We start from the raw sequence: 68,288 nt of genomic DNA on the forward strand, positions 1-68,288 counted from the left end.
TTGGTAAGTGGGTCCCTGCTGATTTCCCTGGGCCCCGGCAGGCCTGAGTGGGGTGCCTGGGGCTCCACACATGTAAGACTCAACTTCTGCCTGTTCTTCAGATTCCACGTGTAAGTGAGACCACGCAGCCTTTTCCTTGTGTGCCTGGCTTATTTCACTCAGCATAACGTCCTCCAGATCTGCCTGTTCTTTTTTACAGCTGAGCAATATTCCTTCATATATGCATCACTCACTGGATGGACACTTAACCTGTTTCCATGACGGGCCATTGTGAACAATGCTGCCATGAATGTGGGGGTAGGAGATCTCTTCCAGACAGTGATTTCCTTTCCTTCGGGTAAATCCCCAGGAGGGGATTTATGGACCATCAGGTGGTTCTATTTTTAACTTTTTGAGGACTCTTCATGCTGTTCTCCACAGTGACTACACCAGTTTGCATTCCCACCAGGAGGGTTCCTTCTTCTTCACAACCTCATCAATACTTGTTTTTTTTTTTTTTTAATTTTTTTTTCAACGTTTATTTATTTTTGGGACAGAGAGAGACAGAGCATGAACGGGGGAGGGGCAGAGAGAGAGGGAGACACAGAATCGGAAACAGGCTCCAGGCTCTGAGCCATCAGCCCAGAGCCCGACGCGGGGCTCAAACTCACGGACCGCGAGATCGTGACCTGGCTGAAGTGGGACGCTTAACCGACTGCGCCACCCAGGCGCCCCTAATGTTTATTTTTGAGAGAGAGAGTGAGACAGCATGAGCAGGGGAGGGGCAGTGAGAGAGAGGGAGACACAGAATCCGAAGTAGGCTCCTGGCTCTGAGCTATCACCACAGAGCCCGATGCAGGGCTCAAACCCACGAACTGCAAGATCATGACCTGAGCCAAAGTTGGACGCTCAACCAACTGAGCCACCCAGGCGTCCATCTTTATGAGCATTACTTTAATTTCTCTATTGGGCATATTACTTATCTCCATTTCACCTAGCTCTCCTGCTGGGATTTTGTCCTGTTCTTTTATTTGAGACATATTCCTCTGTCCCCTCATTTTTACTAACTCTCTGTGTCTGTTTCTATGTGTTAGGAAAGTTAGGCATGTGCCCTGCTCTTAAAAGTATTGGCCTTATGAAGAAGAGGTCCTGTGGGCCCCTGCAGTGCAATTATCCCTGTTCACCAGAACCTGGTGCTTCAGGGGTATCTATGTGTTGCATGTGTCCTACTGTTGTGGCTGAGCCACTTTTTCCTTCAGTCTGGTCATCTGCAAGGGCTCCCTTTGCCTGTTGTGGGCAGGGTTTGGTCTCTGTGTTGTTAGTGAGCCAGTCTGGAGCCACCTTAGGCTAGACTTGAGTCAGACCAGGCACTTGCTAGAGCTGCAGTAGCACAAAACTGCAGGGCATGCTATCTGTCCTGTCCCCTGAGAAGGGGACATTGCCTGCTGTCAGGTCGGATGTCTGCCCCCAGCCCACTGCTGGGGCTGCAATCTGACTAGTCTGTGTGGTTATCTTCCCCTCTCCCCAGTTCAGAAGTCACTTTGGAGTGGTGCTGGCTCCTGTCGGGGCCATTTGCACACTGCCAGGCTTGTGGCACTGCTTTGAATGGACTCCTGATGAGGGCAGGTCCACAGTAGAACATGGGGTTGGGGTGCACAGTGTTAGCAAGGTCTATGCCTGTCTGCTGGAGACACTTTTGAAAATTCCTGCCATCAGGCTGGAGGGGACAGGTCTGCATGGAGGTGGGGTGCACAGTGCCAGCAAAGTCCACACAGTGCTGCTGCGGGAGGGGACCTGCAGCTATCCGGGAAAACTGCCTGGGCTGAGATAGAGGGGGTGGATCCACAGAAGAGCATAGGGGATAGGGCACACTGTTGACAAGCTAGGTGGAGAGGGTTCATGCTATGCTGGTTCCCTCAGGTGTCCGTGTATCTAGGCTGGGGGGCAGGGGAAGGAAATGGTGCTTGACAGTTCTTTTGTTGTTGAAGTCTCCCAAAGATCTTGGCCCCTCCAGCATATCTCTGTGATTGGTAAGCAAACCTCCCTCCCTAATAAACCAGGCATTTTTCAAACTGCTGTTTCTATGCTGTATCTCAGTGGAACTGTTTGTTGCGCTCTCTAAGGGCAAGTACTCAGTTTCCTCTCACCCTCCACCTTTCCTAGAGCCAAAACCACTGTTTTTTAAAGTCCCAGATGTTAAGCCCAACTGATTGTAAGAACTCACGAAATTAGGACCCTCTGGTTTTCAAAGCCAAATGTTATGGGAATTCGACTCTCCTGTGTGGGTTCCCCAAGCCTAGGGTGCCTATTGTGAGGGTCAGTTTCTCTCCCTTCTCTGTGCCTGCCCACAGTGTCCCTTCCTCCTGCAGACAGTCTCACAGGTCAGTTTGGCTCCCAACCACATCTCCCCCCTCTTACCCTCTTCAGTGTGGCCTCTTCTCTACACTTAGCTGTAGAGAGCCTGTTCTGCCAGTATTTGGGTCATTTTCTGGGTTATTTACACTGATGTGGGTGTTAGCTGCTGCATCCATGGGATGAGGTGAGCTTAGAATCCTCCTACTCCACCATCTTCCCCAGAAGTTGAGCTATTGTCATTTTTATAAAGGACTTTTTTTTATATATAATTTTTTTCAACATTTTTTATTTATTTTGGGGACAGAGAGAGACAGAGCATGAACGGGGGAGGGGCAGAGAGAGAGGGAGACACAGAATCGGAAACAGGCTCCAGGCTCTGAGCCATCAGCCCAGAGCCCGACGCGGGGCTCGAACTCACGGACCGCGAGATCGTGACCTGGCTGAAGTGGGACACTTAACCGACTGAGCCACCCAGGCGCCCCTATAAAGGACTTTTAAAAGTGTACCTACAGGAGCATCTGGGTGGCTCAGTTGGTTAAGCATCCGACTCTTGATTTCAGCTTCGGTCATGATTTCACAGTTCGTGACATCGAGCCCTGCTTCAGGCTCTGGTCTGACAGCGTGGTACCTGCTTGGGATTCTCTCTCTCCATCTTTCTCTGCCCCTCCCCCTGCTCTCACTCTCTCTCGAAATAATAAACTTTAAACAAAAATAAAAATAAAAGTGTACATATAAGTAATTTGTGGTCTGCTACTTTAATTTTTTTAATATTTATTTGAGAGAGAGAGAGAGAGCATGAGCAGGGGAGGGGCAGGGCGAGAGGGAGACACAGAATCCAAAGCAGGCTCCAGGCTCTGAGCTGTCAGCACAGAGCCTAATGCGGGGCATGAATCCACAGACTACGAGATCATGAGCCAAAGTTGGATGCTTTACCAACTGAGCCACCCAAGCGTCCCTGTGGTCTGTGGTCTGTTACTTTAACCTAACATAAAAGTGGACATCTAATTAGGCCACATTATTTTCAACATTTCTATGAAATAGAATGTTACAACCATTGGACATTTGGGTTATTTCTGGGTTTTCTCTGTGAAATGAAGTACTTTAAAGCAACATCTGTGCAGCCAGTCTGCTTTTGTTTGTACTTTATCAGTGATATAATCTTTGGCAATTACATCAATATCATCATCTATAGGAGGGAGATAATGGTGTGACCTACCTCTGAAGGTAGTGGTGTGAATTAATTACACATTATGTGCTAGAAAATGTGTCTAGCCCATAGAAAGAATTTAACTAATATAAACTATTCTAAGTGTGGATTTTAATAACATAATAATGAACATCAGCAGGCATTAAGTTCTGATTTATTACCCCAATCTCATGATTGCCATATTAATTCCCAGCACAGTACTCAAGAGACTTTTTAATGGTTTGTATCTCCCAGACTGGAGGCTTCACAAAGAGGACACTTAGGGTAAGAACTCATCCTTACTCAGCAAGAACTATCTCCCAGATATCTAGGTGAATGAGGCCTGAGAGTGTCAGGGTGAGGGGGGGCGGGGGAGGCGGTGCAGAAGGCAAACAAGGATGGAGATCTGGGTCAAGTGACAAATACCTCTTGGATATTAAGTGACAGACAGAAAGGCTGCCAGCATTCAGAGTCACTCCTGTGTAGATAAGACTACCATACCTACAGGAAAGAAATTTCTGACATGGGATGCCCAGCCAGCTCAGGGAAGGAATTTTGGGAATACAGTAAATGTGGCAACAAATGAAGTGCCTGCTCAGCCCCCACCCACCCCCCTTTTTTTTTTTTTTGGACACTGCAGAACTCAAAATGGAAAGAAACCATGTATATGCAGTAAACATGGAAAAGCCTTTAGCCAGGGAATCATTCTCCTTTTGAAACATGACATAATTCATGCTCAAAAAGATCCTAATAAATGTGGGAAAGTCCCTCATCAGAAAACATTCTTTATTCAAGAACATAGTTGGTACCAGAAGGAAGTTTTTCTTTTTTTTTTTTTTTTTTTTTAATTTTTTTTCAACATTTATTTTTGGGACAGAGAGAGACAGAGCATGAACGGGGGAGGGGCAGAGAGAGAGGGAGACACAGAATCGGAAACAGGCTCCAGGATCCAAGCCATCAGCCCAGAGCCTGACGCGGGGCTCGAACTCACGGACCGCAAGATCGTGACCTGGCTGAAGTGGGACGCTTAACCGACTGCGCCACCCAGGCGCCCCAGAAGGAAGTTTTTCTAATGCAATGAATGTGGGAAATTTCTCTCTTCACAATGTCTTCTCCTGTACCCATTTTCAACTCTCACTGCCTCACTCACCCTCTTGCAGGAAGCCTTCTGTGGTAGATGCCTTTCCATGCCTCCTGAATACCTGCGCTCCCTCAAACATTGATGTTTCCCTGCATTCCTCTAGGCAAGGATGCCTGCTGATTCATGGCACGGTCCAAGAGCCCAACATGAGCAGCTGAAAGAAGGGTTGGGCAGGCACCTACTCACTTGCCTCCAGATCTGGCTGAAGATGGACATCCTCACTTTGATGGACTTTATGGGAACTTCCTCTATCTTCAGGCCATCCTCCGAGGCCCACACTACCTTCCTATAGTCTCACAAGTTCCACAGAGTTCTCTCTTCTGGCTGGATATCTGAAGGAAAGAAGAAAGGACACTGGGGGAGTGGGAGCTCATAGCAAAAGCCAAGTCCAGGGATCCCTGGAGCCAAGACCTGCTCACCCTTTCCATGAGCCACCTGCCCTATTCATTGTACCTCTAGCCATCTGAGTCTCCTCCCGGAAAGCCATGCTCCATCTCTAGCTGGATGCCACATTCCAGGGACAGGCTCCTCCTCACTGAAGCTAGGAGTTGAGCCTCTCCTCCCTGTCCCAACACCATATTCATCCCTTGCCTGGTCCTATTACCCATGTGTCTCCTCCCAGATACTGGCTATGGCCACTCTCCTCCTGTCCCTCCTAGCTCTAACCCACAGATATGTCCTGATGAAACAAACTCTAGACAGAACCTAATATACACAAATAAAAGCAGTTCTTTATTGAACACATTTACGCTGAAGTCAACCAACCCCTGACCACAGATAAAGCCCATTTGGTGATCAGTACAACAATGCAAAGAAAGCGAGGCAGAGGCTCAGGTTCCAGGTTCCTCATGTCAGAAGTTTCTGATACACAGAGAGGAGGGCTGCAGAGAACTTCATCAGCATCTGGTCATTAATTACAGCAGAAACTGAGATGACACTTGGAGGAACAGAGGAAACTGGGAGGCTCTGCAGGGACATTTGTTGGTCCCACACTTGACTTTTACATACGCACTGCCTGTGTCCCTGCCTGCCAGTGACAGACAGGACCCTTGAGAGTTCCCTCAGGGACCATTCCTTAGGTGAGACCTCCTTGATGGAAACCGAAGCCTCTGAAAACATCGTGAACTGTCTCCTCATGAAAAACTGCCCAATCGTTCCCAGTTTGTTGCCTAATCAATAAAACTGCCCATCTTTGATGGAAAGGATCATACACAGGATGTTTCTGAGTTCAGCCTTCCCTGTCTAAACCCAGGACGGAAATTCTGCCAGTGTCGCCAATACCAGGACCAGAAAGTGCTTTGACAGAGTCCAACTTCACTTTCTTAAATGGGAGTGACAGGGGCGCCTGGGTGGCGCAGTCGGTTAAGCGTCCGACTTCAGCCAGGTCACGATCTCGCGGTCCGTGAGTTTGAGCCCCGCGTCGGGCTCTGGGCTGATGGCTCAGAGCCTGGAGCCTGTTTCCGATTCTGTGTCTCCCTCTCTCTCTGCCCCTCCCCTGTTCATGCTCTGTCTCTCTCTGTCCCAAAAATAAATAAACGTTGAAAAAAAAATTTTAAATGGGAGTGACAGAGTCTTGAGGGAAGCAACAAGGCTCTCCTGGACGCCTGAGTCTCCACATTCTCAAAACCCAGAGTCTTTGCCACAGACACGTACACATGTGTCATGCAGGATTCACGTACATGGGCTTCCCCACAGCCCAGAGGGCATACACCACTCTTGGCACCTCCAGCAAGGAGACAGTGAGGCCACCGTGTTCATTCTCAGACCTCTGAGTACCTATTCTTACACTCTGCAGCAGCTCCTCCAGATCCTCTTCTGTCTCCAGCCTGCCGAGTGCTCCACTGGACAGTGAGGACACTGATAGATCTACTTTGATGTCACAAACAAATATGACATCATAAGGTGAGCTCCAGATGCTCCAGTTAAACAATCTGTTCTTTGGGCCACCTGGTGGCTTAGTCAGTGGAACATGCGACTCTTGATCTCAGGGTTGTGGGTTCGAGCCACACATTGGGTATACACATTACTTAAAATAAAATCTTTAAAAATGAAAAATAAAACAAAACAACAAAAAACATTCTGTCCTTCATCACTTGGACAAAGTGCAGCCCCAGGATCCAAGTGCTGGTCCCCTCTGTGTGAACCAGGCACAAGCATGCTCTCCATGTGTCAGTGGCCCTTCTCTAGGCTGCCTGGGCTCTGGCTCAGATGGTGCTTTCTGGTCATAATTGTTAAGCCACTCCATGTGCCTTTAAATACACCATTCACCTCATTTGCAAAGTATCTTCCATTCCCAGACTGGAGAACAGCAGGGGCCCCATAGATGCAGAAGATGTCTGGCAGACATCTGGCCATGTCCGCACCACTACTGCTGGTCAGAGGCCTCAACTGGACAAATTTGGTTGTGTGTCCCTGGTAGACCATGATGAATTTGAATTGTCCGTTGGCCTGCGGCTGCATGTCAATAAGCTCCACCTGGCACTGGCTCCTGGTCTCCACAAACATCAGTCTTCAACATACCTTTCTTCAGAGGATGCAACTCCTGCTGACAGGATTTGCATATAGCTTCAAGTATAGGAGTATGGCTTCCCGTGTCACATTCTTATATCTCTTTAGCTCTGCCAGCATCCTAGGCTTCCCTCCATGCCCAATGCTAACATGGGCCTCATGTAGCACATCATACATGTTCTTATTTTTAATACAGTAGCAAAAGCTCATGTTGCCTCTGACAGGGGGATAACTGGCATTTCCTCGTTCCCAATACAGATAACAAATCACTTCAGGCAGCGGAGCAAGAGGGTAGACTTCCTCTTTTGTAGTTTGGTATGTTTCACTTGTTCAATGATCTCACTGTACTTGTCACTTGTGAAATACATGGAATTATCTTCTCTCTTTTTAGACAGCAAAAGGTCAAAACAATGATAACACTGTTTGGCATCACACCCAAGATCCTCCCTGGATGCAGTTGGGAGCTGTGATAACAGTGGGGAGCAATACCAGGTGGAAAGTAATGCAGGCACAGTTTACCAAAAACGCTCAGCCAGGTCTCCCTGCCGGGGCAGTTGGGCACTCACTGACCAGCAGGCTTGGACTCCTAAATGGAAATGGGCCACATGCCCCACACCCCATGGCAAACTAACAGCAAGTGACTCTTCCCTTATCTGATTAACATATCCAAAAATGGTGTTTAAAATCAATCTTTCATCTGACTCTGATTTTTGTTGTTGTTGTTGTTGTTGTTGTTGTTCATCTGACTCTGATTCTACATTGAGTGGTGCAGACACCCAAATGGGAGTAGCTGACCGGCAACCCTGGGATCTCAAGATACACCCACAGTAGCCACTCCCAGGAGAAGCCAGAGCTCTGGGTGTCCAAGATGGCCCAAGTTTTGGGATAGAAGAATTTCCTGCTCAGGTGTGATGGGTCCAGCCAGCAGGTAGTACTCATTTCATGTATGTAATATGAGCTGGAGTCTGGACATATGCCCGCCAGGTGTGCACAGGTGTGTACAGAAGGCAGATGGGAGATGTGTGGGCATCTAGGCTCGACAGCAAAACCTTCAGGCCAAATTTAAACAATAACCAGTCCTCTAGAGCAGCCCTCCATCTCCCGACTCCTGTGGAAAGAAGGTAGTCTGGAGTAAAGACCTTCTGCAGCAGGAACCCATAGCTGGAGATAGACCACTCACCTGAGGGCCTGTATGTCCAGCAATAAGGCCAACCCACTCCCCAAAATCCACATCCTTACCCAAACAGGTCACATCCCCAAAGGTCACCTTCTGCAGAGCAATGGATGGCCCCCAGCATTCCCTTGTGGGATCCACGGCCTTTTCTCCAAATGCCACCACTGTCTGGAATGAGCCGTGTCCACAGGGAGAAGAAAGTCAAAAGGGCATGGCAGGTATCAAATGGAAACCGGTAAAGAGAGGAGTGCAAGGCAGAGAGACCAGGGGAGGAGACGAGAAGAAAGGAAGAATTAGCATCCAGTTCTGGCCAAGGGACACCTGCAGCCATGAGGATGCCCCTTGCTGGGGGCTTGGAGATCTGGTGAGTATTCTACCTCTCTAGCTCACCCACCAGTCTCTCCTCTCTCTCCCCAACCAATCAGATGGGGCACAGCATCATTTCAGAGAACAGGACAGGGTGACAATTAGCATCCAATTGCTAATCAGTTCCTCGTTGGACAGGTCTGCCCCAGGGCTCTAAAGCAACTCAACCACAGCTGCCTCTGCCACCTCTCTGAAACCTGCAACATGTGTCAGTGCCAGGATGTCCTGCCGGATCTGTAGTAGAGTTTCCACATGCAGCCTGCTGGCCTCCCGCTTGACGCACTGAGGCCACAGCTTTCTCCACCCCCTACTCAGCGTCGCTGGTGGGACATCCTCCCAGGACTCAGAGATGTTGTAGACAGCATCAAGGATGCTGTATACTCACCAGAAGTCAAAGACCACAGACTGCTGGTCCCTGCCTCCCACCCTCAACGCCAACAGGCAGAAGACCCTCCATAAGCAGCAGGCCTTGAAGGTGGCAACAATGCCCTGGTTCTTGGGCTGGATGAGGGCCGTCGTGTTCTTGGGCAAGTACTCCACACACACATGGTCGGAGAGGTTGTCCAGGTTCCCACACTGTCCAAGACAAGCAGTGATGGGCACAGAACCTCTCCACAACTGGGCAGAAGAAGTGCACAAACCACTCCTGGAAGATGCTCATGGTCACCCAGGCTTTCTTGTGTGAACGCCACACCACAGGCAGGTTGGGCTTGGAGAAGCCCTTGAGGGTGTGAGAGTTCTCTGAGGGATACACCAGCAGCAACTTCAATGAGATCGCCAGCCACACTGCCACTGAGTAGCAGCGTCAGGATATCTCAGGTAGCTTTGCACCCAGGGGCTGATTTCTCCTCCAGGGAAAGGAACGTCCTGTCAGGCAGTCGCTTCCAGAAAAGCCCAGTCTCATCCACGTTGAACACCTACCATGGTGTGTAGCCACCCTCCTGGATCACTCTCTGAAGCAGGGCAGGGTACCTGCACAAAGCTGCAGCAGTTGTACCCATGGCCTCGCAGCCCCCAGCCTCACCACCCACCCCAAGGCATGCAGGCTTTGGCATGCCTTAAAACACGCGAACCACCCACAACTGCCCCGAAGGTCTCCAATTGGGCACCCGCGCCCTGCTCCCACTTGAGGTCCTCGAACAGGCTGCAAGCCTTCTCCTGGACAAGCATGATGTTGATGGGCACATTGAGCTCATTCTGGTCATTGATCCACACGCTTAGCTTCCACTCCATATTCTCCATCACCAGGCTGTATCTGTGCATCAATTTGGTGGCCGCCTGCAGTGTGGCCACCTGGGAACTGGCTCGGATCTTCTCTTTGTTGTCACGAATGGTAGCCATGGTGGAGATGGAGAGCCCCAGCACATTCCTGATTCTGCTGAGCTTCTCTCTGGCTTCAAAGAGCCACAACACCTCAAGCTTATCCTGCAGGTTGATAGCCTTGTGGTCCCACTTGGTGCATGGGCACTGGCTTGTGCTGGGTGGCCTCTTCAAAGAGATCTTCAGCCCAGAAATGGTAGAGGAGGCTCTGTCTGCATCACTCTCTCCAGACACAGCTAAAGAATAAGTGTGTTCCCACCCTGTGACTGCTGATTTCAGTGCCACTGCCACCCTGGCCCTGACCCTCTGTAAAATGGGAAGAAAATTTTACTAGTGGGAAGTGCAGACAAGTTTGGATAAAACCTGCTAAAGACCATTGATAAATCTCTTTCATTTGGCCACAGAGCAATGGATGAACTCTGGTCCCATAGACTAAATTAACTTACCCTCAGTAATGGAGCAAGCTTCTGAAAACCCATTACCACTTTACAACAATGCCTCCCAATAGGCACACTGTTCCAAATCACCCACTTCAACCCACCTCCTGAAGGATCCAGTGTGATACAATACATAACACACTGATGTCAGACCAAACACAGAAATCAGAAAGTAATGGGGGAGAGGTGGGGGGGCACTCAGCACATTGTAGCAGGGTACAAAAATTTACAACAACTGTACATAAAACTGAACTCTGAGCTTCCAGGCATCCAAGGAGGAAAACAAAAAGCTGTCCTGCTAGAATAAACACATTTCATGGCTCTGAGCTTGCAGAGACCGTGAACAATGTAATTATGGATATCAAAATGCATGGTTTTTGTTCTGTTGTTGTTTTGTTTTGCTAGAGGGAATAGCTAATCTTTGAACAACAAACAGGTTTGGGGCACCAACCCCCCTCCAAGCAGTTGAAAATCCACTTATAACTTCTGACTCCCCAAAAACTTGATCACTAATTAACTACTGTTGACTGGAAGTTTTACCAACAGCACAAGCAGTCAATTAACACATATTTTGTATATGTATTAGACACTGTATTCTTACAATAAAGCTAGAAAAAATGTTATTAAAAACACAAAGAAAATATTTACTGTAGTATGCTCTATTTATAAAATAAAACCCACATATAAGTGGACTCAGGCAGTTCAAGCCCATTCTATTTAAGGGTCAACTATACATGGGCATGGTAAAATGACCCAGACAGGCTACTGTGGAATCAGGCAAGGGGCCTAGAGGCAGTAGGGAAACTCATTTCCCTAGTAGCCTTCCACAACAAGGCCGACCAGTTTCTTTCAGGAACAGCATCTCTCACAGTTGAGCTTTGCACTACTGACTTGTGACTGGAGTTTCACAGTGAAGCATCCTGGCTATTCCCAAGAGCTACCAGCATGTCAGTGACCCACAGAAAGTCTGTTGAGCCCAGCTTGGGTACATGTGGACAGGGCAACTGTAGGAGTTCTCAGGTTTTGCAGTCTCTCAGGAAGCTCCAGGAATGACAGTCAGGGGTGGGGAGGGCCAGGGTGTGGCCCACTCACCTGGCAGGAGACCCTGGGCATGCTCCTTGGCTGATCTGCTCTCCTTCCCATGTGGGCTCAGTCCATGTCTGTGAGCAACACCCTCTCTCCTCCTGGAGAAGCCCCTGGGTTACCGCTAGGACCACAAACACACAAGTACCCTGTGACACAGAAGCAAGCTTTGGTCCCTATCTCATGGGGCAGAGCCATCCCTGGGGAGACTGTACAATGCCCAAGGACCAGAAGGTCCCTCCACTTCAAGGCAAGCCTGACCAAGGAATGGAAGGCCAGCTATGTGTCACAAAACACCTCAGCTCCCTTTCCTGCCCAAAAGAGACAACCATGCAGGGCTACCATGAGGACTGAAGGTGAAACAGCCCTCCACAGTGCTCAGCACCAAAGCAGGGGATCCAAGGACATCTATGTCCTGAAAAGCCATAAGGGCAGAGGAGGCAAAGAGGAGTGGCAGCTAGGACAGGTGTGGGTGTCCTGGGGTGGGCAAGATAAATGACTCCTAAAAAGCCACTAAAAGGAAAGGGTCAAGCTGCTTCTGACACTGGAACGGTCCCCAACGGGAGATGGAGTGAAAAAGCAGGTGCAGAGCATTAATGGGGCTTTCTTTAGAAGTGTCTATATACCTACACACACACACACACACACACACACACACACACACACACACGTGTGTGTGTGTATGCTGCATATGTGTATTTAAAACAAGGGAGGAAGGACACACAAAGGTTAACAGTGGCCATCTCCAAAGAGGCAGATCAGGTGTGAGGCTTGACCTTTATATATTTTGTTAAGATTTGAATTACTTTATAATGCATATATGTTACATTGTTAGATTTAAAACATAATGGGAGGACAAACTGATAACGATCAGCGTATTGCCTTCTATCTCTGCAACAAAAACTATGACTAAATTAATAAGAGAAAACTCACTTTGGGGAAGTCAGGCAAAGACAAGTGGTGGACAGTGAAATGGAGAGGAGAAGCCTGCTAGGGTGGGTACCCAAGAGAAGCAAAGCCAAGATCAAAGCCAACCTAGGAGACACAGCCAAGGCACCCCAGACACAGGAGAAGAATCTCAACCCCCATTACAGGCCGATGCAGTCAGTCCTGCCCAAAGATATGTCCTCTGGACCTACCAAATGCTGTTTTAAACCAGAAACTGGTGGGGCACATAGCTGGCTCAGTGGGAGGAGCATGCAACTCTTGATCTCAGGGTGGTGAGTTCGAGCCCCATGTGGGGGGTAGAGATAACTTGAAAATAAAATATTAAAACAAAAAATTTTTAATAAAAAATAAATTATGTGGGAATGCAAGCTGGTGCGGCCACTCTGGAAAACAGTATGGAAGTTCCTCAAAAAACTAAAAATAGAACTACCCTACGACCCAGCAATTGCACTACTAGGCATTTATCTACGAGATACAGGTGTGCTGTTTCGAAGGGACACATGCACCCCCATGTTTATAGCAGCACTATCAATAATACCCAAAGTATGGAAAGAGTCCAAATGTCCATCGATGGATGAATGGATAAAGAAGATGTGGTGTATGTATGTATATATATATATATATATATATATATATATACACACATATATATATATACATATATATGTATATATATATTATATAGGTATATATGTATATATATGTACATATGTATATATATGTATATATGTGTGTATATATATATACATATATATATATATATACACACATATACACACACAATGAAGTATTACTCAGCAATCAAAAAGAATGAAATCTTGCCATTTGCAACTACGTGGATGGAACTGGAGGGTATTATGCTAAGTGAAATTAGTCAGAGAAAGACAAAAATCACACGACTTCACTCATATGAGGACTTTAAGAGGCAAAACAGATGAACATAAGGGCAGGGAAACAAAAATAATATAAAAACAGGGAGGGGGACAAAACAGAAGAGACTCATAAATATGGAGAACAAACTAAGGGTTACAGGAGGGATTCTGGGAGGGAGGATGGGCTAAATGGGTAAGGGGCACTAAGGAATCTACTCCTGAAATCATTGTTGCACTATATGCTAACTAATTTGGATTTAAATTTTAAAAAATAAAAAAATAAAATAAAATAAATAAAAAATAAATTACGAACTGGCGCCAACAATAAAAACCTAGATTTGGGCTTTCCTGATGGCAATGTTTAGCCATACCCAAAAGCAGCAGAGACCAGGCAACCCCATCTGGTCCCAGACTTACTCCTGTGTCTTTGGATTTGGGCACTGGGGACCTGAGACTTCAAGACAAGCACCTACTCCACTATTCAGACAGTATAAGCCTGGGGAGACTCCACACTCACAACCAGAAGCTGAAGGAGGCTGCAGGGCAGGCTCCAGGGCCAAGCCTGGGGGTGAGGGGAGGTGGGGGGAGGCTGAGCACAGCTGCTGAAGTGACCCTCCATGGTCTGGGGTAAGGGAAGGTTGTGGGGGTGGGGAGTGGTCACCAAGATGTGGCATCTTTGACTTTGGAAGACTCACAGCTTCACAGCTCACCTGAGCTCCATCTGTGAAGAGTTTGGCTGACTCTGCCAGGTCTCCAGACCACTGGTCCTCGGGATGAGACTGGGCCAGCACTGAGGGGAGAGGAAAGTGTTAGTGCCCTCAGCCCCACCCTAAGGACACAGAGGTCAGGCACCCAGGCAGTTAACATGTACCCAGATGCTGGCCCGGGACTCTGAGCTGAATGAGAACAAGGACTGCCATCCAAATCACACAGAACACCCTGCCCTGGCCAACATGCACCTCCTCCTTTGGTCCACATACACATACATACCTGAAGAGTTCATCCAAGACCCCTGAAACCCAAATCACTGAAACACCAAGGAAACAGTCATGAGAGCCTTCCTTTGGCTGCAGCCAGATGTTCAGGAAAGGGTTGACTCAGCAGGCCTGGGTTGTCCAAACCTTGCACATTCCAAACGTTTGGCCCTTGACCTGCTCCTGAAAGGTAACCTCTTAAGCCCTTGGAACATTCTGCCTCTTAAAGGTATCTCTGTTTACCTAAGGACTTAGGCCAAACCAGATAGTTCATGCTAACAATGTGACTTACAGTGGTGACCCTGGTCCACATTGTACCAACCTGACCTCTGGGAGGAGTTGAGACTGAGTAACTATGGTTAGTATACTCCATACCTATGTAACTGAACCCTCAATAAAAACCCTGGATGCCACAACTCAGGTAAGCATCCCTGGCTGCTACACTGTCACATATCATCGCTGTGAGAATTAAGCATTGTCCACATGACTACCCTGGGAAAGGTCATGTGGAAACTTATGCCCACTAGCTCCCAGACTATGCACCTTTTTCCATTGCTGAGTTTAATATGTATCTTTTCGCTATAATAAACTATAATCACGAGTATAACAGCCTTGTTGAATTCTGAGACTCCTTCCAGCATATCATTAAGACTAAAAGTGGTCTTGGGGACCCACACACATACCTTGACATTGACAGCCAAGGAAATAGTTTGAGACATTTGGCTTCTGGAATCCCTGACAGCATCACAACAATCATCTCCAAGGCCACCCAGAGAAAGCAAGGGCCAGCCCCTCTACCCTCTCTCACGTGGGGGCATTGGAGGGGCCAGCAATAGGCCGAGACCAGGTAAGGGCATGGAGCAAAGGCAGGAGTCTTCATGTAAATGTGAACTATGGCAAACCTGAAACTGTGTTATTTCAAGGATGAATGGATGTAACCATGCACATCCCACAAGATCCACATGAGTACCAGGCCTGAGTCCATTTAGTGACCTACTACTAGGCTGCTATTCCAACATCCATAATGTTATGATGCAAAATCTTTCTTCTTTTTAAGTTTTTTTTCTTAGTAATCTCTATACCCAATGTGGGGCTCAAACTCATGACCCCAAGATCAAGAGTCACATGCTCTTCTGACTGAGCCAGCCAGGTGCCCTGCAAAATCTCTTTTTATAGTGTGTAATCACCTAAGCATCTATTCAGTGAGAAGCTTGGAACTGGAACTAAGAGACCTCTAACGAGGAGGCAAACAGTCAGGAGACAGCCCGCCTCAAAACACCAGCAACAGGCTTAGAAAAGAGCACAGTACCACAAGCAAACACCCCACAAAAACTACAGACACATTCATCCAAAATGTCTCGCCTGCACCTCACATTCATGCCTAGGTGAAAACCTGCATTATCAAGGTTTTCCTTAACAGTAAGTGAATCCAGTTTGCAGCCTTTCCAGCATGTACAGAACTAGTTTCATCATGTCCCCTTCAAAGAGCCCAGCACCACCCAGCACTGGCCCTCTTTTCAGTTTCTAATTGTCTCAATTCCAATCTCTTCCCATTGTTCCTACATCTGTAGGAGGGTACTATTCCCTGCAGTCCCTACAGCCATGACACCTTATTTTTTCTATACTTTTCTCTTCCTTCAATACCTAGGTTAAATTATTTGCATTAAAATCCTCTCTGTTAAAACGAGTGCTATGTTAGCATTCCTCAAAAGGTCAAACAGCCTCACCCGTCATTCCACCCCCAGGTATATAACCAAGAAAACATTTGTCCACATAAAAACACATAGACATACATTCACAGCATCATTATACATAATAGCCAAAAGGCACAAACATCCCAAATGTCCATTAATAGATAAATGAATAAACAAAATGTGATATACTCATAGTAGATATTATTTAACCATAAAAATGAGATAATTACATGCCACAACATAAATGTACACTGAAAACATTACAATGAATGAGGCAAGTCATAAAAAGCTACATATCATATGATTCCCTTTAATGAAATGTCCAGAATAAGCAAATCCATAGAGACACAAATATTAGTGTTTGCCAAGGCATTAGGAGTAAAATGGGGAGTGACTCCTCATGGGCACAGTTTCTCTGAGATGTTTAAATTATGGTATGAGGCAATGGTAATGGTTATATAATCTTGCAAATATACTAAACCCAGGGACTGTATACTTTTTTTGTATGCAAATTATAACTTAGTAAACCTGTTTTTGTTTTTCATCACTAGGTTTGCGACCTCTTGATATGGAGGATCAAGAAGACAAAAGACACTGCATAGGTATCTGTGAGCAAATGAGTGAACAAATGCCAGGATGAATGATGGCATCCTATCAACCATCTCTCCAGACGGTTTCATGATTATCCCCTCCCCACAGGCATACAGACACATGTTGCCCAAAGTGAAGATGTCACATGGCATGAACTGCAAAGCCATCCCTGGCAAGGCCAATCTCTGTTCACCTCCTCGTGCCCCACCCCCTCCAGAGAAAACAGGATACCCTAATTATGACTGGTGGTCTCACCATCCAACTCTCTAAACAGACCAAGTTCCAATAGGGCAGAAACCTTGCTTGTTTCCTTCCTTGATTGACTTAGATGCCTGGAACATGGCATGCATCCAGTGACATTTTGGGTAAGGAAAGAAGGAAGAGAAAGGAGGCCTGGTGCACCCTGAGAGGGTGAAATGTCATACCAATGTCAAGCTCACGTCTCTGGGAGGCTCACAGGCTACAAAATGCTCCAAACATGTTACAGCTTTTGAGTCTTCTTCCCAGCGATAAGAACACTGGGTCAGGGTGGTAGGTTGTGTCCCCTTCTGCATTCCCCAGCCCCTGGGCCTCCCAACCAGGCCCCTGAGCCCCTGTGGCTCACCAGTTTCCTGCATCATCTGAGCAAGGCTCTCCACCAGCACCGCAGCCTCCTCAGCACTCTCAGGGCACTGGGACTCCACCCAGACCTGGGTGTCAGGTGGCAACACACCCAAGAACTGCTCCAGCACTAACAGCTCCATCATTTGCTCCTTGGAGTGTGACTCAGGCCTCATTCACCAGCAGCAAAGGTCTCATAGCCTGGCCAGGGCCTCTCAGGGCCCTGCTGCCTCTTCATAGCAGAAGCTGCAGAAGCACTGTCAGGGGTCCCTACAAAGCCTGGACAGCAGGGTGGAGGGCTGAGGGTTAGAGAGAGGTTCAGGATCCCATGAGATGGCCTCATCATCCTCCCTCTTGATGACCACAAGCTCTTCTTGACTGAGGGGTGCTGGGTCTACTGCCATGGCAAGACCTTGGGAAGCTGGTCTCACCTGCACTCACTCAGGCCACACATTGTCTTCCTGGGACAAATGCCCACCCAATCAGGGCCACAGACCATGCACGCCCTTCCAGCCACCCATACCTTCAAGGTCACTTCCTGTTGCAGAAACTGTCCCTAAGTCTGGCTAGCTGGCAACCTGGTAGGGGATATCTCCAGCCTGAACTTCCCCATCTGTGCCTTCAAGAGAACACCTGGCACTGGGAATCTGGTCAAGAGAAGAGTGAACCCACCCCTGCAGGGGGAGTTTACAGTAGCTCATATCAGGCTAGGTAAAGGTACAAGAGTTGTTCCTGGAGATAGAGGGCATGGATATGCCATATCTCAGTGAACTGAGAGAACTCCACCAACAGCCAAGCAGAAGTGCTGGTGGGAACTAGCAGAGGGTCTGTGCCCAGGGAGGGTCAGAGCAAGTGAAGGATACAATCTTCCAGACACTAGGAAGAGTGATGCAGGGTGATGGGGGCACATAGGGCAAGCTAAGGGCAAAATACAGGCTGGCATACTGCCCCCTGCCCCCAGGTGGAATATGTGTAATATTCCTGGGCTGGGGACACTCCTGGCTGCCCAAGAACAAAGGAAAGGGGCTTAAGTGCTTGCCATGGTGATGTGGGAAACTAAGGCAAATGAAAAATTAAATTCCCTTACTGCCTATAGCCCATTGACAGGTCCTTGAGACCGGCAGAGTGACCTCCCTCTAGGAGTTCAGCTACCTCAAGGATGACACTTTGCTGGGAGCAAAAGAGAACCTTGGCTTCACATTATCCCAACCTCAAGGATCCTATAAGTCAACTTCCTTTATTTCAACTGCTTCAAGATATATGCTGGCAATCATACTCCAAGCTTATGGTTCCCCGATATGCATCTAAAGAGTCTCGTCACTGAGGCTTTATTAAACGGTGATAAATGGTGTTTCCCTAGCAACAGCTAGCCCCTCAAGGTCCTGGAAACCTTGTTTCCAAAATTCCTTAAAGACATACTCTATCCCTGACCCCCTCCCTGTGAGGTTGTGAGTTACCTGTCACAACCTCAGTGTAGCTCTTCCTGCCCACAGGTCCTGTCCCCATGCTTTAATAAAATCATCTTTTTGCACCAGAGACATCCTCAAGAATCCTTTCTTGGTCATTGGCTCTGACCCCACGAACCCCCCCCCCCCCCGCCATCACCCCAAAACTTCATCATAGAGGACAGACTAGAAGAGAAAGATGGAAACTAAAAACAATTGCAGGGCAGCCAGCATGGGTCAGGTGCAGGGATAGCAACAGCTGACACCTACGTTGGAAGGCCTTCCTTTCCCCCATGGCAGATTCCTACAGAGCCCGAGAGGCTCAGCTCATACCAATTAGCCAAGATCAACAAATGTCAAGTAGAGATGTCCACTCTACGACATTCAACGAGAAACTAATCTGTGGTGGTCCTCACACAATGTGATCGCACTAATGTTAACATATTTTAAAGCAACAAAATTCTGAGGTGTATGTGTGTGTGCATGTATGCAGAAGCTACTGTTATATAATAAATGTTCAGAAACAGGTCCTGAAAAACAAACTCCCAGCAAGCAAATCTGGGGAAAGTAACTGGAGGAGGAGTCCACTTTTTCTTTCATAAATCTCTACACACGGTCTCAATTTTTTTGGCAACGACCATTTGTTACCATTGCAACTTTAACACATAATTTCAGTGCCAGCACATGTTGTTATATGGGTTGGTCAGGGTTCCCAGACTGGGGAAGCTCCATCCTCCACCACCACCACCACCACCACCACCCCCCGCCCCCCCCCCCCCCCCCCCCCCGCACACCCACCTAACCACCAGGTGCCCAGAGGCGGTGGCTAGAGAACATTCTGGCCAGCAGGATCAGCACAGGCAAGAGCCATGTGGCCAGGGCGATCCTACAGAGAGTTTGGCAGTATAAGGGTCTGGATTTTAATCGCCATGTGCGGGGAGCACCCCTCCCCATCACTCTCACAGATGAACACACAAGTAGTGGGAGCAAAAAGGAACTCAGGTCTGGACTGAGGAAATCCAGAGACTCCCCAGAGGAAGTGAGAAGTTTTGAGGGTGCAGGTTGGGTGTGAATCTAAAAAGGAAGCACCCGAGGGAAGCCCAGAAAATTGGCTCGTGTAGGATAACAGCGCCAACCGGCTGATGGAACCGCGAAGGGTGGCGAGAGCTGACCTCAGCCCGGAACCACTTCCGGGCCAGGACCCTCACACACAAGACTCTAGGGCCAAGGGGCCCCTGAGCCGCCTCTCCCGGAGGACTAGCTGGGCTCCCAGGGAAACGGGTGGTGCTTCTCTGCACCACCTCCCCTGCTGTCCCCCACTGGCTGCGCACCCTACCTCAGGCCTTTCCGACACTCCTGGCCGGATTGCGCCAGGACTCACCGCCCCAAGCAGCCACACGGACCAGTCCCACCGCGCTTGAACAATGACCAACCACCCTGGGGACAAGAACCGGGAGCTTCCGGGCCCTCTACTGACTGCTTCCAGCGCCTTGTATCACCCCAACACTCCCCAACTCTACTCGACAACCCACGCAAGCAGGCCAAGAGGTGAGGGACACGGGTGTGTTGCTCCTGCAGGTCTATGGCAACGGCCCGCTGCCGGAGTTGAAAGGCGTAGGAGGCCGCCTCTGTCGGCTAGGTTCTCTAGGAAACGTAGTCCCCAACGCGTCAGAGATCCAACCTGTAGAGTTGCAGACAGTGCATTTCACAGGAGACACGGGGCTTCCCTGTCGCACCACCAGGGCCCCCCGGAAATGTTCAGGGACCTGCTAAAGGTTGCTAGTTGAACGAATCCAGGGCTCTCCACTCATTTGTTGAGGGCCAGGCGCTGTCCCCGGCTCTGAACAAACGAGCCCTGGAGCCAGACGGGCACACGCATGCCTAGTCTCCGCTATGCAATGTCTGCAAGATCTCCAGTGGCTGCTCATGCAACTACATCTTCCACCCACTGGGCTTTGGCCTCAACGACTCCTGCCTGGTCACCTGCCTCCTTCAGCTGCTGCACCACATTCAGCCTCCGTTGAGGATATTCCTTCCTTCCATTCCTTAGGCCCTTACAAACCACCCTACCACACTGGGCTGTGTCTGTCAAGCCCTTCTGTAACGTGGCATTTTGAAATGATGGGTTTCCTGATTGTCAACGAGGTCCCTGAAGATGAAGACTGAGACACCACTTCCCCAGAAAGCCTACCCTATCATGCCCATGTCCCCAGCTTGGTGGGGTCCCTCCTGAGTGACCTGTCATAGCCTTGTCACATAGAATGTAACAACCTCTGGACTGGCAGCTCCCGAAGTCAGTCTCACTCACCCTGGAATCCACACCTAGCACATTATAAGTGCTCATACATTGTGCAACCAATCCAGTCTGCCACCAGAATCCTAAGAAAAGCTTCCCTTCTCCTTCTCATCCCCCTTACCATTCTCCCCAGGAAAGCAAGCAAGGGACCTCATCTCACCTTTCTTCCAGTAAGGCTGATCCTTCAAGCCACTGGTCCCGACCCATGTGATGAGTTCACAGCAAGCCCAACAATGCAATGTTAGCTGAGACAGAGGTAGCAAGAATCCTTTCTCCCATCTTTATTTCTTGGCACGTGTGTGTGTGTGCATGCGCGCGTGTGTGTGCGCATGTATGCAGACATATGCAGATACCTGTGTTGAAAGGAGTCCAGGAGCCCAGACATCCCTGTCCCACCACCTGTGGCTCATCCAGCTAGAGCACAAGAACACCTTCCCTTGCTGACTGACTGTGGTTTGCTGCCCCAAGCGGTGTTTCGGCAATCAGATGGACACCCCATGATGCCTGTGATTACAGTTTGGGGGAACAGGAAAACAAACTGTAATGAAGGGAGACAACAAGACTGTCAGGAGGTGGGGCAGTGTCCATCAGAATTAGAGCTTTGGGTCTAACATCTGAGAGGCTAGGCTATAACCAATGCACTGGGAGCTAACTCTGAGGTGACCACTGAGCTCTTAGGAGTGGACGGTATTTTCCAAAGAGCACCAGAACTAGGAGACTGTCAGAATCACAAAAAGCTCAGAGGCTGGAGGGAAACCAAGACACCATGCCACAGAAATTCAGAGAAGAAAACATTTCCAAACCAAGCAAGTGATCCCCGGTATCAACAGTCACAGTGAGCCAAAGTGCCCTGGCACTGAGACGACAGAGGCCGTGGAAGCCAGAAGAGGTAAGGATGGCATGGAAAGTGAGAAAGGACATGCCGAGAGCAGGAAACCTTCATCTAAAGTTGGCTAGGAAGGGTAACAATGGTGCAGGGAGAGGTCAGGTTTGGAAAATGGAAGAGGCTGGTCTCAGTTCTGGCCCCTCACAAGGAAAACCACCCTGGCAGACTGTGCAGGGCAACTACCATACTACAGGGTGTATCTCTGTCATGGGTGAGCACTCCTGGGCCCTGCATCTCATCTGCCAATCAGAAGACACCACCCTTCTGTTCCCCAAGCCTAGAGTCGTGGGTCACTATACAAAGACCACAGAGCATGAGATATGAGAACCATGGGGAAGAAGCAGCAGTATCTGACCTCCAGAAACAAAACACCATTAGACAGAACTCATGTGAGGTCAAGTCCAAGCCCCAAATCATATAGGACAGCCAGAGGTCTGACCTTCAGGACCTGTGCCCTTAGCCACTTGCCCACCCTCTATGGGACCCACTTGGAGCAATGGCAGGCTTCCTGCCGACTCCCTTGCTGCCACCGCCACAGGGCCTCCTGAGGATGCAGCTGCCCGAGACTGTCGCCTCCTTTCCCGGTGTAGCTCCCGGAGGCGAGCAAGGGCACAGTGGACACCCCGGGAGACCCGCAGGCTGCGCTCCCGGTTTGGATCATTCTCTATAAGGACCTGTAAACCAGCAGCAAAGTGAGACAGAGCCTGGGCGAGATGCTCAGGGCTCAGAGCACCCACACCAGCTTCCTCAGTGCCTGCACCCACCACAGCCTCTGTGAAATCTGGCTCTTGTTTTCTAGAGACCAGGCCATTCCCTGTCTCCCAGGGCAGCCCAGAACCACTCATGTCCCCATCCTTTGCATCCTGGGGGATGCTGTGGGGTGGGGGCTCCCCATGGGCCTGCAGCAGACTGGCAACATCAGCCTCAGCTGCATCTCCAAGGCCCACATGCCGAGCTAGTGCCACAATGCTGCGGCGGAGCTGAGGCACAGTGTCAGGCTCAGGGGTGCCAGCAGGGACACACTCAGGCCAGAGCTTCCTCCAGGCGCTGTTCATGGTGGCAGGCTGCAGCTCTGCCCAGGCTTCAGCTATATTGTCCACAGCAGTCACGACAGTATAGCTGCGCCAGAACTCCTGCACAGAGGGTCGGTCTTCACCAGTCGTCTCCTGGACCAGCTGGCTGAGCGTGCGGCGCAGGTAATAGGCCTTGAATGTGGCAATGACACCCTGGTTCATGGGCTGGATCAGGGCCGATGTGTTCTTGGGCAGGAACTCAACCCTCACGTGGGCTGAGAGGCCACCCAGGTGAGCAGGGTGGCAGGGTGCACCATCCAGGAGCAATAGGGCACGGTGTGGGAGGCCATGGCTGGCACAGTAGCTCTCTACAGCAGGACAGAAGCAGCCAGTAAACCACTCCTGGAAGATGCTGGGTGTCAGCCAGTCATTGCGGTTGGAGCGCCAGACCACAGGAAGGCTGGCCTTGGAGCAGCCCTTGAGGGCACGTGGATTCTCCGAGGGGTACACTAGCAGAGGCTTCAGTTTAAAGTCACCAGCTGCGTTGCCACCAAGCAGCAGGGTCAAGTGGTCTTTAGAGGCCTTGAGGCCAGGCCCGGCTGCCCCCTCCAGTGCCAGCAACATGCGCTCTGGCAGCCGCTTCCAGAACAGGCCTGTCTCATCCACGTTGAAAACTTGGTGTGGTGAGTAACAGCCCTCCTCCAGAATGGTGCGCAGCACTGGGGGATAGTGGGCAGCAGCCTGGGTGTCAGCCACAGCTGGCTCATCTGTCAAAAGCACATTGTTGCGAGCCTTGAATCGGGCAAACCAGCCGTTACTGGCCCCGAAGGTCTCAGCCTGAGTGCCACTGCCCTGCTCATGCTGCAGCTGCACAAAGAGCCGTCGTGCCTTGTCCTGGATGAGCAGTGTGCTGATGGGCAGGTTCTGCCGCTTTTGCTCCTCAATCCATAGGCTCAGCAAGCGTTCCATATGGCCCATCACCACACCCCGGCAGCGGGTCAGCTGTGTGGCACTGACAGGTGTGGCTGCCTGGGAATTGGCCCGGATCTTGTCCTTGTTGACACGGATTGAGGCGACGGTAGAGGTGGCCAGCCCCAAGGCCCGGGAAATCTGAGTCAACTTCTCACCTTCCTCAAACCTCCGAAGCACCTCTAACTTCATATGCAGGGTGATGGACTTTCGGTCCCGCTTGGCACTGTGGCGGAGGCCAATCCCACCAAGGGGTGCCTTCCCCGACACCCGCAGGCGGGAAGTTGTCTTCATTCCGCCTCCCTGAGCCACGCACCTTGATGAAGCCTCTCCGCACTGCCAGTTTCCACAGTAGCTACCAGTGTGCCCACAAGGGCAGTGTCTTGGCCTCTCCTGACACACCTACTTCTGCCTGTAAGACAAGGACACATAGGCATTAATGTGTAAGCATATGGAAGTCCCAACCACCAGCTGGCCTTTCCATGCTCTGACACAGAGCACCCAGCTCTGCTGACCACTGCCTCAGAGGCATGCCCAGTCCCTTCTTTCCGTACTGCTAAAAACACTGCACACTCACTTCCAAGTATCTTTTGCATCTAAAGGAGCATGTCACTTAGTTTTAGCTTATGAGATCAAGAGATGTCTGCTAGGAGACTCTGCTCTCTTCCCCTAGCAAACCTCTTGCAACAAGATAGTCTAGAAACCCTGGCCTACCTCCCAGACACTAATGAGCAAATGAGGTACCCACTTCCATGCTTCTCACCCTTTTCATGCTTCAAACATCAGTGTGGGTTGCTGAATAATGGTTCCTAAAGACATTCACGTCCTAATCCCTATGAATAAATTACCTTACCTGGAAAAAGGGACATTGTGGGTATAATTAAGTTAATAATCTTGAGATGGGAAGATTATCCTGGGTTATCCGAATGGGCCCTAAATGTAATCAGAGAAGGCAAAAGATTTCACTCAGAAAAAGGCAATGCAACCACTGAAGCATAGAGGATACAGAAGGAACCAGGGGCGCCTGAGTGGCTCAGTCGGTTGAGCATCCAGCTTCAGCTCAGGTCATGATCTCACAGTTTGTGAGTTGGAGCCCCGTGTCAGGCTCTGTGCTGACAGCTCAGAGCCTGGAGCCTGTTTCAGATTCTGTATCTCCCTCTCTCTCTGCTCCTCCTCCGCTCATGCTCTCTCTCTCAAAAATAAACAAATATTAAACAACAAAAAAAAAGGAACCAGCCCTGCTGATACCTTGATTTTAGCCCACTGAGAAACATTTCAGATTTCTGACCTCCAAGACTTTAAGATAATACATCTGTGTTGTTTTAAACCACTCATTTTTCAGTAATATGTTACAGCAATCATAGGAAACTAACACAGAAGAGAACCAACCTAATTTATGCCACAAACTATGGAGCACCTGAGAACAGAAGAGGATGGTGGTTCTCCACACAGCAGCCACAAAGATCCAATAAGAACTAAGATCCTATCTCCCCTCTGTTCAAGCCCTCCCAGCTCTGAGTAAAAGCCACAATCCTCACCAGATTCTTCAAGTGTCTTAGAGCCTCTTCTTTTATTTTGCTCACTCCTGCCCACATCCTTGGGGCAGACTAAGGGTGCTCCTGACTCAGGGCCTTTGCTCCTGTTTCCTTCAGCCCATGCAGGGCCTGGGCACTTCCCTTATCTGCATAGCTTGTTCCCTCTCCTACAGATCTCTGCTCAAATGTAACCTAATCAAAGAGGCCCTCTCCACCTACATTTTATTATGTATCTGTCACACGCTGCCTTAAGGCAGGAGCTGTGTTGGCTGAGCTCTCCCTTGTGTCCTCAGACCCAAGAATAGTGAATCCAGTAGTCGCTAGCTGATGAAATTATTAAATTAAGTACAGCGGTGGAAGGCATGCTTTTCACCTTGTCCGTTTTGCATTTTGAATCATGTGAAAGTAGCACTGGATCAAAGAGTATACACACACACACATATAGATACATAGATATAGATATAGATAGATAGATAGATAGAAAGATAGATAGATAGATATGTGTGTATATATATGTATATGTGTGTGTGTGTGTGTGTGTGTGTGTGTGGTGCGTGCGAAATACAAGGGACAAATGACTGGCAGGTTTGTTTCCGCCGTGGCTATGGTATCGATACCTTCAAGGATCCATGGACTACACATGGCTTAAAATAAGGTGGCACATGCCACAGGTCCCCCATGCCTGGGAGGCAGGGAAATGTAGGTGGACATGAGAAAGGCTCCTCTTGCTTACTGAACCACTCACGCGCTGCGCCATTGTTCTTTCAACATCCATGCCTTCCTCTGCTCACCCACAATTTTAAATTAATTCACCCACATGCTCATTCATTCATTCCCTCCCTTCCTCCCTCCCACCCACCCTCGTGAGAAAGCCTCCAAACCCGCCGCCGGTGGAGGCTCGCTGCCCAAAGTCTCGGTGGAGCCAAGGGCTCGTCCCCTTGAGACTACATTTCCCACAAAGCCTCGGGACCGCCGGAATCTTCGATTGGCCCATTCGCGCTTGTCCCGGCCTGCGCGCGCAGCGGCCTCTCTTCCTTCTCGCCGTTTCGGAGCGAGAGAAACGGTGCCCAAGCCCCCGCCACCGGAGCCCGGGCCCCCGCGCGGCTGACTGCCCTCACCTCCGGACCGCGACGCGGGCCGGCTGCTTCAGCTGGGCGGCTGGGGCTGCGGCTCTTCCCCATCTCCTGCCTTACAGCGCCTCTTCCAGGGGCGGCCGAGCTCAGCCTCCATGTTGTCGGCGGAGGCGGAAGATTGCCGGCGACTATCGAGATTGGACTAGTCCGCGCGGGGCCAGCCCCCGACGGCGCTCTAGGCCCTGCGCCCCGCGCTCGCAGGCCAGCCGGGAAATGTAGTTCGACGACGAGGATGCTGCGCGCAGAGCCCAGGCGGGGGCGCCGTTGGCTGTCTCTACCCAAAGCTGACTTGCTTTCTGTTTAATTTCTCTCGAATTCTTCCCGCCGCCTGCTTTCTTTCCATTATCCTCCCTATCTCCTTCCATTCCTAGCTTTGTCACCTCTTTCTCCCAGTTTGTTCCCCATCCTGGAGAATTAATTCCGCTCAGACTGTCAAATCCTTTTTTTTTTTTTTTTTAAGTTAAAAATAAACTCAAGGAGTACATGGAAAACAGTTATTTACCTCATGGAGGGAACTAGCAGGATGACATAGGTGGTTCCGGGAAGATGAGAAAGAACAGAAAGGGTAAAAGAAATAAAGGACACTGAGGGGTGACTGGGTGGCTCAGTCGGTTAAGTGTCTGACTTCAGCTCAGGTCATGATCTTACTTTGTGGGTTCAAGGCCGGCGCCTGGCTCTGTGCTGAACGCTTGCTCAGAGCCTGGAGCCTGCTTTGGATTCTGTGTCTCCTGTCTCTGCTCCTCCCCAGCTGGCACTGTCTCACTCTGTCTCTCAAAAATAAACATTAAAAAAGAAAATTCTTTAATAGAAAAGAAAGAAATAAGGAACACTGAAATAAAAGCCCAAAGTCGAATTGGTGCCCTACAAGCCAGCAGGCCTGGGTGTCTCAGTGTTGTAAGGTTGATACAACTCTTAACGCCAAGCATTTGCAATCTGGCCTCTGAAGAGTTACTTCTTATAGGGAATCAGATAAACTGAAGTGGGCTTGGTAGACAATGCTAGGAAACGCAGAGAGGGTCCCCAGTCATCCTTTTTTGTCCTATTGTCAATTTTTGGATAAGTTTCCCTAACAAGTCTCCCTCCAACTGTCTCTACTTGCCGTCCGTCACCCTTCTCTAGGTCTTTGAAAACTCTCAATCCATCTCTAATTTCTGTCCCTTCCTCTTCTCTTGCCTCTGTATGTCTGTATTCCTTATCTGTCTCTTGAATCTCAATATCTGCACTTCTTGTCTTTGTGAATCTATTCTCACTCTCCCACTTTGTCTCACCTTTCATATCCACCCCTTCTTGATCTCCCTCCCTCTTGCTAACTTTACTGACACTCCTGTCTACCTGGCCCTGACTCTCTGATCCTCTGGCTTCTTATCACATTCTCTAGGTCTCTGAAAGGAGAAATACTTCCCCGTTGACTTTCTTTCCTACCGGTGTCTCGGTCTCTGTATCTGTTCAATTACTTTCACGGTCTCTCCTTGAATCTCTCTGCCCCCGAGTGGGCCCTCATAGGCTTTGGGTCTCTCCCTGCCCGGAAGTCTTCGCGTCTGTCTTTCCTTACTGTCTCGCTCGGTTTCTCTGCTCCGGCCCGCTCCCCAAGCCCTTACCCCACGTCCCCCATCGCCTCTCAGACGGCCAGCGGCTCCCCTGGGTTGAGCTGGAGACCTACTAGTCAGCCCATCCGGTTACCATGGAAACGCCCGGGCCCGCCACGTACACAATGGGACGTCGTCTGGCTGCGCGTACGCGCACGGAGGTCTCAGCCAACTACACTTCCCAGAAAACACGCGGCCAAGCCTCTCCGAATCTGCCGTCCGGGCGGGCGATGAAGGAGGTGCCCCTTTCGAGGCAGAAGGTTGCCATGGGGACGTAGGTTGCCGGCGCCCTAGCGAGGACGGTGATTGGTGCAGAACCCTGCTAATCCCAGGAACACCCGTAAAGAATTGAGGAAAACGTGGTGGGGGGCATGCGCGGTTGGGAAGGCGGTGCTGCTGTTCGAAGCCCCCAGAGAAGCTTACGCACGTCGACGGGGCATGGACGCCTGGATCTGAGGCGGGGAGCGCGGAAGAGGCGGCCGGGCGTGTGATCTGATCGTTGCGAATGCTACACCGGGGAACAGGGGAGGAGGGTGGAAAACGAGGCGAGGGTGGGGGAAGAGCCAGGTGGCACTCGGGCTGAATGCGCGGAGCATTCTGGGAGACCTAGTCCGTCCGGGGAGGGGGAAGCCGGCGATTGCGCATGCTTAGGAGCGCGGAGCGGCCCGCTGAGCGTGGAGGTGAGGGCGGGGACCTCTCAAAGAGGAAGGCTTGGGCGGGGACCCGGGCGGCGACCGGGAACTCTTGGATTGCGGCTACCCTGCGGGAGTGCGGAACAGGGACCTAAGCACTCCCTCTCGGTGAGCCCGGTGCTGTCGGCGACGCTCATCTATCACTGAAATGCCACAGCGACAAGCTCTCGGAGCCCCGCCCCCCCTTCCCGGTTGCCCTGGCGGCACTAGACCAACCCTGGGAGTGGGAAGAGGGCGCTCTCCCAAGTGGAAGTTGCCCTCCAAGATTTCTGGTAAATGTAGTGCAGAAACCTTCGCAGGGGCTGGCCGGCTTAAAAATGGTCCAACCTTTTCCCAGGGTTTTGGGTTGACCTGGAACCTTCAGGAATGGAATTTGACTCACGGGATCAGGCGACCCTGGAAATCGATTCTTACTCACGTAATAAACTCAGATTTCTTCACAAAGCCTGCACATTAACACCAGCTGCAAAAGGAGCAGCAATGGCAGGGAGGGGGGAGCGCCCCCACTTACAGGGGATCGGTAAGGATGGGGAAACTGAGGTTCACAGAAACTTGCCAAGGTTATGTAGCAAATAGGCCAGATCAGAATCTCCAACCTTGCTTGCAGGCACCCGGTCCAGTGGTCTTGGGGCCTTTGTGGGCCCCCTGGAGCTCCCCCATCACCTCCTAACCCTGCCTAAATCAGGAAACTGAAGAGATGATGGGGCATTACGTGGTGTGATAATAAGTTCGGCTGGTTCAGAATGGGGCTGAATTGGGAGGGGGGGGGATGCTGCCTGGAGGCTTGGCCACACAGTTGACTTTGCCCCGGGGGCGGCGGGGGGAGGGTAGAGGTGGAGGGAGGCTGCTCTGTAGAAACAAGTTGAGAAGGGAATGGTCTGAGAGACTAGATGGGAGTGTGGGTGGTGCAGTGATGGACTGGTGTTGGAGGCTGAATGGGGGGGGGAGGGGGGAGGGTAGTGGGTGTTGTAAATGTCATTTACCTGACAGCCACAGGGCAAGGATGAGGTGGTGCACATAGAAGGACAGGATTTAGAGGAAAGGGGATGCCTTCTATTCCTAAGAAGCACCTTGTGTTTGGAGCAGGGAATACCAGAGACTAGGTCCCAGCTAGAGACCAGAGACTCAGGTGCCTGGCTTGTGACCATCTCTCTGTGCCCGTTTTCTTATCTGCCTTCCACTCGGTGCAGGTCTGAATATGGAACACCACAGCATACAGTAGGTGCTTAGTAAGCATTTGCTGTTTGTCCTCCTCCCAGCAGCCTCATCCTATTCCTCCCCCAGGGGAAGACACCGTCCTTGGAGCCCCCAGCCCAGTCTTTCCAATGAGGCCTGCAGCACTAGGCTCCCCAGGTCACACATCCTTGGAAGATGAGCGACCTGTCATGGTGAAGCTGGAGGACTCAGATGAGGAGGGTGACGCTGCCCTGTGGGATCCGGGCCCAGAGACTGCACGCCAGCGTTTTCGACACTTCCACTATGAAGAGGCAGTGGGTCCCCAAGAGGCCCTGGCCCAGCTCCGGGAGCTATGCCGCCAGTGGCTGCAGCCAGAGGTTCACTCCAAAGAGCAGATGCTGGAGCTCCTGGTCCTAGAGCGGTTCCTGGGTGCACTGCCCTCTGAGATCCAGGCCCGCGTGGAGGGACAGCGACCAGGCAGCCCTGAAGAAGCAGCCGCCCTGGTCGAGGGGCTTCGCCAGGAGCCAGGAGGGCCCCGAAGATGGGTGAGTCTGTGGCCCTGAGCCAGGGTCCAGGCTGGAACAGTATCCAGCTCTGCCCCACCCTGGGGAGTGCCATGCTTAGCCAGACACCTATTCCTTGTGGTTTAGAAGTGGTCACTTGCAGCAGACCTTGTGTGACCATAGACGCGTTTCCAGGGCCAGCCTCATTGGTCTATCCCTACATCACCTGGAGTCAGGGACATGGGAAGGGATGCACAGTGGGGAGAGAGGGAGACCACTGGGCATTCCTGGGTGCCTGCAGCAGGAGAGCAACTGCAGATGGTCCCTTCACTCCTGGCTCAGTCCTGGAGGGAAGTGGGTCCTTGGAGAACAGAGTAGGTCAGGACCCCTGGAGTCCTGTGATGGGGTGGTTGCCCATAAACCTCCCTGCTTGTGCAAAACCCAACTCTCTGCCTGGGTCCTTGATGTTTGGGGGCACCTCCCCAGGTCACAGTCCAAGTACAGGGTCAGGAGGTGCTATCAGAGAAGATGGAACCCTCCAACTTCCAGCCCCTCCATCAAACCAAGCCACGGACTCCAGAACGTGGACCCAGGACACCATCTGAAGCCACACACGAGTCACCGCTGGGCCTTCAGGTGAAAGAGGAACCCATGGTTACAGAGGACCCAGGTGAGGGCACGCAAGGTATGCATGGCCCAAGGCCTGATTGGGTGGACCAGAGGGGCCTGGCCTCAACAGCCTAAAGGTCCCCTGCTAGATGGAACTGTTCATATGCCCTAGTAGCCCCCACAACCTGCCTAGCTAGTGGCCATCACTACTCCTCACACGCCAAGTCTGACTGTTACAACTATGTTTCTCTGCTCTCCCCTAGCATGGAGTAGTAAGCTATTGGGGTTCTGTGTGTGAGGCACGTGGGATTCACTCCCCAAGGGGATCCATTAGGAGATAATAGCAATTCTCTGGACAGCAGGCAGCAGGCTTGAATATGGGTTGGTGTGACTGAGGGAGGACCCCAGGGTGCTGGAAGGCATACCCCTCCCCATTTTACTCCTTCCAGGCAGATGCCAAAGTTGGCTTCCCACACCATCCATCATTCCTGTGTGGACCCTAGTGCAGTGCTTCTCTCCACCCTCACTGGCCATCCTACCCAGGACTCATGCAGGGGTACAGAGCACAGACCTGAGCTTGTCTCATCCTGCTGTAACTTCTCCTGTGGTCTTCAAGGGGGCTTTGCTTTACGCCACCCCCAGGCTGAGCCCTTAGAGATGCCCAGCCATGTCCAGCTCCAAACTTGGATTCCAGCATTTGGCATACCACTGAGGAGGGCAGTGGGGTGGGGACACCCTTGGGCCACCTGACCCCAACCTTCCTCTACAGAGCTTCTGGATTCTGGGCCTCTAGCCAATCCCCAGGAAGCCACTTCCACTCTCCTGCCTAAAGAGGCCCAGGTGAGCCCCATACAGACCATGCTCCCCACCCTGTCTGGGGAGCCTCAGTGGGTGGGGGTCAGATAGGTCCCTCCCTGGACCTAGCTGGGCACAGACGAACAGTGACCACTATGGTTTCAGGATTGTGAGATAGTGCTGGACCAGGCCTCTCCCCACAGCGAAACTGGGCTTGAGGGGCCTTCATGGAGGGAGCATCCTGGGGCCCTGTGGCAGGAGGAAGCTGGGGGCATCTTTCCTCCAGGTGAGTGAGATGGGACATGATGGGGCAAGGCCCTCTGCATGGTAGCGGCACATCAACCCATCCCACTCCTGGCCCTGCTCAGGTGGCCCTCTCATTCCAGCATCTCCAAGCTTCTCCATTCCGTGGACCATCCCTTGCAGCATGTAACTTTCAGCATCTCCTGTCCTCATAAGTCAAGCCCTCAGCCAACTTCATGTTCCCTCCAGCTACTGCTCCCCACCATAGTAAAACCTCCTTAGAGCAGGGCCTGTATTCCCCACACCTCCGTCCTTTCCCAGCCCTCCCATCCTGGATGGATTCTGGGTTTGCATCCCACTGTCTGGATAGTCAAGGAGGGAGGGTCTGGATCTGGCAAGGATAGTAGGTTAGTAGACAGTGGGCAGGAGGGACCTTGACACGGGTTGAGGACCGGGCAGGACAGAGCAGGAGACTAAAGGCCTTCTGCTGTCCACCTCAGCTTTACCACTCTTGGTCTGCCATCATCCAGTCTCCCTGCGTCTTGTTGTTTCCTGGACCTCTTCTTTTTCTTGGTTTACTCCCTTGTTCTGGGGGACCTTTCTGCGAACTATGGTATGGGAGATAAAAAGTTTTGACATGCTACATCTCTAAAACGCACTGATCTAACATTCTATATTAGACTAGTTTGGCTGCTTGAGGAATTCTTTTTATTTAGTTTCAAAGCTTTTTCATCATCATTGGTGAGCCCTTTCAATTTGAAATCCGTATCACTCAATTGTGGGAAACTACCTCGAATAGTTTCTCTCGTTTTTTTTTTTTCTCTCCATTGTTTTGTTCCCTTGTTTCTGGTATGCCTGTTACCTGGTTCTTGGTTATATTGCTTCCTCAGTATGGTCTCCTACCCTCAACCCAGCCTTTTGCCAGGATGGGGGAAGAGATCCAGGAATCAGAGCTACAGCAATGCCCACTATTTGCTCAGAATTCTGTTCAGACATCCCAGGTCTGTTCCTTGCAGCAGTCCAACCCAGCTGCTGCTGAAGAGCCTCCCCATCCTGCTTGGTGGCCCTGCCTCTTCACCTCCATGGCCAGAGCTACCTGCTACCTCCAGCTCCTGAACTTTTCAAGCCTTCTTTGGGGTCAAACAGGGTTTGGGTTTTTTGGGGTTGGTTTTGTTGTTGTTGTTGTTGTTGTTGTTGTTGTTTGTTTTTCCACTTTCTTTACTACTAGTTTAATATGCACTTTCTCCAATCTGCTACACAGTTACTATTTGCCCCTTAGCTTTCTGAAATAGAAAATGTTACGGGGTTTGTTTGTTTCCTTTCCTCTCACCTTTGTGGATCTTACGCGTTAAAAAACAAAAAATTTTGTTGTGGTTTTTACTGTTATTTCAGGATAGAACAAAGTTAAAATAGATACCTTTATTACTTGTAAGTCTCCATTTGCTATGTTTTTTGTCAATAAGGATCCTAATTCATCCTTTTTCCATAATGTCCTTGTTTCATGGATGGTGATTCCTCCTTTGAGGATTTAGACATACTTTAGTGTCCTTTCCAGGCTGTTTAGCTAGTTTAGTTTCTTCAAGTGTGAATTCTCCAGCTGGTTGTACTGTTGACAGTCTGCCCTTCATAGCTGTAGGAGCTTCTCATTTGTCCCCGCCCTAAGCATCATGCTAGGTGAAAAGACTCATAACCTTGAAGTGGAAGTATCATCTGGGCCCCAGGACATTCAGTGAAGATACTTCTGGAGCCCAGCCAAAAGCAAGCACCTTTTTCCTGGTCAGGTATGTGGGTGGACTGAGCTAACCCAGCCCATGTCCTCAACCCCCAGCTTCGTGACAGAGCCTGGCTTTAGACCTGGGGACTAAAGTCACAGGGGCTTCAGAGCTCACTGTGCAGGCTCTGGATTCCTAAGCCCCACCAACTGTCCTTTCTTTCCTTTGGAGCTGTCCAAAACATTTTTAAATATTTTCTCAGGTTCTGTTGTCATTTCTGCATGTTGGAGCTGAGAGAGTAGGATCTGGCACATCCCTAATCTGCTGTTTTAGTCTTAAACTGGCTGGCCAGGCTGGGCCTCGTACTTTGTTTGACCACCACCTCTAACTTGGACGTGCTTCTCTCTCAGTTCAGAACCCCACAGTCTTTCAGCTTTCTCCATCCACACTGGCACCACCACCTCAAGACACTTTGGCGGGTTCCTTCTCTGTATCCACACTCTCTCTGTAGACAACCACAGTTCGCATCTTCAAATAACTGATTCCTTCAGCTACCTTGGTCTCCATTCAGGACTCCTGGCTGCTCCTGTGCAGCCAGTGTATTCATCGTAGTATTTTTTTTTTTTTAACGTTTATTTATTTTTGAGACAGAGAGAGACAGAGCATGAACGGGGGAGGGTCAGAGAGAGAGGGAGACGCAGAATTGGAAGCAGGCTCCAGGCTCTGAGCGGTCAGCACAGAGCCTGACGCGGGGCTCGAACTCACGGACCGCGAGATCATGACCTGAGCCGAAGTCGGACGCTCAACCGACTGAGCCACCCAGGCGCCCCTTCATCGTAGTATTTTAAATAGCTAATATATTCCCATGTTAGAAAATTCAAAAGGCACAAGGGAGTGTACACTGGAATGCCCCTCCCCTGCCTGTTATACAGTCTTGTCCCTCAACAGCCAGCAGTACCATCTTCTTGTGTGTTCTTCCAAAAAGATGTTGTGCATAAAAGAGCAAACACAGATTCAGATACATACTTGTTTCTCTTTAAAATACATGTGAATGCCTAATCACCATGTTTCACACCTGACATTTTTCCTGCATCTTCCCACTTCAGCACACAGCAGCAGGTGCCCTCCTCTCTGGACAGCTGCATGAAGCCCCCCTGTGGCTCACTGTGGACACACTTGTTTATCCATCGCAGCTCCTACTTACATTCCTTTGTGTGGATTTCCAGTGGTGAACTGAAAAATCTCATATATAGGTCATTTTGAACAGTGGGGAACACAACTGTTGAAGTGCATAAAAGTGAAATTGCTGATCAGAGTGTGAGAAATTTGCTATTTTAATGTATTTTGCCACACTGGCTTCCCATTTCGCTTACTAGCAAGGCATGCAAACACTTGGGTCCCTCCAGGGAGGGTGTGAGAATGAGAGATGACTGCAACTCTAATATTCAGTGTTCTTCTCAGGAGTGAATTGAGCATATATTATGGGATTTAGTATTAGTTACATTTCCTTTCCTGTTCACCTCCTTTGCCCGTGTTTTGTCAGGTCATTGGTTTTGTTGATTAATTGGAGCTCTTTACTTAGAAGCTTAATTACCCTTTTGCTTCTGGAGAATCTGTCATTCATTTTTTGGCTCTAAGGTTATCAGTGCTGTGCATGAATGATTTCCTTTGACACAGTGTAATTTATGACTTTTCTTTGACAACTTACTGGATTTTCTGTCACCCACTGAAATCCTTGCTATTCTCTTAGTCTCCTTGCAGCCTTCCTCTTTTTCTAGCCCCTGCTTCTCAGTTGCATTTGCTTACACCTCCTTCCTCGCACAGCATCTAATGCTAGAGTGCTCACAGCGTGGCTAGGACCTGCTACTTCTTTCCATAGACACCCACTCTTATTTGATCACACACAGGGCCAGGGCTCTGTGTGCCATGCATATGCCACAGCTGCCATGGTCACACTTCCTGCAGACTGAGCCCCAACTCCTGAACTCCACAGCTGCAATGTAGTCTCTGCCCCTCAGATGTCCCATGCACATCTCAGGCAAGGCACATCGGACCAAAGTCGTGCAGCCTGGCCCACTCCCCTCCAAGTTACCTTCCTGTTGGCTCCACTTCCAACCTCCCTCAGACCCACCCACTTCTGTGTATTTGTGGAAACCATCACCACCTAGTGCAAGGGCCACCTGACCCATTTTTGCCCTAGAGCCCTTCCAGAAAGGCGATTTTTGCAAACTTAAGCCAGGCCTAGAAAGCATGTCCCCAACTTCTGAATCATCCTCCTCATGCAAGGTTCTGTGCCCTTGTCACCTCCTTTGGGAAACACAGATAGAGTCCTTGCCCCTGCCCTTGTTACCTCTGTCTGCCTCACTGGCTAGTTTCAGGCACCTCTAGTTCACACTCTTTCCCACCGGCCGGAGTGGGTTGGGAACAGTTCTCTTGGCATGCATGACTGGATCCCCTTGTGCAATGCAGGGTTTGCACTCCAGATGGAAAGTGTCTCTGCTGGCCCAGGCACTGTGAGCCCCCACCTCCATATCCCCTGGGACCTCCGCATGGTTGGCCTCACGGACCAACTCCGGTCACCCTCCCGTGAAAGTGGCTTCTCACGTGCGCTCCTGCTCCCCAGTGGCCCAGGAGGTGAGCAGAACCCCACGAATGAGGGTTCCTGCCAGCTTATGAGCCCTATGCTAGGCACAGCCCGCTGGCGTGCTCCCAGGGGCCGGGGCCGGGGTCGGCCCAGCACAGACCCTGGGGCAGGGAGAGGTGGCCACTGTGACGTGTGCGGGAAGGTGTTCAGCCAACGCAGTAACCTACTGAGGCACCAGAAAATACACACGGGAGAGCGGCCATTCGTGTGCAACGAGTGTGGCCGGAGCTTCAGCCGAAGTTCGCACCTTCTGCGCCATCAACTCACACACACTGAGGAGCGGCCATTTGTGTGCAGCGACTGCGGCCAGGGCTTCGTGCGCAGCACCCGCCTGGAGGAGCACCGGCGTGTGCACACAGGCGAGCAGCCTTTCCACTGTGCTGAGTGCGGCCAGAGCTTCCGACAGCGCTCCAACCTGTTGCAGCACCAGCGCATCCACGGCGACCCCCCCGGCCCTGGTGCTGCACCCGCTGCACCTCCCGGTGCGCCTGAGCCCCCAGGGCCTTTCCCCTGCAGCGAGTGCCGCGAGAGCTTCGCGCGGCGCGCTGTGCTACTAGAACACCAGGCAGTGCACACAGGTGACAAATCCTTTGGCTGCGTGGAGTGTGGTGAGCGCTTCGGTCGCCGCTCAGTGCTGCTGCAGCACCGGCGAGTACACAGTGGTGAGCGGCCCTTCGCCTGCGCCGAGTGCGGCCAGAGCTTCCGACAACGTTCCAACCTTACACAACACCGTCGTATCCACACCGGCGAGCGGCCTTTCGCCTGCGCCGAGTGTGGCAAGGCGTTCCGCCAGCGGCCCACGCTCACACAGCACCTGCGCGTGCACACAGGCGAGAAACCCTTTGCCTGCCCCGAGTGTGGCCAACGCTTCAGCCAGCGTCTGAAGCTCACGCGCCACCAGCGGACGCACACCGGGGAGAAACCCTACCACTGTAGTGAGTGTGGCCTGGGCTTCACGCAGGTTTCCCGGCTCACCGAGCACCAGCGTATCCACACGGGTGAGCGGCCCTTTGCCTGTCCTGATTGCGGCCAGAGCTTCCGGCAGCACGCCAATCTCACACAACACCGGCGCATCCACACAGGCGAGCGGCCCTACGTGTGCCCGGAGTGCGGCAAGGCATTCCGACAGAGGCCCACGCTCACACAGCACCTGCGTACCCACCGGCGTGAGAAGCCCTTTGCCTGCCAGGACTGTGGCCGCCGCTTCCACCAGAGCACTAAGCTTATCCAGCACCAGCGCATCCACAGTGCCGAGTAACCAGCGCTCACGGTACCCTTCCTCTACGTCCCTCTCTTTTGGCCTTTTGTTGGGGGGAAGGAGTGTGTGCGTGTGCACACACGCCCACGCAGAACACTTACCTCACAGGGTTGTTGTGAGGGCTGTGATCAAGCTTAGGTACAGGCAGGTCCACCCAGGACCTGGATCCCCAGTAGGTGCTCAATAAACAATAGACAGAACCTGGGTCTGGTATCCACCCACTCAATGCCTCCCCAGTAGTTGGGCGGGTCCCTCCATCCACCCCACCCATCTCCTACTTCTGCAACCACGCAGTCTCTGTGAGAGCCATGGCCCCCTGCAGGGGTGACTCCTAACAGCATCTTGTGGGTGCTGCCTTGTACCATGCCTACTGTACTATTTGTCTGTGATGCCTTCAACCTGAACAACCTTGGGTCAGGTCAACTACCAAGTGAGGACTGGCCCAGTTTTCCCCAGCCAGCCAAGATCATCAGGTGCAACAGAAGTAGCAAACTGGTGTCCAGGAGGCCAGAGCTAGGGATATGTTTGTAAAACTTTAAACCAAGGAAGCCATTTCTTAGGCATAAAAGCTGGAAGGTTTTATCTAGAAATCTAGATTCTTTCATGCATGTTAACTACCAGCAGGTGCTCAGGTTAGGTTCCCTTTAGGATAGAACCCCAGCCAGTCTGGAAATTGAAGTCAACTGGCCCCAGGCCAGTTCCCCAGCCCTCTTGTAATCATTCACATTCCATGGGCCACAGTCTCCACCAACCCTGGCCAGGTGCACAACCCCCAAAGTCTCCCCCACACTGGATGGTCTCTATGAGGAATGTGCTCAGTGGCAAGCCATAGGAAACACAGCCAGCAGCAGCTTACATGAAAATACAGTTGCTGCCATTATGGGTTCAATGTCCTGCAGATTGTGGGTTGGCATCTCTGGAACCCTCTACTTTTCCTCTTGCCCTAGTTATCTGCCCCCTCCATCTGATTGTAGACCCTTGACCTAGCACCCCTGCCCCCCAAACGGTGGGTATACTGGGCGCCAAAAACAGAATGAAAAGCAGTGCCAAATAAAGAATGTTCATGCATCACGATCTGGCTTGGGACTTAAACCCCACTCTGGGCAGGCGTCATCTTGCTCTTGTTCTGAGGGTTTCAAATTCATGAACCAGGAGATGACCTGAGCCAAACTCAAGAGTCGGACACCTAACCCAATGAGCCATGCAGGCACCCCCAGGAACAACTTCTTGAGGCTCATGTCCAAGTTTCTTCCAGAAATACACCTGGACTTTCCTCTGCTGCTACAAGACTAGAGTCCTGAAATCAGGGAAAGAAGACAAGCCACCTGGGCCAGAGGCTTCCAATAGCCATCCCAGAGAAGGTGTGTTTCCTGCTCCCTTCCCTCTCCTACTCTGCCCCTCTCCCCATCTCCCCCTGGCCCAGCCCCAACCAGGACTAGGGCCACTGTGGAATCTACATCTGGCAGAGTCAACAGGTCCCCATGTAGGTACACTCCCATGTGACACAGTTGGGGGTGGGGGGAGTCCCCTGGGCCCTATGCCAACACTCATTGTCCTCTCCAACTATAAAAGGAACTCTAAGGACTCTCATCTGGGATATATGAATCAGAGGGGAGGAGGGCAGTCACTGGGAGTCAGATTAAGGAAGGCACACAAACACTGAGATACCTAGTGCTCTGAGGGTGAGGGGTACTGCCACAACTTCATAAATCCTGTGACATGGATTTTTTTCAAAGCCTGTGTGAATTTTATAATCAGGAACAAAGAGAAAAAGGCTGCTCTCATGTTTTGATCATCTTGGTTTAAGAAGAACATGATGAGAAATCTGCACACATGACTATTTAACAACTTGAAATTCCACACAAGAAAAATTACAACACACACGAAAAGCATGCAGACATCAGGCCAAGGCCCCATGCCCAAAGTCATGAGAAGTCCATAGACCCAACCTGCTGAACCAGTCCTCTAAGAAACAAACATGAAAAGTGATGTGAGAGCCCCAACACCCCCCACCCCACAAAAGGCTATTTCTACAGTTGGCTGGGGACACCTCTGCAAGCCAGGCTGCGGATTGTGAACCCAACGGCTGCCATACTGTCAGCAGAGCTGAGGGCTTAGACAGGATGACCACTGGCCTCACTCAGCCAGAGCCACAGGGGGAAGACAAGGAGGGGAACCCCTAAGGCACTGGCATCTGGGGAAGCTACAACAGTGCCCAACCAGCCTGTCCCTGGATCATCTGTACCTGAGCCTATACTGTTTACTCCCAAGCACAGTCTCCCTATGCTGCATGCATCCATTTATTCTTATTCCCAACCCCAAGCCTCCTAAACCTGTCCAATTCTCTCCATTGGAGAGAACCACTCCTCTGATCCCAACCACCAGCCTGGAGGCCCACAATACTCAGCCTCCCTTCCTTGCCCGCTCCTGCGCTTCCTTTCCAAAACCAATCTTATCTTCCCAGTTACAGCTGCCAGAAGCTGTGCTAATACCCCAAGTGCACTTCCACTCTCACTCTTCACCTGCCATGTGCTGCCCAATCCCTCCAAATGCCAGGCCCAGAGGATACAGGCACCCTCACCACCCAAACCACCTGTGCCCCTCTGTCACTGTGTGGCCATGAGAATAACAAGGGAAACACAGCTGCACCACTTCCAACCCAACCCCCAGCCTCAGCACAGCCATCCCCTCCTTCCTGGTCCAGATCCCATGACCCCCTTTACCCAGCATTTTGTTTCATGGCTCAGTCTTCCCCACTGGATGGTTAGGAAGCCATAAGGTCACAGACCACATGAGTCTAGCTTTGGCTAGTGCAGCGCCACCTCTCCAGGGAACCATACCCCATCCTCAGATGGGCCTTCAGCTGATGGGCCTCAGAAACTGGCCTGAGGATGGACACATGGTTTAGTGTGACCAATAGGCAACACCCCTGAGACTGGCTGCAAAAAGAATGGTCATCAACCTTCGGCTGGAGATAGCCTGTACAATAAATCGGGAGAGCAGAATGGCTGAGAAGAACAGAGAGAAAGGGATAGAGGAAGAGTGAGTCTGGAGGGGCCATGTGAGTCCTGAGACCAGCCATGTCTGAAGCCTGAGAACGCTGGGATGGTTGCAATGTCAGCCCCCAATTTGAACTGTTTGATGCTCCTGAGTCTCCATCCTCACCCTGGCACCTCTCCAGCACGCAACGCACAAAGGAATTAAGAAAGGATGCTGAGACGGTGAGGCTGGTAAGGGCACAACCAGAGGAATGAAAGGGGTGTTTGGGAGGGTGACATTGAGAATGGAAGGGCCTAAGAGGAAGCAGTTGCAAAGACACGACTGGGATCAGTCCATGGAGCCCGAGGACGTCAATGGTACCAGAGAACCCACAGAGCAGGGCCTCTAAGGAGGCTGGGGCCAAGATGAACGCCAGCCCAAGATCCGAAGAGGTGGAGGCGGCTCCCTGAGGTGAGGATGGCTGAAGTGGACGCCAGGTCGGGTCTGAGGAGGCGCTGGGGATGAGATGGTGTCAGGGCGACTCCTCTTAAGTCAGGACTGCGGGCCTGGCTCCGGGGTCGACGGCTGAGAGGAACCCGTAAACACCCCTATCCAACCCCAGTGCCGGCCCAACTGGGCCGCCAAGACCTCTTCCACAAAGCCCCAGGTGATGACGGTAGGTCGCCTTAGAGACGCAAGGGGACGTACAGCGGGAGCCGCACTCGGTCGCAAAAGGACCAAGCTGCAGAGCTCCGGATGCACCCATCTGCCCTGCCCCAAACCCGATCCAACCCTCGCCGCGCAGCTCACCCGCCTGACGGTTTCCGTGGTGACAACCGGAAGTCGCAGAACCGCCCCGCGCCGCTTTCTCCCACCCTCAGAGAAACGCTGAGCTGTGATTGGAGTGGAGGCTGACCATACCGAGAGCTGAAGATCGCAAAGCGTCCCCACTGGAACTCGGGACCCGCTCTGAGAACACCCCTGCCCCACATTCCCATCTAAGTGTCCACCTATGTGAACGCCCAAAGTGCTTACCACTCTCTAGCGCAATACACGTTTTATTTGCTAGTTTACCTCAGCCAGGATCTCCGCGAGCGGGTTGCGTTTGCGGTGGGACATCGAGGGTACTCGACCCCGCACTCCTTGGGCAACGCCTATGGCCTTGCCGTGGCTCTGGCCCGCCCTGGTCACCCTGCCTCTGTGACCTCCAGGGGCAAGGACCTCGTGTGACCCACCCACTCAGCCGTCTGCACGGGTGGACTACGAGCGAAGCGACCTGAATCTGCCCCACTTAAAGATGGCGGCGGCACCGCCCATGCCTGGGCCCACGAGCGTCCCCGGAAATGACCGAGCTTAGCCGAAAGTGTCCGAACACCAAGACCTATCGCTGAGCAACGCGGGGTGGCGGCGGCTGCGCAGGCGCACAGCGCAGGCCGGGCAAGAAAAGCCGAAGTCGGCGAGCGACGGAAATATCCGAAGCGGTGGGGCGCCCGAGGCCGTTGCGGACCTCCGCGCCGAAGCCGCTGCTGCCGCGGAAGCCGAGCCTCCCTCAGTACGCGGCCGCCGCCACCGCGGCCGCCGCCTCCTCCTTCCCCTCGAGCCGCACCCCCTCGCGGTGGGGACGAGTGAACGGACAGGCGGCACGGCCGCTGCTGGGCCTGAGGGGACCTAAGCGGACGAGGGGGAGGAGGGAGCGGCCGGGTGGGGGCGGGGCCTAGCGGGCCCGAGAACAGCCGAGTCGGCCCGAGCGCCGCCGAGCGAGCCCGAGGCGCTGGGCCAGGCCGGAGCCGGACTACGGGAGCCGACGCGGGCCGCGCGGTGGGCGCGGAGCGGCGCGGCAGGCCGGGCGGGCGGCGGCGGCAGCAGCAGCGGAGGAGGCCGCGGCGGCGGGTTCGAGTGGCGGAGGCGGCGCGGGTGGCGGCAGGGGGCCGGGTGGCCGGGGTCCCGGGCCCCGCAGCGGCGGCAGCGGCGGCGGCGGCAGGATGATCAAGCTGTTCTCGCTGAAGCAGCAGAAGAAGGAGGAGGAGTCGGCGGGCGGCACCAAGGGCAGCAGCAAGAAGGCGTCGGCTGCGCAGCTGCGGATCCAGAAGGGTAGGGGTTCGGGGGATGGGGGTGGGGGTCGGAGGTCAGCGCCTGGGGTGGGATGTTATAGGTTTCGGGAGTGGAATTATGCAGTCAGTGGGGGTCAGAGATGTGGCCACCGAAGTGGGGGGTTGGAGGTTAAGGCCTTAGTTTGGTGTGATGGGGCATTAGGGGTGAGTAATGTAGTCACCGGAGGGGTCAGAGACAGGGGTCCAAATGTAGAACATTTAGGATATTTAGAAAGCCAAAGCCAGGCATCTTGCATTAGGGACCGAGAATCAGAGAGTCCGTCAATGGAGGGCGGGTAGGAGGCGGGGGACTCCAGAATATAGGGGTCAGCAGGAATATGGGTGACAAAGAGGAGATTGGATAGTGGGGGGCCAAGGATTGGGGATAGGAGTGGGAGAAAATTTAGGGAAGTATGTTGGGATCATTAGGAATCTGAGAATCAGATGGGGTGCAGTAAGTTTTGGGGACCGATTTGTGGGTCTGGGGGTCACACGGCTATTTTGGGGCTTGGGATGACACATGGAGGGGCGAGAGTGTGTGCTAGGAACTGGAGATGGGAGTAAGGTTGCAATTAGACTGTCGTGCTGTAGGCGGTGGGAATCTTAGAGGGGTACAGCAATGGGAACGCATATGTCTGAGGGTTAGATGGGTACCTGAATTTGGGATGACAAACAGAAGAGAGGAGAGACATGGGGACAGGATTGGTGAGGAGACAATGGGGGGCAGCATCCTTGAGTTTGGGTGGATAGGTGGGGACCAACAGTGTCCGCTAGAAAATGGAGGTCACGTTTGGGGATCCTGAGGTTTGGGGTAGTTGGAGGCTCTTGGAGGCCACATGGGAGTGGGAGCATTTGGGAGCTGGGTTGGGGGTACCCCGCTCTCAAGTGCTGAGACATAAGGCTATAAATTCAGAAGAATTGGAACTTACCCTGGGCCAGGAACTATTGCATAGCACAGTTGAAAATGCATGTTTGAAGTATGCCATGGATCTAGCACCTACACCTGCTCTGAGTGCCCTCGTCTCTCCCTCTTTTTGTTCCCTTTCTCTGCTGTGCAAACCCAGACATAAACGAGCTGAACCTGCCCAAGACGTGTGACATCAGTTTCTCAGATCCAGACGATCTCCTCAACTTCAAACTGGTTATTTGTCCTGATGAGGTAAGGGCACACTAAGTTGGACTCCCAGGCATGGCCGGGGGGCGGGGGGGGCACCTTGTGTTGGGAGACCTGGTTTACCCGCCAAGCCCTGCAGGATGGTGCCCTAACACCTTCCTCTTTCTTTTCACAGGGTTTCTACAAGAGTGGGAAGTTTGTGTTCAGTTTTAAGGTGAGTCCCAGGTGGGCAGGGATGGCTCCCTGGCTGAGGAGGCAACAGCTGAGGACCCAACCAGGCACTGCTGGGGCACCTATCTATTTTCTCTTTCTTTTTGGAGCCAGGTGGGCCAGGGTTACCCACATGACCCCCCCAAGGTGAAGTGTGAGACAATGGTCTATCACCCCAACATTGACCTCGAGGGCAACGTCTGCCTCAACATCCTCAGGTGAGGGCCCTGACTTTGGACTGCACAGATGTCTGCCCTTTCCCTCTCTCCTGTGCTCTGTGGTACTCTATCTCTTCATCTCCACATTTTCTTCAAGTCTTGCCCTTAGTTTTCTCCTGGGCCTGACCTGTTCAGTCCCAGCAGGTTCTGTGGTGGCCACTCACCAGTGTCTGACCCTGATTCTTTGTCCACAGAGAGGACTGGAAACCAGTCCTTACGATAAACTCCATAATTTATGGCCTGCAGTATCTCTTCTTGGTGAGTAGGGGTGGGGGTGAGGCGGTGGGGGGGGAGGGGGGGGTGGAGGTTGGCCCTCTCTGCTCTTAGGGCCTGTTGACCCCCACCCATACCGGCCACAGGAGCCCAACCCTGAAGACCCACTGAACAAGGAGGCCGCCGAGGTCCTGCAGAACAACCGGCGGCTGTTTGAGCAGAATGTGCAGCGCTCCATGCGAGGTGGCTATATCGGCTCCACCTACTTTGAGCGCTGCCTGAAATAGGGCTGGCGCACGCCCACCCCTGCCAGGGCCACCAGCCCCGGCGTCCCCTGCAAATATTTATTGGGGGCCACAGGTGGGGGGCATGGGGTGGCTGGTGGGGGAATCCCATGCCCTGGCCTTGCCTCCCCTCCTTGCCACCCGCTCCTAGTTTTTTTTTTTAACCACCATGTGATTAAGGTCGGCGCTGCCTCCCCCCGACCCGCTCAGCGATGGGAAATGAATTGGCTTGTCTAGCCCCCAGCTGGGTGCTGTCCAGCCCCCCACTCTGGGCTCTGGGGTGGGTGGCCAAGGGGACCGGGTGGCTGGGGCTTGGGAACCCCACCCCTCCACCACTGGAGGTCCCACCAGGCTATTAAAGGGGAATGTTACTGCATGGCCTCCGTCTCTTCCTTCTCTGGGGGTGGGAGGGGGAGGTGATGTCCACCAGGGCTCTCGCAGTAAGCGTGGTGGAAGATGTATGGTCACAGGTGGTACTAGGGTACCCCTCAGTACGCTATCCAGTGCCTGGAACCAGCCCTAGGGGAGGGAGGGGTAGTAGGGAGACCACACCCCAAGCTTCAGGCTAGATGGAATTAATTCCAATCTGGGACCAGCGAGGGGCAGGATCCAGTAACCACTTGCTTCCTGGCTGGTAAACCAGCATAGAGGAAAGTCCGTGCCATCTCCAGCTCTGCCCCCTCCTGCTATGGTTGGGCCTATTAAGAACTTGTCCCTGGTGCTACCAGGTGCCTGAGGTCCAGAAATATTAGGGAGACGTCAGGGTCCGTCGGATGAGCTGGGCCCTCTAGTGGGTGAAGTGGTGGGGTGCGGGACCTCTGGGGTGGCCAGGCGGAAGGCGCCCGATGATGCACCAACCCGGCGGGAACTGGGATCCCAGACGTGGCTCGGCTGGAACCTATGGAACACCCTCAGGCAGGCCGTAGAAAGACGAAAGGTGGTGCGCATGCGCCTAGGTGCCGGGCCCCTCCAGAAGACGTACGCATGCGCGCTCTTGTCCCCTCCCATCGTTCCGGGTGCCGGCGGAACGTGTGACGTCAGATCATCTTTTCCGGAAACGGCGACGACGGCAGAAAGAACCGAGGGGCTGTCGTTGGTGGGCGCGCCTGGAATCCGAGTGAGGAGAGTGTGACCCGGAAGCGGAAGCGGATTCCCGTCCCAGCTCCGGTGAGTGGCCCCTGCCGTGCCGAGGGTCCCGGGTGGGTGCGTGGGCGACGACATACGAGGGCCTCTCCACCTGGGCGTCGACTGCCTTGCCCCTCCCCGGGACCCTGGCTTCATCATCGGGCCAACTTGTTCTCGGTGTGCAGGCTTCCCCACGCCCCCTCCCCCCCCGATTCTGTCCTAAGTGAACAGGGCGCCCTAACGCCCGTCTTCCCTCTCTGGGTGTACAGGGATCCCCAAGGACCCCTAACTCTCCTAGGTCTACAAAGCTCTCCAGCGTCCATCACGTCCTTAGCGTACTGGTTTCTCCCACGCCCCACAACCATATTCTCCTCACCCAGGTTCCTTCTCCATTTGGACCCTCCAAATCCGAATGCCATTCATACGCTGTCAGCTTCAGAACTCCCTGTATCCACTTTGTTATTGGCACTCAGGCCCTCCACTTATCCTTCCATCCCCAGTCGGTTCCCCACAATTGCCCTGTCTTAGGCGCTCAGCGTCCCAATCCAGGTCCTCACCATGATCTGGAGAGAGGCTGAAGCCTTGAACCTCCTTGGGGGCACTATGATGAAAGGCTGGGGTGGGTATATCGTGGAGGACTTTCAGATATTGCTGGCCCACTTGTATCCATGGGGCTACTGTGGTGTTCCAGACTACGTTTTGGCCTTCTGTTATCGCTTCCTCTCCCTACTCACCCCTTCCCTTTTTGCAAGACCAACTATCACCCCTCCCCATACACATTGTGATCCCTGCTCTGCTTCTTGCCCTTTTTCTGGGCTCTCCCACCACCTTGCAGCTAGGCTTCACACTTGGCACAGGCCCACTGGTGGGCTCCTGCTACCATGGACCTGTTGTTTGGGCGCCGGAAGACACCGGAGGAACTGCTGAGGCAGAACCAGCGGGCCCTGAACCGTGCCATGCGAGAGTTGGACCGTGAACGACAGAAGCTAGAGACCCAGGAGAAGAAAATCATTGCAGACATCAAGAAGATGGCCAAGCAGGGCCAGATGGTGAGCTCAGTTGGGCAAAGGCTGGGACACAGGACTAGGTGCTGTTTGGTCAGACATTGCTCTAACCACAGACCATGTATGACAGGACACCAATAGATAGGTGCTTTGAGTGAAACAAAGGGCAAGCAGGGCTTCCCTATTTTGGGGATCCAGAAAGACTGCCTCCCAGAAGGTGACATCAGGGCCACAAACCTTGAGTAATAGAGAGTGAGCCTGTGAAAATCCAAGCAACCAGTGCATGAAACACATGAAGCAAATGTTCCATGAGTGAGTGATAGGTGAGCTCAGGAGAGAGGATAGGCCAGACCAGTTGAAATCAAGGGCCACAGTGGGAGTGGAGTCAGAGGTGTTAATGCAAAGAGATGTGGCCTGAAATACACTGTGCCCTGGAGCTCAGTAAAAGAGACAGAGGGGCACCTGGATGGCTTAGTTGGTTGAGCATCCAGCTTAGGCTCAGGTCATGATCTCACAGTTCATGAGTTCTAGCCCTGCGTAGGGTTCACTGCTGTCAGTGCAGAGCCTGCTTCATATCCTCTGCCCCCCACCCCTCAAAACTAAGTTAAAAAAATAAAATAGACACCCTGAAGCACTAGGGAGCAGAGCCCAGGACGGGTGATAGAGCTTGAACCTGAGCAGTTGGGTTGAGGACGTGCCAATTCCCAGAATAAGCAAGGCAAGGAAGAGATTTAAGGAAGTCAGGAACTATGGATAGATTTACATGTGATGTGGGATAAAGAGCTTGAGGTATGAGCCTATGTGAGGTGGAGGGAGAGGCAAATTCATCAGCCAGGAATAGACATCCTAAGTCAAGGGAGTGTGACTCTAGATATGGAGGGAAAAGGATGACTGAATACAGTGAGCTCAGCCTTCCTTCCAGCGTTTGTGGGTCAGAGAAGTAAGCTACAAAGGAGCCTATGGAGTGGTGACCCAAGAGACAGGAGAATGAGGTTGGGAGGAGGGAGGGGGAAGTGACCACTGGGTTTAACCACATGTAAATTGCTGAAAACATCAATTGGAATGGTGCAATTGGAGCCTCTTCCCTCAGCCCAATCCTAGCTCCCTTTGTCCACTCCCTCAGGATGCCGTGCGAATCATGGCAAAAGACTTGGTGCGCACTCGGCGTTATGTGCGCAAATTTGTGTTGATGAGGGCCAACATCCAGGCTGTGTCCCTGAAGATCCAGACACTGAAGTCTAACAACTCAATGGCACAAGCTATGAAGGGGGTCACCAAAGCCATGGGCACCATGAACAGACAGGTGCGCCTCTCCCATTCCCCTTCCCTCCTCCCCCAACTAATGTCAGGGACCGGACTCAGACTCACCCTCCCCACACCCCACTTCCAGCTGAAGTTGCCTCAAATCCAGAAGATCATGATGGAATTTGAGCGGCAGGCCGAGATCATGGACATGAAGGAGGAGATGATGAATGATGCAATTGATGATGCCATGGGTGATGAGGAAGATGAAGAGGAGAGGTTAGGGGACACCAGGTGTGGGGAGGGTGGGAATGGATGCGGGGTCCTCATACAGGCCTGGCCCTCATAAAATTCTTCTCTCTTCCCAAGTGACGCCGTTGTGTCCCAGGTCCTGGATGAGCTAGGATTGAGCCTGACAGATGAGCTGTCAAGTGAGTGCACCAAACCTTGGGCCCTGTCCCACCCAACGGTCCAGCCACAGCCCGACCCCTCCCCTCCCAGCATTATTCCTTTCTACAGGAGCTGTCCTATTCCCCCCACTCTGTAGACCTCCCCTCTACCGGAGGCTCACTCAGTGTGGCTGCCAGTGGGAAGAAAGCAGAAGCTGCAGCCTCAGCCCTAGTAGATGCCGACGCAGACCTGGAGGAGCGGCTCAAGAATCTGCGGAGGGACTGACAACCCTATACCACCCTGGTGGGAGGCAGGCAATAGATGCCCGGCAGTTTTACTGTACTTCTTCTGTAATAAAGGATTGGACACTAATTCCTAGGCCTATGTGACTGGCCTGATGTGGGCCAGGCTGGGGTCCCTTGGGACAGAGGTCACATACAGGCTTGGTAAAGGGGTGGTTGGCATGCATGGCAGAAGGCCAAGTGCCACATTAGGGGGGGTGTGAGATAAAGAAGGCTGGACTGCTTCCCTGTTTGTGGCAGTGGTTGACAGGTCAAGTGTCCGGGGATGTTCAGTTTGGGAGCGGACGGTCAGCTGTGAGCCCTGCTTCAGCACCCCTCCCAAGGTCTCCAGTGCCTATCACCTTGAAGACAGTGGGTTTCCCACATACCCTGGAAGTCTGGGCTCATCTGCCAGGGATCCTCAAACACCCAGCTCAGTATGGTACCATCTGATTATGAAAAATAGTTATACCCAAGTCTAGGAAGCACTCAGGAAGAATGGCCACCATGCAGGATGTATCTGGGGCTTCACCCTGCCTGCCCCACACATCAGCCTGGACCTTCCCACCTAGAGGGCACCCAACAACCTCCAACATGTTCACCATGCGACCCTTCCCCCAATCTGAAACACTCTCTCCATTGGGAAGGGCCCAAGAAGGATGCTCTTCCCTATCCCATGGACACCAAGGTGGCTGAAGGCAAATGCCCCCACACCTACTCTGTCCACCAGGGCATGGTGAGGGAATTGAGACAAGGCCCCAGGACCACGGCCCCCACCAAAAGAGGCCTGAAGAACTGGTGAAGTTTTTATTAAATCCACATAAGTAAAAACCATATTGTGAAGGACTGGGGGATGGGGCCACCAAGAAGTAGGAGCCAGGCCACCAGAGGGGGGCGTGGGGGAGAGGGGATTTGACAGGACAGAGAACAGAGCCACGTTGGGTTGGCCTGAGAGGCCACAGCCTCAGGGGCCATCACCAGGACCACTGGATAGCTCCTGGGCACTCAGGCCAGCACCAGGCAGGCTCAGCGGTGGGGGCTCCACCAGCACAGCTGAGAACTTGGTGTCACCAAAGGCCTCGTTCATGCGAGTCTCGAAGAAGCGTTGCAGGCCGATGATGGACTGCACATCTGCCTTGTCCTGAGCCAGGCATATTGCAGTAGGTGGGTCCTAGCTCTCCCTCCTCCCACCTACCCTCCCCCTGCCACCAGCCCCATTCTCCCCAAGCTCACCTCTGTCAGCTTGTTGAACTGCTTAAACATGCGGCCCACATCCTGGGCAAACTCCTGGGGGGAGCTATAGGGAGGTGACAACTTCTCCTGGAGACGGGCGCGGATCAGGGTTAAGTCCAGGGTGCCGCCAGGCTGATCCTGTAGACAGAGGCCAGGCTGAAAGTGAGGCCAGGCAGCCCCACCCCCCTCTCCCCCGCTGAAGTCCCAGGACTCACCAGGGAGAAAGTGGAGTCAGTAGCCAGCTGGTGCAGGGGACGGCAGGGCTCGTGACAAAACAGGGCCAGCAGGACACGCTCACACTTCTATGAACAGGACAAGTGACATCAGAGCCAAAGAGGAGTAAGGCTGCTGAGCAACTCTTAAAGGAGCAGGCCCTCACCCTCACCTGCTGGTTGGCTGGCGAGAGCTTGGCCACCACACCAGTGCTATCACCACCATCCAGACTCAGGCTGCCATCTTCCTCTTTCAGATCAGGTAGCACATGGCAGAGAGAGCAACTCCACTCCTCCCTGGATAGAAAGAGAATGAGGGGCTGCACAGAAGCCAGCCAGCCCAGCCCTCCACCCGGCACAGACCCTACACAAGCCTCGCACCCTGGCACATCCTGCAGGGCAGGCAGGTGGCAGTCCAGGTGGAAGCAGAACTCGCACTGGTTACACATGACCAGATCGCCTGGCTTCTGGCAGACGCGGCAGATGGTGGCACTGTCATCCAGGGCACCGGGGCCACTTGCTGGGGCTGAAGTGCCCTCTGGAGCCACCACCTCTAGACCTGAACTAGTGCTGCCACTGGGTGAGGCCAGGCGGGGGCCCTCAGCGCCGGGGCCCTCCGCCAGGGCCATCAGCACAGGCTTGGTCTCAGGGCCTTCGGTGGCAGCAGGTGGGGCTCCGATGGCCGCCTCTGTCTCTTCCTCCTGCAAAGAGATAAGGGGTGTTCAGCAGGATGCTGATGTGGGCGTTCATTTCCCAGCCAGTCACTTGGGGCAGACTCACCTTGACAATGGCCATGCCAGGCAGCGGAGGGGCACCAGGAGCCCCAGGTGGAGCAGTCCCAGGCTGTCCAGCAGCAGCAGCTGCAGCACCACGCTCAATAACAATGAGATTGTAATCTTCAGTGGTGCTGCCTGGGAAGACTTTGAAAACTGGTGGCTGGCTATCAGCCGTGAGATCCAGGTCCAGGCGCTCAAGGCTCACCCGTGGCACCTTGCGCATGAGGCCACTCACCTCGCCCTCACCTGAGCGGGACCTGTGGGTGCGGCTTGGTGTTAGCACACCCATCCCTATCCCCATCTGGCTCCACCAAAGGATAGCCAAACTCACCGCTTCACACCTGACACATGGGGCTCTGCACTCGAGTAAGGATCGTCTGCTCAGAAAATAGAAAAAAGAAGGTTGGGGATAGACCTAAAGCACTGGAGCTCTCCCACCTACAAGGCACTCACCTGAGCCAAAGCCATAGCCTTCCTGCACCTCCATGGGCTGTGGGCAAAGCAGGTGGACCTCAGTGAGCAGGTGTCCCATAGGACCGTTGCCCTTACCCTACGCTGCCAGGGTCCCCCCTCCCCTGCTCACCTGGCTGCTGCCAGAACCCTGCTTGCTCAAGGGCCCTGGAGCCCGAGGAGGGGCCATGGGCGTAGGGCCTGTTGAGTTGGTGCCTGGACGCTCTGCCACGATCTTGCCTGCATAAAGAAAAAATTAGCATTAAGAAGACAATGTCTGGGGGGCGCCTGGGTGGCGCAGTCGGTTAAGCGTCCGACTTCAGCCAGGTCACGATCTCGCGGTCCGGGAGTTCGAGCCCCGCGTCAGGCTCTGGGCTGATGGCTCAGAGCCTGGAGCCTGTTTCCGATTCTGTGTCTCCCTCTCTCTCTCTGCCCCTCCCCCGTTCATGCTCTGTCTCTCTCTGTCCCAAAAATAAAATAAACGTTGAAAAAAATTTAAAAAAAAAAAAAAAAAAAAAGAAGACAATGTCTGGAATGATTGCAATATGTAACACAGAAAAGAAAGGGACACACCGAAAGCCTCTGCACTCTTGGTCCAGGCATTGAGGTCCCACTGGAACTTCATCTCGCCATGTGGCTCCACAGGATCCACAATCATCTTGAGGGCCCGATGCAGCTGGAAATAGATCTGAAAAAGGGGCAGTGCATGAACATACAGACAATAAACAAGGCTCCAGGGTGCTGAGCGGCACCTGCCTGGATCCCATCACCTGAGTGTCCACCAGCACACACCAGCTTCTTGGAGAGCAGCAGAGCTGTGTTGTTGTCACTCTCCAGAGCCCATGAGGCAAAGCGCAGGATATGTTCCTGGTGCTTCTGGATCTTGGTCATGGTCCAGTGTTGTCGCTCCAGGCGCTCCTGCTGCCCTTCTGTCACCTTCTGCAGGTAGAGGAGAAGACCAAGGAAAGAAAACACCAAGGATGGCTTCAACAGCCAGCACAAAGTGCTAGTCCCCAAGACCCTCCCACTGTAGATAGGGTTGGCAGCCAGCAGATGGGACCCAGAAACCCTCCCCCCTCAAACGGAGCATACCTGGGCATCGTTGACCAGCACACGGCCCCGCTTGTTCAGTTCCTTCATGATCTGCAAAATGGCCATCTTAACATCCACCTGCACACGCTTCTGTACATCAGACACTTGGCGGATCCTGGGGGAGCAGCAGAGTGAGCCAGGTTAGGAAGGTGCTCAGCAGGAACTGCCCCCAACTATGGCCCTGGCTTCCACACTTACGAGCTGCGAACCTCCTTGGTGTTCTTCTGCAGCGTCGCATGCTTGTCCCCAAGGCGTTTTACCAGTGAGGCCAGGAGCTTGCGCTGGTTCCTCACTGCATCCTCCAGAAACTGATATCTGAGGGCAAACAGAAGTGGGCCTGGGTGCTGAACAGGGGAACGGGCAGCACCCAGCCATCCTGCTTCAGTACTCACTGGTGGTCCTTGTGGGTGTTGAGCTGGCAGTCCCTACAAGTGAGGGTGTCACAGCTCTCACAGAACAGCACAAGGGGCTCGTGCTTGTGCACGTTGCAGTACACTGTGCGCTCACCGTCCCTGGACTTGGCTGGCCCTGGGGAACAGAAGAAACCATGAGGCTGAAGCTCGTCCTTTAGCTATCTCCAACTCAAGTGGTAGACAGAACTTAAGGCCTCACTTCCTGCCTGTCCTGCAACAATAGGCTGTCTGCTGGGAAAACCCAAAGGCCCTGCATCAGTGGCCAGGAAAAAAGCACAGGCCTGTAAGCCTAGATCCTTCCTCTCAAAACCCTCTGCCCCAACCCTGACCCAGAGAATTACCCCTGCTCCTTCCAGCTTCTGATACTGACAACGAACTCTAAAGACTTTGACAGAGACCTCCCATCTGATATTCCCTTTACTAGAACCTTCCCTGGGCAGACACTCAGGAGAGCCCCTCCACCTTGAAAACCTCCACTGGGCTCCATTTCTCCTCTCTCACAGCAGGTTCTGTCCAGCAGAGGAGAGATTATGGCTACTGTGGCATCCAAGCACACAGAATGTTTGCTTGCTGGCACACACAGAAGCCAATCAGGGACTAGAGACACTGCTCAGGTGCAGCTTCCTCAGAAGTCATGTCTTGGTTGATCTCTTCAGTAATTAAGAAGTCCACAAACCTTTTACAACCCATAGGCCTACGAAAGGTTCTGGCCTCACAAAGCCTTGTCAGGATAGAAAAAGTGAAAATGTCAGACCAAACCCCTCACTGAGAGATCAAGTCTCCTCTCTCTGAGAAGAATCTTGGTGATTAAAGTAATACTGCAAAAAGGCCAATACACCGCTACCCCACTCCCAACCTGTCACCACCAGCAAGCTGCTTGGGACCATCTACCCAATCTCAACTACATCTTTGGCTACACTATTCCAGCCTAAGACATACAACACTGGGATACAAGTCAACCAGACAGACCACAGTTCCTCCAATATTGCCCCCTCCTGCACCCTGCCTGACTAAACCCAGGAGCCCTTTGCTCCTGATTCCTCATCCCCCACAGCCACCACCTCCATCCTTATCTTCTTGCCAATGCTATGCTATCCTCTGTGACTGAGAAGTCACAGTGTAACTACCAGAAGGCCACACATAGTGAGTTCTGAACCAAAAACCAGGCTAGACTCAAAAAGTCCTTTTATGTGCCACTACCAACATTTACAGAAAAGCCTACAAATACTTTAGCTGAACTTTAAAATGCATATGATCTGAAGATGAAAGATTTCTAAAACTCACTCTCCGTCCATAATGGTCTTGAAGGTTCTTGCAGTTTATCAACACACTGTGGCTCAGAGGCCTCACTTTCCCATACAGAGACTTAACCATGTTGCCAGTGAATTCTTCAAAAGGCCTCATACCCTTTCTCCAAACTCCCTGGGCTTCCCTGTTGGAATAAGCTGGCCCCTCCCACTGGAGCTTTTCCCCTGAGGAGGGGGTGGGGGTGGGTCCCTGATGAGCTTCCTTGAACCCTCAGTGCAAAAGGCCCCCTGGCATACAGAGCACCCCCCTCCAAATCCCCTGCTGTCCGGGACTCTACCCACTCCCTGCCTGTGGCCTTTTCCCTCCCACCTGGACCAGCAGGCAGAGACTGGCACACCTGAGCCCCAGCCGCCCCATTTTTGACTGGTGCCCTAAAACCCTTCAGGTCATACCCCCTAAAAAAAAAAAAAGAAAGAAAAGAGAAGAAAAAAACAAAAAGCTCCTTGGGACCCATCCGCCATCTGTAACCAGCACCACAAACAGCTGAGAACAGATGTAAGGTAACCAAGGCTTTTCCCCTCTGCCTTGCATACCAGTGGAGCGCACAGTGTGGTCCTTGGTGTACTTCACCCGCTGGTGTGCCTCCACACACGTCTCACACAGCGGCTCAGAGCACTCCACACAGTAGCTGGTGGCAGGGGCGTTATCCTCACAGCTAGTGCAGCACTGCTGGGCAAAGGCAAAGTAAGCAGAGACAGAACCACCAAATAGGTCCTTACATACACCCCAGGTAATACAACCTGAAATAGTGTCTTTACCTAGCCTATGCAGTCTGCCTAGAGCCTTGCAGTGTGAGAAAAATAAAGTCTGGAACTAGTACCATGTCCCCAGGCCTCCTAGGGTTTGCTGGAGCAGGACATACCTGATTTGCATCCTGGGAGTCTGTGGCAGCCTTGCTGCCACTGTCACGCATAAAATAATTCTCCACAATGTCTTTGGAGAAGCATTGCTGCTTGCACACAGGACAGTCAACCACTGAGGGGAAAAAAAAATTCCTTTTTGAGACTGTTGCAAATTCACCTCCAAGCTATAACCCCATGGTCCCACTGAGCCTCAACCTCCACCCCAAGGAGGGCCGGATCCTCTCCTCAGGAAGGAGGCCAAACCCTTCCTTCATCGAACTTGAAGCAGACACCCCATGTGAGCGCCAAGCCCAGACTCCAATGCCCATACCCAATTCCGACACGCACTATCCAGGTCCCTATCCTCTCACCCAAATGATCCCCCGCCATCACCACGCTGAGAACCCAATCCCCACACCGAGTCGGGAATGCGGTGGGGGATGGGCTACTTCGGTCGGACCGTACTCACCGGCGCCGTCGCCCGCCGCACCGCCATCCCCCGAGCTGTTGGCGGCGGCGGGCGCCGGAGGCCCGAGGCAGGCACTGCAGGCCGAGTGCAGGCAGGGCAGCAGGCGCGGCTCCCTCTCGGGGCGCAGGCGCTCCCGGCACACACCGCAATGCTCCAGGAGCTCCAGCGCCTCGCCACCGCCCCCCGCGGGCGACGACGCCGAGGCCGAGGCCGCAGCCGCGGCCGAGGAGGCGGCGGCGCGCTTTTCGCCGCCCGCCGAACCCTCGCCCGGACCCGGGCTGGCCGAGGCCGCCGCCGCCGCCGCGGCCGAGGCCGCCGCCGCCGAGGCCGCCATTCACACGCCGCCGGGGGCGCCCAGGGGGGAGGAGGGGCGCGGGGCCCGCCGCGCAGGCGCAAACGCGCTCGCCACCAACGGCTGGGCCGCCGCCGCCGCGAGGCCGAGCGCCGCCACGCGCCGCCTGGGCTACTGCCCGCTGCGCGCGGGGCGCTGCCGAAGCCCGACCGGCCGCCGCCCGCTAGCCTTCCGCCGACGAAGACCGCGCTTCCTCTCCACAGGCCGCCCAGAAACCGAGCCACACGCCACGCGAACAACCGCTCGCCCGCGCGCCCGCTCGCAGAAAGAGCCGCGGCCGGGGGGCGGGACAGAAATAACTGGCGCCGACGCCGTCGCGCAAGCGCGCTGGGTGCCTTGCGCCCGGGGGCGGGGCCCGGGTCGGCCGCCTGAGGCGAGGCCGCGAGTACGCACGCGCCTGAGCCGGGTCTTCCTACCTCCGCCTACACTATCCCGGCGCCGCCTGCGCGGCGGGGGCGGGGCGATTGACATCACCGCCGCAACAGAGTACGCGGGCGGGGCGCGCGCACCTTTAACTAGATGGTGCTCCCCCTCTAGCTCTATCCCCTGGCCGCGAAACTGCGCAGGAGATTTGGCAGTCCAGGCCACCACCTCAATCCCCGCCCCTTAGGCCAGGCCGGAGAAGTGTCCAGTCGCTGCGTCCACCAGCGTTGGGGAAAGAGGCGGGGCCAAAAGCGAAGGGAGACATTGGGTCCAGGGAGCGGGGCGGTGGGTCCCATGCCAGGAGGAAGTCCCCTTCTGAGCCAAGTGGCTGACTTTTGCGTTTTAACTGTTTTATTGTTTAACGTGACAAACACTGAAACCTGCCTAAAGCAAATAGATTCCAAGGGGCTACAGAGCAACGAGTCTTGTGAAATCCCGCCTGACCCCCCAAGCGTCCCCTTCGCATCTTTTAGCCAGCCGCTGCGCTGACTTGGATGCTTTTCCAGGTGGGAGAACTGAATGAACCTCAATAGTGGGAGAATTCTAAGGACGGAAGCACGGTCGGGGCGGGGGGACGGTGAATCCTGTCTGAGAAGAAAACAGAGTCTGTTTAGGGAGAATCCCACCTAAGGGAGGAAGCAAGATTCATCGGGGAAGGAATCCTGCCTCAGATGGGAGCAGGATCTGTGCGGGGGTGGGGGTGGAGGGGTGGAGGAGTCCTGTCTGAGAGAGGAAACAATGTCTGGGGGGAATTCTATCAGATGGAGAGAACAAGGCCTGGGGGCGGGGGTGGGGGGGGGCGGAATCCTGTTGGAGAGAAACACGGCCTTTCTGTGGATCCTGAGGAGGAAGCAAATTCTGTGGAGAATCCTGGAGCTAGGCAGGGTCTCCTGGGGAGAAAGAAGTCCTGTCCAAGCTGGGCCTATGGCGGAGGCAGAGAGCTCCAGTTTGATCCAGTTTGAGGTGGGAGCAGAGTCTGGGAGGGGATCCTGTCTGAGGACATTACGCACGAAGAAAACTCGAGGGATGGATGCCTCCGAGATGGTCCTTGGGGTGGCCCTTGACCCCTTTTGCAGGGCTCCTTGGTGCTGAGATCTCTAGTTTCAGGACGAGGCTAAAGGGGGGGGGGGGGGGGGCGGGGTTCAGCTTTTGAGAGGATGGAGAGAGCATGCCGGATGGCCGTGAGTCTGGCCCTAAGACCCTACTAGGCGTCACCGAGTTCAAATGCAAAAGCTGCGGGCTGAACCGGGCGCCCACGCGTGGTGGCGGTACAGGCAAGTCTGGCCCTACCGGGAGGGGTGTACCCTTTGTTCCCGGGGGGGTTGGGGGACCGCGGGGCTTTGTCTCCGTGCCTGCCTTTGTTCCAGCCTCGCCGCAGCCCCCAAATCCAGGCCCCGCCCCTCCCCCTTAGATGTATCCGCGGGCCACGCCCCACGATTGAGTGGCCCGCCCTCTCCATGCAGCTAACCCAAGGCCCTTGCCTCAGACTCTTACTTACTTAGATAACAGGGAAGGAAAGTTGACTAGCACGCTGGGTGAGGTGCGAATAGTGATACGTGCTGAGCATTTTCCATAACCCCACCCCTCACTGTGCCCCAAAATCACTGGGAGGGGGTGACTCATACCTACCCTAACCTCTGGGTCAGACAACAGGGTGTCAGGGCCAGACAGTCAAAATAAAAAGGTGAAGGTAGGAGCGCCTGTGTGGCTCAGTTGGTTGTGTGTCTGACTTTGGCTCAGGTAATCATATCACGGTTTGTGAGTTCGAGCCCTGCACCAAGCTCTCTGCTGTCAGCACAAAGCCCCTTTGGATCTGTGTCCCTCTCTCTCTGCCCCCAACCCCCTATTGCTCTCTCTCTCCCAAAAATAAAAAACATTGAAAAAAGGAAAGTGATGGTAAAGAGTGTAGGAGTGGACTTTCCTAAGCGCTACCCCAAACACCTGTGGGAAGGACAATTCTGGGCAGAAACAAGTGCAGAGGTCCTGAGGCTGACCAGGCACTGAGAGATCAGTGAAGTCAGGAATGGTAGGAGATTTCTGGGGGATCCAAGAGGTTGCTGAACAGCTGCCTAGGGATAGGTTTAGCAAAAAAAAAAATTTTAACGTTTTTATTTTTGAGACAGAGAGAGACAGAGCATGAACGGGTAGGGGCAGAGAGAGAGGGAGACACAGAATCAGAAGCAGGCTCCAGGCTCTGAGCCATCAGCACAGAGCCCGACGCGGGGCTCGAACTCACGGACCATGAGATCGTGACCTGAGCTGAAGTCGGACGCTTAACCGACTGAGCCACCCAGGCGCCCCGAGATAGGTTTAGATTGGGTCCTCTGGTATTGCCCAGCAATAGACTATGGCAACTGACCCTGTGCTTTCAGTGATTCCTGCTTTTCTCTCTAAACAGTACCTCCTTCCTCCTGGGCCTAGTACTTTCCTTCCCAATACATGGCAGCCACACAATCAGAGTATAACCACCATATCAGGTACTGGGCCACTGCCAGCTCCATTGTCCAAATGCATAAACCAAGTCTTCTGTAAGTGCTGGGACCATACTTGGGGAGGGGGAATCAACGGGAAACTAGGCTCAGACAGACTGACAGAAGCACCAGGGGACACCCCAGGCCAAGACAGAACCTTTGCTCAGAAGTCCAGAAGTACATGGCATGACATGGGTACATCTTGGCTCCGTACCCCTCAGTAGGCCAGATCAAGTAGTCAGTGGCACCTTATACTTTCATCCTCTGTGTTTGTTCACCCTTTATAGCATTTCACACTTCCCAGTCCTGGACCACTGGAAACTGTCTATATTCTGGCCTTGCAGACAGAGCTCAAGGGATAAAACAATGCGTAACAGTTACTCAGACTGCACCTATGCCAGACATGGCCTGCCCACTGCTTCTTTGGGGCACCTACTTGCAGACAGCCACTCTCTGTCTTACCCAAATTACACACCTACACCTGGCTTGCCCTGTAAACTTCAGGTGTCACTGCCAAAGCCACTTCCTGGGGAGGTCTTCTAGCTGCATCATTCCAATCTCTTTCTCCATCTTACAGATTTCATCTGGGAACTAGGTAGTTGTGACAGTTGTACAACATCATGAATGTACTTAATGCCACTGGAATTCTTTTCTTTTTTTGAAAGAAACAGAACATGTGAAAGTGTGAGCAGGGGACAGGGGCAGAGGGAAAGAGAGAATCTTAAGCAGGCTTCACACCCAACACGGAGCCTGACGCAGGGCTCGATACCACGATCCTGGGATCATGTCCAGAGCTGAAATCAAGAGTCCAACGCTCAACCAACTGAGTCACCCAGGCGCCCCTGAATTGTATACTTTAAAATACAATTGTATACATAAAATACAGCATCTGGGTGGCTCTGTTGGTTGAGCGTCCAACTCTTGATACCAGCCCATGGTCATGGGATCAAGCTCCGCATCAGGCTCCACACTGACAGCGCAGAGCCTGCTTAGGGTTCTCTCTTTCCTCTCTCTGCCCCTCCCCCTGCTCACTTGTGCACTCGCACTCTCTCTCTCTCACAAAATAAATAAACTTTTTTTTTAAATAAATAAATGAAAACTGAGGGTTGATGGGGGGTGGGAGGGAGGAGAGGGTGGGTGATGGGTATTGAGGAGGGCACCTTTTGGGATGAGCACTGGGTGTTGTATGGAAACCAATTTGTCAATAAATTTCATTAAAAAAAAATAAAATAAAATAAAACAAATAAATAAATAAATAAATGAATAATAAAATGCAATTGAACCTTGAGACACCTGGCTGGCTGTCCATAGAGCATGCTATTCTTTATCTTGGGATTGTGAGTTCAAGCCCCACATTGGATGTAGAAATTACTTAAAAATAAAATCTTAAAGGGGAGCCTGGGTGGCTCAGTCTATTGGGCATCCGACTTCGGCTCAGGACATGATCTCAGTCTGTGGGTTCTAACCCCACATCAGACTCTGTGCTGACAGCTCAGAGCCTAGAACCTGCTTCAGATTCTGTGTCTCCCTCTCTCTCTCTCTCTGCCCCTCCCCTGCTTGTGCTCTCTCTCTCTCTCTCAAAAATGGACAAATATTTTTAAAAAATTTTTAACAAGAAAAAATACAGTTACAGTACTATACTGTATTTATAAAAAAAAATTCACATGTAAATGGGCCTACCCACACAGTATTTTACCACAAACCTGTAAAAAAATCATTTTTGGGCACACCTGTGTAGTTCAGTCAGTCAAGTGTCCGACTTTGGCTCAGGTCAAGATCTCACGGTTCGTGGGTTCAAACCCCTCATCGGGCTCTGTGCTGACAGCTCAGAGCCTGAAACCTGCTTCAGATTCTGTGTCTCTCTCTCTCTGCCCCTCCTCCACTCATGCTCTGTCTCTCTCTCTCTCCTTCAAAAATAAACATTAAAAAAAAATTTTTTTAATCATTTTTTGGTGAGAACCCTAGACTGTCCCTGCTGATCTCCAACCTCACCACTTGACCCCAGCCACACTAGCCAACCTGTTGTTCCCATCTCAGTGCCTTTGCAGGTTCTGTTTATTCTGCCTAGAATATTCCTCCATACCTCTTTCTCACTGATTCCTTCTCTCCCTTCACATTTCAACTAGAGCAAATCAAACTGCTGCATCTACCATGCTGAACCCAGGGCCTGCCCCATAGTAGACACTCAGTAAATGTGTAAAAGAACAAAAAAAAAAAAAAAAAAAGGACAAATTAATGCATGAAGATGATGACTGTCTTGACCCTGCCAGTTTTGTGAGCTACAAGATGAGGTTAGGGTTTACTGTTTGTTTTTGTTTTTGTTTTTGTTTTTTATTTTAAGTAGGCTCTATGCCCTATGTGAGGCTTGAACTCATGACACCAACATCAAGAGTCACATGCTCTACTGACTGAGCCAGTCGGTCACCCCTGGGCTATCTTACTTTTTAATCTTTTTTTTTTTTAATTGAGTTACAATTCACATAACATCAAATTTATCATTTTAGCTTCTTTTTTTTTTAATGCTTATTCACTTTTGAGAGAGAGAGAGAGAGACAGAGTGTAATCGGGGGAGGGGCAGAGAGGGAGACACAGAATCCCAAGCAGGCTCCAGGCTCTCAGCTGACAGCCCAGGGCCCGATGCCAGGCTCAAACCCACCGACTGCGAGATCATGACCTGAGCCCAAGTCAGATGCTTAACCGACTGAGCCACGCGGGTGCCCCTCATTTTAGCTATTTTAAAGTATACATTCGATGGCATTTCATACATTCACAATGTTGTACAATCACTACTTCTATCTAGTTCTAAAATATGTTCATCACTTCAAAAGAAAACCTTGTATCCATCAGCACTCACTCCCCATTCCCTCTCCCATCAGACCCTAGCAACCACTAATCCACTGTCTCTATGAACTCTTTAATCTTTTGATAAAGGCTTATAATATGGAGAGAAAAGGTTTATTTATTTTTGAGAGTGCAGCAGGGGAGGGACAGAGAGAGAGAGACAGAGGATCTGAGCTCTTCAGCGCAGAGCCCAATGTGGGGCTCAAACTCACAAACCATGAGATCATGACCTGAGCTGAAGTTTCCTTAATGGACTGAGCCACCCAGGCACCCCATGGTGAGCATTTCATCACGTATATAATTGTTGAATCACTATGTTGTATACCTGAAACAAATATAATATTGTATGCCAATGACACAAGTAATTTTTTTTAATGTTTATTTATTTTCGAGAGAGAGAGAGAGCGCGCGCGCGCGCGCGCGCGCGCGCGCACAAGTGGGGGAGGGGCAGAGAGAGAAGGAGACAGAATTGGAAGCAGGCTCTGAGCTTTCAGCACAGAACCTGACATGGGGCTAGAACTCACTAACCATGAGATCATGACCTGAGCTGAAGTCGGATGCTTAACCGACTGAGCCCCCCAGGACCAATTTTAAATGAGGGGTAACTGGGTAGCTCAGTTGGTAGAGCATGCAACTCTTGATCTCAGGGTTGTAAGTTCAAGCCCCATATTGGGAATGGAGCCTATTAAAAAAAAATTTTTTTTTAATGTTTTTAAATGAGACACTAGAGAGCTTGCTGTGGTGACAAAGAAGAGCTTATGTGAGCACACAGTGATATAGCAGCCTCCTACCAGCCAAGAGAAGAAGCCTAAGAATGACATCTACTTTGCCAGCACGTTCATCTTGGGCTTCCCAGCCTCCAGAACTGTGAGAAGTAAGTTTGGGTTGTTTAAGCCACCCAGCTATGGTACTTTGTAATGGTAGCTTGAGCAAACTGTCAAATTTCCCTCTGCCTCACTCTGATAAGGATGCGTGTGATTTTACATTAACAGCCCACCCGAATACCTCAGGATAATTTTCCCATTTCAAGATCTTTAATTACAATTGCAAAGATTCCATGGCAACGGATGCAGCAGATCCAGAACCACGACTTCCGCCCGAAGTGGAGGAGCAGGACGTCAGCGCGCTGCCGGTGTCCTGCGCTGGGGAGAGCAGATGAAGCGCCCCCGGCCGCCTGGATTTAACGTGTAGGTGCCGCTCCTGGAGCTGTTAACTTCGAGTCTAGCTTGAATTATGGGATTTGGGGGGACCGTTTAACTTAATTACCACTAGTTTTGAAATGTCTTTGTGAGTAGGGTTGGCACGGATGCACCAATACAGAAGGAGAGGGGTCACTTATCTGTGTTCCTATGGAAACTATTTGAATATTTGTTTTATATGGATTTTTAGTTCACTAAAGAATGCCCCTCAGCTGCTGGGCAAGCATTTGTAGCTTGTGCGTCAGCAGAATGGGCAAAAGCTTAGTGCTGTGACTTGTTTTAAAAATAAAGTATCTTGGGGGCACCTGAGTGACTCAGTCGGTTAAGCGTCCAACTATGGCTCAGGTCATGATCTCACGGTTTGTGGGTTTGAGCCCCACATGAGGCTCTGTGCTGACAGCTCAGAGCCTGGAGCCTGCTTTGGATTCTCTGTCTCCCTCTCTCTCTGCACCCCCCCGCCCCCCCCCCCCCCCCGCCATCTCTCGCTCTCAAAAATAAACATTAAATTTTTTTAATAATAAATAATAATAAATAAAAATAAAGTATCTTGAAATAATTGGGGGAAAAACACAACAATTGCAAAGATTCCTTTTCTTAATATATAACACTTCAAGGGGCCAGGGATTAGGATGTATATATTTTTAGGGACCATTTTTCTGCCTCCTGCAGTCCACATTTCACAGATGGGAAAACCAATCTTCAGAGAATAGGAGTTGTCTATAGCCCCACGGGCTGCAGGAGTCCAACCCACTTTGGTCTCAGGGTGCCCTCACCCTTTCCATATGCTTCCTTCCCAAGGGAATCTGCGACTCCCAAGCAGGGCAAGGAGGGAAAGGACAGGAGACTTCCACAGCCCAGAATTTCATCCCTTTTCCTGCAGAAAGGAACCAGGGCTCCTGGGAGAAATGATTGATTCCAAAACTAAACAGAGAAAGTCCCAGGTGAGCCTGCAACATCTTGTTATGCCACAAAATAAACACCCAAAGAATAACAGGAATATATTAAAAGGACACAGAAACAAACCTGATGTCACAACTCAAGTATCAGAAAAATACTGATGGTCTTTGGCTGACATACAATGAATCCACCCTACACGAGTCCTTAAGTGTTCTCAAAAAGGAGAGAGCCAGGAAAGTAAGCCCATCTGTCACCATATGATATCACTTTTGACTGGCCCCTTGCTCTGGGAAATCAACACTGATCCTGCCTTTCCAAGGGGAACTGTATTTGATGGTAACACGTGGCCCCAGTTCTTGCTTAGAAAATTAAATTCTGGAATTCATAAAATATTGCTTTCCAACCCATTGTGAGATTCCTGAGCAGGTCAAGATTATCAATTGTATACAATATGAGGTGACTAGAGGGTGTGGTATGAATATGATCATCTGGGAGGGGACACATGAGTGGAAGTAGACAGTCAGGCTGTCACTACCCCCACATTAGGGTCAGAAACACTAAGATCCTTCATGAGATGTAATGGGACCCATCCAACATGCTCTGACAGGTTGTAGCCAGTAATGTTTGGCCTGAAACCCAAATCTCTAGATCTAGTTTCTCATCTATGAAATGCTGGAAGAAGGGAGAGAAGTAGCCAGTGGGCCCATCCAGAAGCAAGAGATGTCCTACCAGAAACTGAGGTCCACTGTCCTCTATTTGTTTTCACAGAGGGAGCTGTAAATCTCTAGCCAGACACCAGATCAATGGCTTCCAGGGTGGAACAGAAATGGATGCAGACTGTACAAAGGAAGTTTTAAGGTGAAGGATAACATTCTAAACCTGACTGTGGTGGTGTGCCTGGCTGGCTCACTTGGTGGAGAATGTGACTCTTGATCTCAGGGTTCTGAGTTCACGCTGCACGGTGGGTGTACAGATTACTTAAAAAGAAAAAACTTGGAGTGCTTGAGTGGCTCAGTTCGTTGGGCGTCTGGCTCTTGGTTTTAGGTAGGTTCATGATTTTACAGTTTGTGAGTTTGAGCCCCTCATCGGGCTCTATACTGACAGTGCAGAGCCTGCTTGAGGTTCTCTCTCTCTCCCTCTCTCTCTCTGCCCTTTTCCTGCTCTCTCTCTTTCAAAATAAATAAATTATATAAATAAATAAGCAAATAAATATAAATAAATAAATAAGTAAGTAAGTAAATAAATAAATAAATAACTTTGGTGTGGGGCACCTGGATGGCTCAGTTGGTTAAGCGTTGAACTCTTGATTTTGGCTCAGGTCATGAGCTCACTGTTCGTGGGGTCAAGCCTTACATCAAGCTCTGTGTTGGCAGCACAGAGCCTGCTTGAGATTGTCTCTCCCTCTCTCTGTGCCCCTCCCCTGCTTGTGCATGCAGGCACACACTCGCTCTCTCAAAATAAATAAAGATAAAATATTTTTTAAAAAACTTTTTAAATAAAAATAAATTAAACTGGATTGTGGTGATAGCTGCACCATGATGAATATTAATTTGCTCAGAAGCTTTGAAGGCTACCTGCAATGGGTGTATTTTATGGCATATAAACTATACTTTATGGGCATCTGGCTGGCTCAGTCAGAAAAGCATCCAACTCTTGATCTTAGGGTTGTGAGTTCAAGCCCCACATTGGGTGTAGAGATTACTGAAAAAAAAATTAATTAATTAATAAAAAAAATAGTTTAAACTAGGTGCGCCTGGGTGGGTCAGTCGGTTAAGCATCTGACTTTGGCTTGGGTCATGATCTCACGGTTTGTGAGTTTGAGCCCCATGTCCGGGCTCTGTGCTGACAAACGGCTCAGAACCTAGAGCCTGCTTCAGATTCTGTCTCTCTCTGCCTCTCCCCTGCTGGTGCTCTGTCTCTTTCTCTCTCTCAAAAATAAATAAACATTAAAAAATTATTAAAAAATAGTTTAAACTATACATTAATACAACTTTAATACAAATGGCATGGACAATAATAACATGAAAAGAAATTCTACATTATTCGTCATAAGGGAAGTGCAAATTGAACCAGTTCATATCCACTTAAAAAAAAAGAGAGAGAGGGGTGCCTGGGTGGCTCAGTCGGGTAAGCATCTGACTTTGGCTCAGGTCAAGATTTCATGGTTTGTGAGTTCAAGCCCCGCATCGGGCTCTGTGCTGACAGCTCAGAGGCTGGAGCCTGCTTTGGATTCTCTGCCTCCTTCTCTCTCTGCCCTTCCCCAACTTGTGCTCTCTCTCTGTCTCTCAAAATTAATGTAAAAAAAAAAATTTTTTTTAAAGGACAATAGCAAGTGATGGAAGGGATATGGAGGACTTGGAATACTCCTTTATTGCTGGTGGGAATGTAAAATGGTGCACTACCTATAAAAAAAAAAGTTTGGCTATGCCTCAAACAGTTAAACATAGATTTATCATATGATCCAGCAATTAACTTATAGGTATATACCTCCCCAAATTGAAAACATGTTCAAACAAATCCTTGTACAGGAATTTATAGCAGCACTACATAGCCAAAGGTATAAACAACTCAATGTCCATCAAACGATGGCTGGAAAAATGGATAAATAGATGTATTTCCATACAATGGAGTCTAATTCAGCCATAAAAAGAAATGAATTGATACGTACTACAACATAGATGAACCTTGAAAAGATCACACCAATTAAAAGAAATCAGACATGGGGCGCCTGGGTGGCTCAGTCGGTTGAGCCTCCGACTTCAGCTCAGCTCAGGTCATGATCTCATGGTTCGTGAGTTCGAGCCCCGCGTCGGGCTCTGTGCTGACAGCTCAGAGCCTGGAGCCTGCATCAGATTCTGTGTCTCCCTCTCTCTCTGACCCGCCCCCGTTCATGCTCTGTCTGTCCCAAAAATAAATAAACATTAAAATAAAATAAAATAAAATAAAATAAAATAAAATAAAATAAAATAAATCAGACATGAAAGATCACATATTATATGATTCCATTTATATGAAATATCCAGAATATGCAAACTTATGGAGACAGAAAGTAAATTAGTCATTGCCAAGGGCTGAGGAAGGGGAAAATGAGGAGTTACTGCCAATGGGTACAAGTTTTTATTTATTTTTTTAAGTTTATTTATTTATTTTGAGAGAGAGAGCAGGGCAGGGGCAGAGAGAGAGGGGAGAGAGAATCTCAAACAGACTCCATGCTGTCAGCACAGAGCCTGATGCGGGGCTCAAACCCACAAACCATGAGATCATTACCTGAGCTGAAACCAAGAGCGAAATGCTTAACTGACTGAACAACCCAGGCTCCAAAACAAGTTTTTATTTTGGATTGAGCAAAATGTTTTGGAACTTGATAGAGATACTGGTTACATAACATGTAACTATACTAAAATCCATTGAATTGTTCACTTTAAAATGGTTGATTTTGTGTTATGTGAATTTCACCTTAATTTTAAAAGGGTGAGGGAGCTTCTAGACCAACAGGGAGCAAGGAACCTGAGCAGTTCTGAATGGGTTCCTGGCAGAGACAAATCACCTGTCAAAGCTCATTTGTGAATAGTTGGTGACTTGGGGATGGGGACCAAGCATGCTAAGGAATGAGGAAGCTTCCAAAGACAGGCAACTAGGAAACCACCCTTGTTTTTAAAAGATGCATCCTGATGTTAAAAGAGAAGGATAGATACAGTGTCTCAAGCACAAAGAGGGTAGCATGGAGAATAGACCAAGTCATGAAGGAGGGCATGGGTCCAGCAGGAGGGCAGCTGAAAGAAGCACGGCTAGAGACTTTTCTGCCTCAGTTGCCTACCGTGACAGGGAAATGCTTTTTAGACCAAAGCCAAGGGCACAACAAAAAATCCAACTAAACAAATTTAACAACATCTAGGTGGCACAGAAGCCTAAAGCAAAGTGACCCAGACCTCGTATTGTGTGATTTCATTGATGTGAAATGTCCAGCACAGGCTAATCTATGGTGACATTAGATTAGTGGTTGCCTGGGACAGGGAATAGGGAATCACAGCAAATGGGTGGAGGTATCTCATTGGGGATGATAGAAATGTTTTAAAACAGGAGGATGCTAAGGATTACACACATGGTAAATTTACTAAAAATGACTGAATTTTAGGGACACGTGGCTGGCTCGATCAGAAGAGCATGCAACTCTTGGTCTAGGGGTGGTGAGTTTAAGGCTCATTAAAAAAATAAGTAAACTTGGGGTGCCTGGGTGGCTCAGTCGGTTAAGCATCCAACTTCAGCTCGGGTCATGATCTCACAGTCTATGAGTTGGAGCCTCCGCCCTCCCCCGTTGGGCTCTGTGCTGACAGCTCAGAGCCTGGGGCCTGGTTGGGATTCTGTGTCTCCCTTTCTCTCTGCCCCTCCCCTGTTCATGCTCTGTCTCTCTCTGTCTCAAAAATAAATAAACGTTAA

At 51.7% G+C, this 68,288-nt stretch overlaps 5 protein-coding genes and 2 long non-coding RNA genes across 9 annotated transcripts in view; 3 read left to right on the top strand and 4 right to left on the bottom strand.

The window, feature by feature from the left end:
* LOC122493677 overlaps nucleotides 1–486 on the bottom strand; it is a 2,404-nt gene extending 1,918 nt beyond the window's left edge. Inside the window, exon 1 of the long non-coding RNA XR_006300015.1 lies at nucleotides 1–486. This exon is cut by the window's left edge and continues 441 nt beyond it. This is a non-coding gene — a long non-coding RNA (uncharacterized LOC122493677).
* A 6,350-nt stretch (nucleotides 487–6,836) lies between these two features.
* LOC122493678 lies at nucleotides 6,837–11,044 on the bottom strand. The gene is made up of 2 exons (XR_006300016.1): nucleotides 8,409–11,044; nucleotides 6,837–8,277 (listed from the first exon to the last, which is right to left on the bottom strand). It is a non-coding gene; the product is annotated as an uncharacterized LOC122493678 (long non-coding RNA).
* Nucleotides 11,045–21,226: 10,182 nt separating this feature from the next.
* On the bottom strand, nucleotides 21,227–28,199 carry LOC122494651 (tigger transposable element-derived protein 1-like). Its single transcript, XM_043599997.1, has 2 exons — nucleotides 26,491–28,199; nucleotides 21,227–24,249 (listed from the first exon to the last, which is right to left on the bottom strand). The coding sequence occupies exon 2, from the start codon at nucleotides 24,129–24,131 to the stop codon at nucleotides 22,269–22,271; it is 1,863 nt and encodes a 620-aa protein (XP_043455932.1). The 5' UTR covers nucleotides 24,132–24,249; nucleotides 26,491–28,199; the 3' UTR covers nucleotides 21,227–22,268.
* Nucleotides 28,200–28,328: 129 nt separating this feature from the next.
* On the top strand, nucleotides 28,329–38,794 carry MZF1 (myeloid zinc finger 1). The gene is made up of 6 exons (XM_043599988.1): nucleotides 28,329–28,771; nucleotides 30,068–30,504; nucleotides 30,949–31,132; nucleotides 31,841–31,911; nucleotides 32,032–32,152; nucleotides 36,291–38,794. Exons 1-6 carry the CDS (start codon nucleotides 28,735–28,737, stop codon nucleotides 37,721–37,723), a joined length of 2,283 nt encoding a protein of 760 aa, XP_043455923.1. The 5' UTR covers nucleotides 28,329–28,734; the 3' UTR covers nucleotides 37,724–38,794.
* A 3,344-nt stretch (nucleotides 38,795–42,138) lies between these two features.
* On the top strand, nucleotides 42,139–45,207 carry UBE2M (ubiquitin conjugating enzyme E2 M). Its single transcript, XM_043600033.1, has 6 exons — nucleotides 42,139–42,793; nucleotides 43,857–43,951; nucleotides 44,082–44,120; nucleotides 44,231–44,334; nucleotides 44,529–44,592; nucleotides 44,694–45,207. The coding sequence occupies exons 1-6, from the start codon at nucleotides 42,685–42,687 to the stop codon at nucleotides 44,832–44,834; spliced, it is 552 nt and encodes a 183-aa protein (XP_043455968.1). The 5' UTR covers nucleotides 42,139–42,684; the 3' UTR covers nucleotides 44,835–45,207.
* Nucleotides 45,208–45,848: 641 nt separating this feature from the next.
* CHMP2A (charged multivesicular body protein 2A) lies at nucleotides 45,849–48,964 on the top strand. Of its 2 annotated transcripts, none has more exons than XM_043600030.1 (6): nucleotides 45,849–45,998; nucleotides 46,792–47,005; nucleotides 48,084–48,263; nucleotides 48,351–48,481; nucleotides 48,572–48,633; nucleotides 48,750–48,964. In XM_043600030.1, exons 2-6 carry the CDS (start codon nucleotides 46,838–46,840, stop codon nucleotides 48,875–48,877), a joined length of 669 nt encoding a protein of 222 aa, XP_043455965.1. In that variant the 5' UTR covers nucleotides 45,849–45,998; nucleotides 46,792–46,837; the 3' UTR covers nucleotides 48,878–48,964. The 2 variants fall into 2 exon arrangements, with proteins under 2 accessions (XP_043455965.1, XP_043455966.1); XM_043600031.1 differs by having other exon boundaries at nucleotides 45,873–45,998; nucleotides 46,796–47,005.
* A 702-nt stretch (nucleotides 48,965–49,666) lies between these two features.
* TRIM28 (tripartite motif containing 28) lies at nucleotides 49,667–56,296 on the bottom strand. Of its 2 annotated transcripts, XM_043599974.1 has the most exons (17): nucleotides 55,669–56,296; nucleotides 55,220–55,332; nucleotides 54,891–55,023; nucleotides 53,029–53,164; nucleotides 52,835–52,951; nucleotides 52,637–52,751; nucleotides 52,337–52,483; nucleotides 52,118–52,232; nucleotides 51,678–51,784; nucleotides 51,548–51,584; nucleotides 51,426–51,471; nucleotides 51,099–51,351; nucleotides 50,700–51,019; nucleotides 50,492–50,615; nucleotides 50,322–50,408; nucleotides 50,107–50,244; nucleotides 49,667–50,014 (listed from the first exon to the last, which is right to left on the bottom strand). In XM_043599974.1, the coding sequence occupies exons 1-17, from the start codon at nucleotides 56,000–56,002 to the stop codon at nucleotides 49,838–49,840; spliced, it is 2,499 nt and encodes an 832-aa protein (XP_043455909.1). In that variant the 5' UTR covers nucleotides 56,003–56,296; the 3' UTR covers nucleotides 49,667–49,837. The 2 variants fall into 2 exon arrangements, with proteins under 2 accessions (XP_043455909.1, XP_043455908.1); XM_043599973.1 differs by having other exon boundaries at nucleotides 50,492–51,019; nucleotides 55,669–56,017.
* Between the last annotated feature and the right edge of the window lie 11,992 nt (nucleotides 56,297–68,288).

The sequence above is a fragment of the Prionailurus bengalensis genome, chromosome E2 (assembly GCF_016509475.1).
Source record: "Prionailurus bengalensis isolate Pbe53 chromosome E2, Fcat_Pben_1.1_paternal_pri, whole genome shotgun sequence".
In the NCBI taxonomy this organism is placed as follows: domain Eukaryota; kingdom Metazoa; phylum Chordata; class Mammalia; order Carnivora; family Felidae; genus Prionailurus; species Prionailurus bengalensis.

Coding starts and splice junctions, on each gene's coding strand:
- LOC122494651 (XM_043599997.1), bottom strand. CDS start 24,131: ATGAAGACAACTTCCCGCCTGCGGGTGTCGGGGAAGGCACCCCTTGGT.
- MZF1 (XM_043599988.1), top strand. CDS start 28,735: ATGCTTAGGAGCGCGGAGCGGCCCGCTGAGCGTGGAG. Junction 28,772..30,067: donor GCGGCCCGCTGAGCGTGGAG/GTGAGGGCGGGG, acceptor TTCCTCCCCCAG/GGGAAGACACCGTCCTTGGA. Junction 30,505..30,948: donor CAGGAGGGCCCCGAAGATGG/GTGAGTCTGTGG, acceptor GCACCTCCCCAG/GTCACAGTCCAAGTACAGGG.
- UBE2M (XM_043600033.1), top strand. CDS start 42,685: ATGATCAAGCTGTTCTCGCTGAAGCAGCAGAAGAAGGAGGAGGAGTCG. Junction 44,335..44,528: donor GTCTGCCTCAACATCCTCAG/GTGAGGGCCCTG, acceptor CTTTGTCCACAG/AGAGGACTGGAAACCAGTCC. Junction 44,593..44,693: donor GCCTGCAGTATCTCTTCTTG/GTGAGTAGGGGT, acceptor TACCGGCCACAG/GAGCCCAACCCTGAAGACCC.
- CHMP2A (XM_043600030.1), top strand. CDS start 46,838: ATGGACCTGTTGTTTGGGCGCCGGAAGACACCGGAGGAACTGCTGAGG. Junction 47,006..48,083: donor TGGCCAAGCAGGGCCAGATG/GTGAGCTCAGTT, acceptor CCACTCCCTCAG/GATGCCGTGCGAATCATGGC. Junction 48,634..48,749: donor CCTGACAGATGAGCTGTCAA/GTGAGTGCACCA, acceptor CCCACTCTGTAG/ACCTCCCCTCTACCGGAGGC.
- TRIM28 (XM_043599973.1), bottom strand. CDS start 56,002: ATGGCGGCCTCGGCGGCGGCGGCCTCGGCCGCGGCGGCGGCGGCGGCC. Junction 51,585..51,677: donor AGGGTTCTGGCAGCAGCCAG/GTGAGCAGGGGA, acceptor CTTTGCCCACAG/CCCATGGAGGTGCAGGAAGG. Junction 50,245..50,321: donor CTGACTCCACTTTCTCCCTG/GTGAGTCCTGGG, acceptor CTCTGTCTACAG/GATCAGCCTGGCGGCACCCT.